Raw genomic sequence first — 72,089 nt, 5'->3', positions numbered from 1 at the left:
AATTTGGGAGTTGGAGAGAGATCTCACTGGTTAAGAGAATGCAACGCTGTTACAGAGGAGCCATATTCAGTTGTCAAAGTCATGTCAGAGTAGGATACAACTCCAGCTTCAAGAATGAGAATGACCATCTTTTGATTTCAGTGAGTACCTGTGTTCATGCACACATCTCACACACACACACTCACACACACACACACACACACACACACGAAGTTCAGAAAATAAAATAAATAAAAGATAGCATGCTTGTGCACATTATTGATCTAACGATCAACTATTTGAAGCATAAAATCTAGGATTGACTTGTCTGTGCTAGTTGATGCTATGATGCTGTGAACCTTCCGGCTTGCATTTGTGGTACCAGAATATGTGCATAATTTGAATTATGAAGGTTGCTCACCCCAATGTCTGAATAGAGAACATGTCTTCCTGTTTACAGCCATAGATTAACCCATGAAGGATATTGATTTACAGTAAAAGTGATATAAAGATCGACAGCACTTTTATGAAATTGTATAGTGCATTTATTTTTATTACTTATTCTATTTTGTTAAGAATTTTGCTTCTTTTATCATCTTTATTTTGTTTAGACAAGTCTTTTTTAAAATTCCACCCTCAAAATGGGATAATAATCAAAAATGATAAAAGGCAAAGTTATTCACCATTTGATTTTGCTACAATGTATACCACAAGTTACATGCAACAATTGGAACACTAGAATATAGGTGCAGATTAAGATGGGCTGTCATGGTAAAGTTGTGGTTTCATGGGGTAACAGAAGCACAAGAGAAGAGAATAGTAGAACACATTTTCTAGGAAAGGAAATTGGAAAACCATGTAGGAATGTTGTACCTGGAGAGGGTGGAGAGTGGCAACACAGCGGGAAAGCAAAAGAGGGAGAAAAAAAGCAACAATGAAAAATTAAAGAACTGAAGATACTATATTATTATAGTGTTTAAAGTCTCTGTTTCTCTCTCACACACCCATGTTTGTATGTTTGTGTGTGTGTGTGTGTGTGTGTGTGTGTGTATAAGAAAGAAAGAAAGACAGAGAGAGAGAGAGGGAGGGGGAGGGAGGGAGAGAGAGAGAGAGAGGGAGGGAGGGAGGGAGAGAGAGAGAGAGAGTAATTTCGAAATCCTGCCATGCAGAGTGAGAAAGCTTCCTTCAAAATCTATAGACTAACAGAAGTCCCAAGGCCAGGCATGGCAAATTTGCTGATTAGGGGAGTACAGGAAACCCCAAGACAACACAGAATGTTGTTGTTATCCTGGTGCCATGTAGATGAAGATGATCAGAACCTATTGCTAAAAATGCTGTAAATTTCAGATCCAGGATGTGAAGAAATCCACAGCACATCAATGAGCATCATGGCAAGATATTACAAAAACTGCAATGGTAGTACTTATATCCTAAGGGTAACTAATAGTTACCTAATTGGTCTTTAGTCCTATATAGTAGGTAGGATTCCATGCCTGATGCTCTAAACTTCACCAAGTACAAGTGGCCGGTGAGGTCATGCAACTTAGAGACCCCTACTATTGCCACTTTCCTAAAGCAGTATAATTTCATTATAAATATGTATTATAAATTAAAATGGCATTATAAATATGTATCCTCATTTTGAAAAATTGCTATTATTTCTGAGGTGTTTCCTGGCAAGCCCTCAATGACCATGGGTCAGTAAAGTGGGCAGAATAGACCACTTTGGAGAGTTTCAGAGAACAGCATCTCTGTGAACAGCTACATATATAGTGGAAGGTTAGCATATAAGTGAGTGGTTAACAGAGGACCTCAGATGAGACAGTGAGTGCTCATGCCATGAGGGATCATATGTGGGAAAGGGACATTAAAGGAGATGTGGACGTTCTTACTCCTCCTCAGGCTAGCTACTTGCTACTCACGCTACTTCAGAATTAAGTGTTTTGATTTCTGGGGCATGGAATGTCATGCTTCTTCTTTTAAAGTGCAGTGTGCCAGGTAGGCCAGACACCAAGGTCATGCCTGAATTTTCCACTCTAAAAGATAAGTGTAGCTCTCACCCCTCATTACAGAAACTTCCTTTTTGCCAAAAACCAAGACTACTATTGAAAGCTACCACATATCAAAGGGTTGAGATAAATTGACCATGGAGTGCCTGCCCTCAACTAATATTAATGACACACCACATATACTTAAGGCTCAGGGAAGATCACAGAAGGGAAGGGTCAAAAAGATTGTTAGAGCCTGTGGAATACAATATCTGCTGCAAAATATTCTTTAAAAATAAATTAATATGAATTAGATGACATCAAGAGGGGTAGAAGGGTTGTGGAGGAGTGAATGGAATTGAGAGGAGGGATTGGGTTCAAATTTGATCAAGATATTTTTTATGGAAGTATCAAATAATAAAAATTAAAACTAAAATTAATATAAAATATAAAGTTCCAAATTATTAAAATAGTTGAAGATGTTGCAAATATAAAAGTCTAGATTAACTGTTGATTATTTAATACTGTACATTAATATACATTATTCAACTATGTTTCAGTTTCTCTTTACTTTTAAATATAGCTTCTAGAAATATTACAATTACATATGTGATTCATATGTACACAAAATTGACAATCTCTGCCTTTTGTATATCTCATGCTCATGTCCTGTAAATTTTTAGGATTGATGTAGGTAGTTGATAAAGATTTCATACCTTATTTTAATATTTTATTCCAAGTCCTTTGACTTCTAAAAGCTATGTTCTTTTATAATCTATGACCAATCAAAATAACTCCCCTACAGTTGCAATAGTGGCACTAATATCATTGTAGTGACCCAGAGATATCTAATTATACTTAAGACCCACACAACAATAGGGAAATTAATGTCTGTTACTAGAGATCTAATTACCTATTCAGGACTAGTTAGATCATGGCTCTTAGAGACCATACTAACACTACTATTCTAGACTACTACCATTCCTAACGCATTCTAAACTTATTCTTATATCTCCACTAGGAACAGCTCTCACCCCTCATTCAAAAGCTTCTTCATAGTCAGAGACAATTATAGATAAACACAATTGGTCAAAACCCAGAGAATAGCTCAATGTGGTGTTCCCAAGCCCAAATGATACATCTCTAATGTAAACTCTACATCAACAGTTCAAGTAGTAGGATTGTAAGAGACAGAGTTCTAGAAAGTCTGATGTGAGATTGTGTCTCCAAAAATTAAAAAAATATCCACCCATGAAGCATCAACACCATGGCTCCCTAAACAAGACCCGAACAAGGACAATACCATTAGAGATGCAGAAGGTGGAAATCTCGTGGGGTACCACCCCAAGAGAGAGCTATTATTACAAATAGTATTTCTTTATGGGTGAATATTTAGTTATGTATTATTACTTAGTTTTGCAGATTTTGAAATAATATTACTGTAAATATCATGCATAATATAGAAGTTGTTTTTGTGACTACCTTGGTGCCTCATCTTGATGCATGAACTACTCCACCATATTGATGCATGTAATATGAGCCAAGTATCTCTACTACAGTATAACAGTTTATGGTCTTAAAACATCATATATTTGTTATCTATTTCTTAGAAACTCTATAATTTTATAATTCCAGCTTTATGTTGTTCTTTGTTAATTATATTCCTCTATATTTTTATTGATTCATATGTATTCAATAGCTTACAGAAGCTATGAGCCATTGCTTAGCTATGCTTTACAGATACCTGTGAAAATAGACAGGCTGATAGTAAAAATGTAAGTGCATGGTTCACTGTCATCTGCAAGACTGTGAATAAAATCATGTTGGTTGGGTGCATGGAGTGATGGTTGGTTTATATAACTAGTGAGTGATACCTGGAAAGATGGTTCAGCATCTTTCCAGGCTCTCTTTGCAGAAGTCGTGAGTTCAATTCCCTGTTACCTCATGTTGGATTATAACCATCTATAATGGGTTCTGATGCCCTTTTCTGGCTTGCAGGTATACATGCAAGGTAGAGTACTCATAGACATGAGAAATAAATAAGTCAATCAAAAGAGAGAGAGAGTGAAAAATCATAAAAAATAGTGAGTGAACTATAACCACTTTGCTGATGGTAATTGACTTAAATGCCTCTCATATCTTAATGTGCAAGTAATATTCTCCAACAGATGTGATATCTCTGGTAAAATGATTACTTTTCATCTAGTTTGGGATTTTGGACATTGTTTTTTCTAACAGAGCATGATGTTTGTCTTCTCCCATCAAGAATGTGCAGATATATTTGAAAATCCTTTCTTTTAACGTATATTATTTTTCTTTTCATTAGTATTTAGTGAAAAACAGTTACTCTAATATAGGCAAATTTAAAAGCTTTTTTAAAAATCAATTCATGCTATGAATAAAAGAAGCCTTTGGTATGCTTATAAGCAAATTTTAGATTAATTAGAAGTTAGAATTTATGGGCATTTTAGCCCATGCTCCAAGATTTAACATTATTCCCCTTCAGAGAACATTTAAGAATTTCAGAAAAAAAGCATACTTTTATTTACATAAATAATTTGAACTTATGTTTGGCATAATTGTTTGAAGACCTTAATTTTTTCTCCTTATCCATAGCATGTGCCTTTTAATTTATACTATATAATAATTTTGCTCAGATGCTGAAGATATTATGGTCCAAAACAATTAGATATATTTACTCTTTTTTGAGTTCACACTTTAATTCATTATACATTGGATAATGGCCACATTTTCCTAATTTTATGTATTTTTAACTGTTGCTAGTTATGTTTTTATATTCTGCTTGGTGCAGATTCACTGATTATTTTTATATCATATAAACTCAACTCTGCCATAGTTGGCACCATAGAATTATAGTTACAAAAATACTCAATGGTCATTTCTGGATCCATGGTGTCTCTGAAGCTTCTGAATAGTTATCAGATACCTTGTCTTTTGTCCCTTACCAAGCTACCATCAAACTATGGCCCTTAAAACAGTAATCATTTATCATTTTTCAAAAGCTTTGGCTGGCTGTGAGGCTCTAATAAGATAGGCAAGGGACTCTCTTAATTACATAAGCTGGGACTCTCATGCCTCTGTGCTCCCTGGAAGAAGGACTGTGCCTGCTATGACACATGGCCTGTTTCCTAATGTAGTCGACTAGGCTGGGTTTGATCATCTGGTCGTGGCCAGAGTTCCAATGTAGAATATATGCAAAGTTTGAAGATGCCAGAGTGTGATTTATAGTCCTTTGAGGATCAAGACAATTCGATTAAAAGGATGGATAAACAGATTTCCATTCTTGAGGGAATAGCCTGCAAAGTATAGCTGTAAAGGGTCATGCTGGGTATATTTATGTGTATATTTCTGCCATTTACCATAGTCATCAGATTTTTATTTCGGTCACAACATCTAGAGATTATTTAGATTCTGGTTAATTTGTAGTTATACTGACACTGATCATACCAGAAGGCAAGGTAAAAGTAATTTTATATATTGTGTGTTCATATGTGCGTATCTTTCCCTTCTATTTTATTATTTGGGATGTGTTATCATTTCCAAATATAATATGCTGATGTCATTGTAATTTCCTGGGTTGACGAAACTGGTGGATTTTCCTAGATTCAGGTTCTAGTGAATCCTGCACTCAGGGCTCCACTAACAGTACAATCTTCCTTGAAGGAGTGCTGGCATGTGAGACTTCTAGGTCTTTCTGTCTATGTACATCTCAGGATGTTCTGACATTTCATAAATTAATATGAAAGTTCATCATGCAATTCACCAACCAGGAAGGATTCCAGGTCTGTACTTTTGCTCTGCTACAAGAATAATTCACTTAGACTCAAATTTTGTCATTGAAATATCTCTCTATTAATTTAATTAGGCTCTATGTATAAGCACGTGTGAGTTATATCATTAATATTATGCACTAGAAACACACTTAGTACATAGAACTGTCAGATTTTGATGATTTAACCACTTATTTATAATTAGTTATATTTTAATTAAACTAAACATATTTCCTTATTCCTTTCCTCCTCCTAACCCATCCAATGCTTCTCCCATGAGATATTATGTCATCTTTTAATTACACACACACACACACACACACACACAAACACACACACACACACACACACATGATTGAATGTATAAATACGACTCACTGTGCTTTTTCATTTTGCTTGTTTGTATATAATTTCAGGACTGTTTATTTGGTGTTGGATAATGATTTAATGTGCTCTTCCCTTGGGAAGACTATTTCTCCATCTCTCAAAATTCCTTAACAGTTTTTAGTTCTTTGTGTCTTTATGTCTTTGTGTGTTGAAGCATCTTGGGTTTAAGCCTATACACCTTACCATGTCAGTTACTGTTGTCCTTGTTAATATGAGCATATTTAGGTATTTTTGTTCATCAGACTGTAAGGATAGAGTTTCTAACAGTATTAGGAGACACAAGGCTACTGCAAACTCACTGATCCTCTGAATTTTATAATCTCATTATTCAGCAATGATTCCCCGAGCTTTAGGTTTAAGACCTGCTTTATAGATAAATCCTTTAAGGCTGGGTTCCACAGCTCTGCGTGTTGAATGGTTGTGTTCTTTTTGTAATGGCCCCAGTCCTTTGCAAATATAAGTTTTCCTGATAAGGACTGAGGAGCAAACTTATCTCTGTACATAAGAAAAAATATTTAGAATGTAATTAGGGGTGATACAGGTTTAATAGAGTGGTAGTTGTAGACCCTTCTCAAAGGCACATGGTTTCACTAACCTTGAGTCATTGGCTTGGTTTTTGGTGTCAGCTAGGATTTCTTTTTGTTGGGTGTGTGTTAATCCAATCAGAGAGCTCTTGGTTACCATCAGTCTAGGTGAAGCCACTACCTCACCCTCATGCTATGCTCGTCATTGTTGTGGTTTGTAGGCATCACAGTAGAAGTGCAATTAGGTGCTTCCCTCTTTTGGAACTTAGTGTCTCCGGTACCCTGAAAGCAGTCTTCGCTGAGGAGTATTTCAGGTCAATTCTAGATAATTTTCTTCTGGATCCTGCATGTGAAATGCATGGCCTCTTTGAGAATGGCATCTTATCTATCTCTGGGGTTCAGCCCCAGAAGAGCAATAGCCAGCACGGCTTTAGGAGTCTTCTTGGACAATTTTGACCAACAACTCAAAAATTACTCTCATGCCAGGTTTGTTTTTTTTTTTGTTTTTTGCTTTTTGTTTGTTTTTCGCTCTTGAAGGGAGCATTGTTGATTCAGGTGGGACAATTTCACTTATGTAAGTATATTTATACATGGCTTACATATATAATAGGGACTTTTAGGTAGATAGTTAATAGAATAATTCCTTGCAAATATCCTATAAGGTTTCTTGGTGTAATGGTTTAAATTTCTCTCATTGTTTGGCTGATTCATTGCTTCTGAGATACAGGAGTTTTCTGTAACATTTTCTATTAGAATTTATAGATGTTTACAAATTTTGGTGGTTGCACATTCACTCAGTTACTGGTATTTCCTCCATGCACGATTTTTTTGGAACTATTTTAAAACACCTAAAAGCGTGACACATCCCGAAACACAGTGAGATGTAAGAATGTGCTACTCTCAAGGTACCCATCTGAAACAATGAGGTATCAGTCAGCATTTCTTTAACAATGACAGGGGTGATCAAGTAATGACAATCGTGTAAAATATGCATTGTCTCAAGTTTCATAGACACACTTCCTAACCTTAGGATTATTAAAAGATTATTACTATTTAAAAAGTAATACTCTGTTCTATGGTAACAAAATTATTTTTATATGTGACATTCAAGTATATTATACTTAGTAGTACTTTTATATCAAAAATACTACTTTAGTGATTGGCAGGACAGGTCAATGCATAAAAGCACTTGCTTTGCAAGCAAGATGACCAGATGTGCGATTCCCAGAACTCAAATACAAAGATGTGCATAGCTTCACACCTATAATGGCAATATGAAGCAGAAAAAGAAAGGTCTTTGAGGTTTCTTAGTTATCAGCCTAGTTCATAGTCCATTGAGAGATGCACTAACAACTGAATAAGGCTGAAAGTGATAGAACTTAAGATTCAATGTGCTCTGTCTTCCAAACTTGTGACATTTATATTAGCACACACCCATACAAGTGTGCATGTGTACACATACACATAAGACACATCCCACAAAGAGAGATGTGGGGAGGGAACAAATTTAAGTAAGGTTGTAAAGAAAAATCTAGGGCTGTTGAAATAGCTCAGGAGATAAAAGTGCCTGACAAGCTGGCACTTTTCAATTCTTAGGGCAGAAATGACTCCTGCAAGTTGTCCTAAGAACTCCATACCTGCCTGGTGTCATGTGTGTGCACCCACACATATACATTTCTATACAAAGCAATTAAATATAAATGAAGTAGATATCAAAGTTGACTTTTCATTATTTGTGGACATTTACTTTCTCCTTAAAAATGTTTGTTTATAAATCTCCATATGCACATATGTATATTTAAGTTCACACATATGTATTTAAAGTTTTTAATGAATGTGATAACTTGCTCAGTGTGATTCAGATGATTATTATTAGTAGAATAGTTTTGTATTTTGTTTTTACATTCACTTCATTTTAAGTTATTAGGCAGAATATCCTGTAACTATATTTTTGAACTGGAAGAAAAACCCCAGCTCTCCAGTATTTTACTTACAGTATCATACAGCATACACTGATAAACTTACAGTATTCCGCACATAAATACTGCTTTGTAACTGAACACAGTATCTGCTCATAGCCAACATCTCACAGGTTTTTACTACTGTTTATGACATCAGAGTCAGGACATTGTAAACTCTCACACATAAGTTTCACACAGTGTGCTTTGCTGTGCCATTTTATTCAGTGTCATGCATATTTTAGTGAGTGCTCAAATAAAAACTATTCTCTGAAGTTTACCTTATGCCCTATCATGAATTAATCCTCTCTCTCTCTCTCTCTCTCTCTCTCTCTCTCTCTCTCTCTCTCTGTCTCTCTCTCTCTCTGTCAAACCTTTCTGAGAGGCTCTCTACCAGAGCCTTATTACAGATGAGGATGTTCACAGCCAACAACTGGACTTAGCACCAGATCCCCTATGGAGGAGTTAGAGAAATGACTAAAGGATCAGAAGAAGTTTGCATCCCCACAGGAAGAACAATATCAACCAATCAGACACCCCCACCCCAAGATCCCAAGGAGAAAACCACCAACCGAGAGTACACATGGCAAGACTCATGACTCCAGCTGCACACATAGGAGAAGATGGCATTGTCTGGCATCAGTAAGAGGAGAAGCCCTTAGTCCTATGAAGGCTCATTTCCCCAAGGTAGAGGAATGCCAGGGTGTTGAGGTGGGAGTGGGTTTGAGTGGGAGAATTTTCATAGAAGCAGAGGGAGGGGAAGGGAGAGGAGAGAGGGGGAGAATGTAGATAACATTTTAAGTGTAAATACATAAAATATCCAATAAAAATAAAAAAATTATGTATATAAGTACAATGTAGCTGTTTTCAGACACACCAGAACAGGGCAAAGAGTCCTACTAGAGATAGTTGTGAGCCACCATGAGGTGGCTGGGAATTGAACTCAGAACATCTGGAAGAACAGTCAGTTTCAAAGCTTTTAAAGTCTCTTTTTTGGAAAATAATAAGATATGTCCATTGTTTGGCCATACCAGACCTCTAATAATGCTACCTACCTTCTATTTTCCTATCATGATCTTTGTTTCCCCTACAAACTTGTTCAATGACCTGTCTGCACTGCTCCCCTGTGACCTTTATATTTCTGGTACGTGGCCTAACTACTAACACAACTGACTGCTTTATAAATGTTTGCTTGAACACTAAAGTGATGAATGACTCATTTACACTGGGACAAGGGAAGAAATACACAGAAGGGGATAGCTTATATTAAGAGATAATTTTTCAAGTGGAAGAAAATGTGAATGATGGATTTTTGTAAGACACGAGTAAGAATGTGCAAGGACAAAGAATCTCACCAACCAGACTGTGAAGGTAGACTTTTCCGAAGAACATATGTTATAGAACTGAACTTTTCCCTTCAAAGTGAATTAATCATGTATCACATATCTTCCATTGGGGAATTTTGATATCTTCAGAGTTGAAATTTTTCCTGGATAGACAAAAAAGGCAAATAAATATGGGAAATTAAAAATTGAAAATATCTAAACAAATATAGTCTATATGACTTTTATAGGACATACATGACGATTACAACGGAGATTCTAGAGGGGTTTATTAGCTAAATATTCTCTTTTCTGTGTCAGGAAAGTCATATGTTATTTGATGGATGAAGATCAATAGCTCAATTAGGAAGCAAGGCTCACAGCAATTGTTAAATTGGATCTGTTTCTTAAAAGATTAGATCCTGAGGGAATAACTTTTTCTAATTCTCTACTGTTGCAAGTGAAAATAACCTATACCCATTTTTTTGAACAAACAACATCTGCTTAGGTAAGAAACAAATAGTAGCAGTTCTTTGCAGGCAGTTTCAAGGAGAGGGCCTCTCACACAGGGATGTGTCAAGACTTGCAGGTCCATTCCAATCTTCCAAGCAGCTGAAGCAATATCCCTTATGCTACTGGTTTTAAATTGGTTTCTTAATACCCACATGTCTATCTAACTTCTCACCTAGATTAATCTCACCAAAGGCTACTCTCTTGATTGTTTACTGCTCCCTTTTCTTGAGTACCTCATTTCCATACAGTTATATTATTCACAGAGAGTGAATAAATGTTCTATTGGATTTTTAATGATAAATAAAGTCACTGGTGAGAAAATAACCTCTTATCTTTACTTCCCCAGAGAAGTTCTGGCCTATATTTGTCAACCTGCTAATAACAACCCCTCACATTTATCAAAGTACCTATAGTTTAAACAATAAATTATACATGTTCTCTATTTATATGTTCAATGGCTACCTCAGCACTTTTGAAGTATTTTTTAACAAGGGAGAAGACTCAATATACCACGACTTAGCTAATTCAAAGACATCTTTTTGGATAAATCCCAAAGATGCTACTCAAACATATTTGACACACTGTTACCAAATTAGAATTTCTAAATAAAAGTCTGCCTAGGCTGTTCTCTTACTTAGTGAGTGACCAAAAGCTTCCAAAATCCACAAAATAGAAGTTAAATTTTATTGTGTGTATATGAATATTCAAATGGCCTAAGACCATCATACGTTTTCTTGCTGCAGTAGTAAAATTTTCTTGTGCACACACTGAACACTAGCCCTATCAGTGTGTGATGTCAGCCTGGCATTTCCCTGAGCCTCTGTAGTTTGTTATTCAGTGTTATTTCTCTAATTAACTTCGGCTTCGTTAAATCCTATTCAGTTTCTTGTTTTAAATTTTAGTTTCAAGATATTTTGACTCATGGTCTGGAGCCACAGAGATTCTACTGCTTCGGCCTCCCAAATGCTTGAATTAAATGTGTACTATACAGCACCCACTTTTTAGCCCTGTGACAATGTATGCCTGCTTCTAAGGCTAGTACTTAAAATATTACTCAATTTAAAATTTATACTTGTTTTTTTTGAACTTAATGACAAGAAAGGCTGTATACTACTTATTCATCTTTCCAGAAGTTATCTCTCCTGATGTGTCACATGTTTAATAAATAGTTGTTAAAACGAGTGATTACCTTTCTTTCTATGTGATTAGTTATAATAAGTGAATAAGTGCCAACATATGAACAGTATATACACATATATAACTTTAATGAACTGCATTTACTGAAATCTCATTTAAAAAAGAAAAAAGTCAAAGAACGAAAGGAAATTTAAAAATAAGTTGTTTCATTTCATCTTCAATCGTTTTTTTGATGGTGACAATTTTAGATTATTATCCTCACACTTTGAAAATTCATAAAATTTTTCTCTTAAATATCTCTTTGTTTACTAAACATGGAGAAATAAGCTATTTTCATAACTTGTAAAACAATGGACTTCTTTCTTTAATATTCATTCAGCAATCCAAGAATGAGGACTGGACCATTACTCACAAAAATTACAAATAATGCAAATATTCTTGAAGTTAATCTCCAAGAAGAAATAAGCACCATGAAAATGAATAAAGAACTTAGGAAATGTAGGAAAAGAACTTTTACATACATAAAAATAATTCATGAAACTGAACACTGTCATTTAGTTAATGTGCAAGTATAAATTAGAACTCTGAATAGCTGTCATTTTTTTGGCCAGTGAAATTTGCAAAGATTCTACTAAACTATGATAATAGAGTCACTTACATAGTAAACTAGGGCAGAGTCCTGGGAGTGGGAAAGTTTCCTTTTATAATTCTGTCCTTTGAAGAATTTCATACACGAGATTTTTACAATTTTTACACCATTTCATTTTACATCATATTCTCCCTTTGAAAGTCTCTCCATGTTACTCTCCTAAATTCTCTTCTCAAATGCATGGGTTTAAGTTATGGCTTGATTCTACTTAGGGTTGAGTAAATATGGAGGCTGAAGCTCATTATTGGGTAAAAGTGACTCACTAGCCACTGACTACCTCTCGCTCTTCAACTAGAGGTAGAGCCTTCTGAGCCTTCCCCATCCCCATCCCTGTTAGCATATCCACTTGTGTTGTTTGAGACTCTGACCAAGACCCTTCAGCGTAGGCACAGAGTCAGTGACACGGACTCCAGATGAGCAAGGGGCCAAAGCAAACTCGTTTAATGTAGGAATTGGGCAAACCTTTATACCCACCACCCAGGTCCCATTGACCCATGACCACTCCATGTAGTTGATGCCATCTGATTTGTTGTTCTGGTAGTTATTTGTCTCCAGGTGTCAGGCATGCTGTAGGGGTAAGCAAGCACAAAAGCTACAGTTGCTCATGCATGGTCACTGTGAACCATATCCGGGTTTGCTGACTCATGCCTCCTACACAGCAAGGCTACTGTAGTTTTATGCAGGCAATTAAATTGTTGATAGTTCATGGGTACAACTTCCCTATCATGTGCAGAAGTCACAGTTCACAACAGTTCCCAGGTCTTAATGGGGGAAGTTTTCTGCAACCTCCCTTGAAAATACTAGGGAATTGAGTTCAAGTGCTATGAACATTTTCACAGTGTTTTTTTTTTTTTCCTTCAATGGTTCTACCTTTAAGAAACCATTTAAGAGGACAGTACCCAATGGAGCTTAGTAATATGAATAAATAAGCTCATTTTTAATAAAGTCTATTTACCTAAATAGTCCCATAATGGGTAATTAATTGTGAAAAAAACAATTTTATAAAATTTAGCAAAGCCATTGCAATGTTAATTAGACTATTTCACAGTGGTTTGGGGAATAAGAGAAAGTAGACTAATAACTCAAATATGTTTCATATTATGGTAACGTAGGGGCATATGTTTTAGTTTTTCTACAATTACAGAAAACTGAAATTCCCAGGTAAAAATGCTATAGCTATATTAAACATTCTATAAGGTTGGACGGCTATGGAGATCAGGAATATTACAACTTAGCAGACAAATTATCCTCTTGAACACTGATTTGTTGCCCACCTCTGTGTGCTCGAAGACCATTATAATCGTCAGGTAAATCCTTTGGGAATGTGCACTCTTGGCTCTGCCACAATCAAAATGACTGCATGGTAGTAAATATCTAAGCATTCTGCAAGTCTGAAAAACAACGTAGATTTCAATGGATCAAAATGTGTTGGTTATGTGTGTCTCTGTCTGTAGATTTGGTGGTGGTGGTAGTAGGGAACTAATTTCATTCTTTTTTATTGGGTATTTCTTTATTTACATTTCAAATGTTATCCCCTACCCAAGATTCTGTCAAATCTTTCACTGATATGCCACTTTGTCTGCCCATCAACTCACTTTAAAGCATGGCTGCTTTCTTTGCCAAACAAAATTTACCTTCATTAATAGAGATTAAAGGTGTGTTCCAAGGGCGTGTCTATATTCCAATCAAATCATGCTGGAATCCAGAGCATGCCTTCTTTCCAGGAAGGTCAAATAGACCTAGAAGGTCTTTGGATGTGATTCTTTGCCAGAGCAGTCATGCTGTTGGATTAAAATTTTTCCACACAGAAGTACATGCAAATACCATACACATACAAATTTATGTAAAGATACCAGTAAAATTTTATCTTTAAACATTAAAATAGTAGTCAGTGAGAATCAAAACTCTTGTTTTCCTTAAATTTGAAAAAGGTGGTTTTAATATAATTATAATACAGTTAATTATCATATATTTCTGAAAATTCTGATATCCTGATTTATCCTGTGCATCTTTATTTGTCTTTGATATAAGTTAAATTAGCTACTAGGGGAAGGTAAGTGACACTGTTGCATTGCCCCCTTTTAGACTTGTATACTTCTTATGTTCATAGGCAATATTCTTTACCTTTTGAGTTGTACAGAATGTAGCCGTATATGGAACTTTTCCCTTGCCATGGGATAGATTCCTATGTGACATGATTCAGGAAGATAGAGGCTTAGCATGCCCGGCACCTAGAAAGGACGGTCCTTTAGCAGCATCCCCAGAACTGAGGTTTCTCTTTTCTATGATAAGCCAAGGGGCCACGATTCAGAGGGTGACTCTTCCCTGTTATGTCAGAATCAATGCAGAACTCTTTTAATATTTCTCTGTTCCTATATTATTTGTAAATTCCTATAACCAAAGTGCCTAACAGAAACAGGGAAGAAAGATTTATTTTGACTCTTGAATTCAGAGGTTGAGTCCCAAATGACGAAGAAAAATGGATTAACAATTTAGTTCTTAGAATGAGAAAACAAGGAATAAAAAATTTCTGATATTCTGTTAGCACTATGCTCTCTCCTTTAACTCCTTCTCTTCTCCAGCAGCCCATGGGTTGTTTAAGCTCTGTTAAGGTTATATTCCCTTTTATTCCTTGCCTTTGGAAAATACCTTCACAGAAATGATCAATACTGTGCCCAAACACATTCTAGGAATTTCGATCCAGTTGAGGTTGGCAACAAAGCTTAACTAGAACAGTTACCTAATATACCTAAATTCACTGGATTGCAGTCTGCATTCTGAGTTTGTGTGACAGAGAAGCCTCCAATAATCAAAATATAATTACTGAAAGCAATAAAGAAATCAATCAATAAGTTTCAGAACAAAAGCACAAGAATCCTAGCTTTCTGCAGTATCATGTTACATAATATTAATATAACGTCTTCAGATACAAAATAAATAATATTATAGATACTATGAAAAGGCATTTGGCTTAATATCCATTGCTACTTCAAGAATCAAATGAAACAGGCAACTCAAAAGAAAAATAATTTATTTTAACTCACAATTCAAGCCCAACATGAGGTTTGGGAACACAAAGCAATAAGACCTTAAAGCAGCAGGTGATATCATGTCCACCATTGGGAAGCATATCAACACTTGGCTGTTTTTCTACAGTACATTTATGTGTGTGTGTGTGTGTGTGTGTGTGTGTGTGTGTGTGTGTGTGTGTGTATGACGTGTAAGTTTAAGTATATATATATATATATATATATATATATATATATATATATATATATGAAATTCCAAGACTCTTTCCTTGGAATGTTTCAGTACAGTTAAGACCTGAACATGATAATCCACCATAGACAGTCTCAAAGGCTGGTTAATCAAAATAACCTCCTTTAAGTATGCCCAGAGGAGGCTAAACCACTAAATGACTTTAGACCATTTCCAAGTGATATTTAACACTAAGCATTCAAAGATTAGCCTACCAATTTTGAAGATGTCGGAAACTAATGAATTTCTTGAACTCAGGAGAACAAAGTCCCCTTTATCATCTCTATCCTGTTTCTGCCTTGCACTCTCTCTCATTTGCCTTACTCGGATGGTCAGCAGAATAGATATTGGCACTTATAGTCTGCTTCATTTGGAGTCTAACTAATTTTTCAAAAATAAGGAAATAACCAGATATAGATTTTTGTGTCAATTTGAGCTAAAGGAGAAATTATGTAGTGTAGAGTGATTACTAGAGTGCTATTTTAATAATTTTAATAATTAGATACAACCAAGGATAAAAAATATTCTTCCTTGCATAAAAAATGTTCTACAATCTGTTCCTAATAACCGGTGAAAACTTACATTTATTAAAACATAAACAAGTCTGCTCCTCTACATAGTGTCCTTGGTTCACACTTTCACAAATCATTACAGTATTGAACTATTGCCATTTCCAAGAAAGAAGACCATTCACAACCATGCAAATCCACAATCATTTAAGTATGGAAAGTAGGGGAGGTAACTCTACTCATAAAATAAATGAAAAACAAATAAATACAGAAGTCATTCTAAACAATTGGCAATTTCCCCAATAGAAAGGCATGCAGAAATTATTCATTTGTCAGGGTGGGAAGGGGGCATGGTTGGGGAGGGGAACACCCTCATAAAAGAACAGGGAGCAGGTATTGGATGGGAGCTTATGGACGGGAAACTGGGAAAGGGAAAACATTTGAAATGTAAATTTTAAAAATCCAATAAAAATAAAATAATGAATTATCTTCTGATGAGTGGATGCCAGCTCTTTGCTTTAAGCAAACATTTTCAGTCTGGGTATTGAATATAGAATGATGAAATTTCGATTAGTAAATCTTAATGTTGAAAACATGAAATATATATTAAGATTTGTTAGCTAAAGATTGTTATCAATTTTCTGATTTTTCCTAATGGTATTTATTTAGTATATTAGACTAGTGAAATGAGTTCACAATCTGAAAGCTATGAAATGTGATGAAGAATCTGGAGACAAATATTTAGCCCCACCCTATGTCAGATCTGGTTTTAAATTATTTTCTGCCAAAAAAATTCTCTTTTTAATAACTAAATCCAGAAATGCTAAAGAGTCCAAAGAAAAAAACTTACACGAGCACTCTTCTCTAATAAGGCCTACCTTCTCTGTCACCTTCCAGATCCCAGTCTTGATAACTATACCGTGAACTTCTCATATTTTTCTCATGTTCTTCACACTTGCATGCTACTCACATGAGAGTGACTCGATTGTCATTTGTTTTTGACTACTGTTGGAAAAATGACCTTGGACTTATAACTAATAACAGTGTATGATTATATTGCCACATCTGTAAAAACAATTTTGCTACAGTTAGTTTTTTGATTTGCTAGAAACTGCAAATCTTTCCTTTCTCAACATAATTAAATAACACGTTATTTATGGTTATTATGACAGTGGTAATTTATGTTTTAATATTGCAAAATTTTAATTCTATACTCCAGGGCATAGTAACAAAATAGGTATTAGTACATGATAAATCCCTAACACATTAAACTTTTTTTATTGGATATGTTCTTTACTTACATTTCAAATGTTATCTCCTTTCCTGATTTCCTCTCTGGTGTCCCCTACCCCTTACCCAGTCTCCCTGCCTATGAGAACGTTTCCCCACACACCCTAAACATTTTTATGAGGACAACTTTCTCCTGTTTCTAGGATTCCTGTAGAATAAGTAAGAAAGATACATCATGATTTAGGGCTCCAAGTTGAAAGTCATTCTTGTAAGTTAATACATGTGTTTCTCAACTTTATTGTATAGTGTTAGAGATGTCATCAAATGCAGTGTAACAGCATTGCTGAAGAGATGACATAATTATTTTCTTCCAAGCATGGATAGATATATAAAGTAAGCAATTATATTTGCTAAGATGTGACAATCTTTTAGAATATTGTTCTTCATGTCATTGAAAACCATGCCTGTCCATTGATAAGTGTATCCAGGGATATGCTGTAAACTATTTATGAAATTGCTCGGATAACTTGGTGCTTTCCAGATCTGTATCACATATATTGGTTCTTTGGATGACCTGATGCATGATTATAAAATGTTTTAAATATATAATGAGATTAAAATGTTTGTTATTGTGATTGTTTTCACCTACTGGAGACGCACAATTGAACAGCTCAGTAGCATTCTGTGGTCAGAAGCTTGTCAAGTTACAAGGGAAGTAGTGTGAGAGATATATTATGTAGACTCCTGAAATAGTGTGAATATTAGATAGAGAAGTGTGGGACTAAGACCGAGGACAGAGAGTGAGAGGAAACAAAGTTACTGGAAAAATTCAGGGAATCCGACTCAGGAGTCCAGCATCAAGGTGGAGATCTGAGATTTAGCATAGTGTAGAAGCTAATGTATACTTCTGAGCCAGTCCCATGTCCCTAAATCCTCAGCCATGCCCCAGTGAATGTCCTGCCTGATGAAATTGCTTAAACGGCGTAGGGGTGGGAGTAGCATTGTCACCTGTTGGGACTTCCTTGAAGACAGGGAAGAAGTCACTGCATTGGCCTTCGTTCCTTTTTGCTGTCTCATGGGTGTTCTGGGAGCCATCTTAGATCTGATGCCAGGTACAGCAGATCAGGACTCAGAGGAGTTGCAGGAGCCTGTGGCACCTACACTCTAGCCCACTTTGTGCTTCACAAGGTTGTCGTCCACATTTCCCAGGGAGAAGTTCTGCTGCAGGGACAAGTTAGTGAGAAAGAAATGGCAGCCCCCAAAACAGAACAAAGAAAGAAGAGGCCGTGAAGTGATCTGTATTCCAAAGAGGAGTAATAAAACCTTAACTGAACTTTGCTTACTATGTACTGCTCAGCAGTGTGGACTTGGCTTTCTCTAGGTAATCTTACAAGTGTGGAACTCCCCCCAGGACTAATTGTTCAAAACTAGACTGACTTTCCATTTTCCATTACCGTGCCTGCTCATAATTTGTCCATGGATTATTCTATAAGTACATGAACATAAATTAAAAGATGCCATAACTGTCTGAGGGACAGGAATTAAATGAAGAGAAATTATGCTTTAATGTTGGAGGCAATCCTTTCAACCTGAGACGTGTTACCTAATGGGGGCATCAGACTATGCTAGAGCTGGTAAAAATGGCATTACTCAAATATTTCAAATGCGTAACAAATGTTATTCAGTTTCCTCTTTCACATCTGGAACATGTTTGATACCTGCGGAGCAGGGTGTGGAAAATTAGCAGTATTTCATTTTAATTAGGAGCAGAATGCATGTGTCTTAAAGAACCCACGAATGTGGTGCTCCTGCTGCATTTTGAAAAGCTCAAATATCTGCCTCAGACCAACGGGGATTCTTCGGAGGCCCTTACACAATCCTTAGCTGATTGCTTGGATTGGAGTTTGCAGCAGCTGTGGAAGCAAATTGTTTTTGCATCTGAATATGGATTTTTATGAGGTTGCATAGCTTTTGTCAATAAACCTGGGGAAAGAAAAACCGCTACACCTGTGCTCTCAGAATGTTATGCAACTTCTGAGATGGCAGTACTTCTTAGATTAAAGTGCATCATTACCAACTGGTTTTGAGACAAATTGTTGCTTTGGTGTGGTCCCATGTGCTGGATAAGCGTGCGCTCCTAAACAAAGTGCTCAGCAAATCTTGAAAGTGATAATGGCAGGAACAAAACTCCCCGAAGTTTCAAGAAGAAATATTTTTAGAAAAAAGATTTTCAGCGCTTAGAGTAAAACGAAGTTTGAGAAGTGCTAAGCAAGTTGATTGGGTGACACTAATTCTGGGGAAAATCAAGAGTCCTGAAGGTACGACCTGTGAATACACAGTCTAGGAAAAGCACCTTTGTGACCACAACTGAGTTAATTAAACTTTTAAAAATACCTTTCTTCTCTTTATCACCTCCAAATGGTTATGATTCTGTAATGCAATTCGTCCCACTAGATAACAGAAATAATGTAAAGTATTCTTTTCTTTTATCTCTGTCCCTTGCATGATGTAATGTAGGCATGTACTACTGAGTCTGCCTAGATGAGTTTACATGATGCAAAATCTATGAAGTCTCTGAGTGAGTTTGTTATCTAGTGACCTGTGTGCAACTGTTTATAGAAATGTTAAGAACATTATTTATTTAAAGGCACAGACCTTGACTGGAACTATAACTCATCTGTATTGATTGTCGTTCTATTGGTCATACACACTTTTTGTCTTGGTACTGCAAATGCACCATCCTCATTTATCAGGTTAATATCTGCCATGTTAATTTTGGTACATTTTTTTCTCTCTCAGCTTATTTCTGATTGATTTCAGACTAGAAAGATTCAAAAGTTAACTATTGATTGGTTAGATGGCTCAGTTATTTAAAAGGCTCGGCACCTGATGACAAAAGTTCAATCCCAGGAACTAATAAAAAGGTCAACAGAGGGATATACTCTACAGTTACCTTCTGCGTGTGCATGTGCGTGTGCCTGTGCATGAGTGTGTGTGTGTGTGTGTGTGTGTGTGTGTGTGTGTGTGTGTATGGGTTTCTATAAAAGAATAATGTTTTCATTTCAATTGTTCTTCAGAATCATGTACTTTTGCTGATTAAAGTAACTCAGGAAATTAGGTGACACTAAACAGAGTATAAATTTATAAGTCATCAACTCAAATTGCCTCAGAACTCTGATTCTCATACTTTGCCAGCAAGTACATAACCCATGGAGTCATTTATCCATTCAGCCCAAGCTCAGTGTTTCTTTTTGCATGTTTGATTAGAATTTTGAAACTTTTCATTGAGTATAATTTAAACGATTTTTCATGTTATGTAGATTTTTAAGGCAACTGCCAATGGCCTTTCTTTCTCTTCTAATTTTCTTATCTAAATGAGAGTCACACTTATGAACCCAATGGTACTGATTTCCTTTGCCTGCCTTATGTGGAACAGATTATTTCAAGGAAGGGAAGCTATACTGTTGGGCTAATAAAATTCTGCCAGTTCCTCCAAGCAAAGAGACAGCTTTAGTCGCAAGCAGAAGCAGAATGTCAGAGAGATCCAAGGCTTGAGGGTATATTGATATAAAGGGTGTGAGCCAGGCTCTGGATTGGTACCTATGATAGACCCCTTAGAACTGAAAGGCCAAGAGCCAATTGAAAAGCTGAATGCCCCTAACCAGCAGAAGACATGGACTCTGGCTCCACATCAGGAGGGACTGGGTGCTGGAGTATCAAATGGTAGTCAGAATTATTCTGCTAAAGGATCTACCTCTGGTAGCAGTTCATTTTAGTCTAGAGAGAGGACACAGGGAAAGTACATACTTTGGTGGCCTGTACATTCTGCACTACAATGGAACAGGAAATGGGTGACTCCTTAAGGATCAGCAGACAGCTAGCACCTTCTATTGAGATTCTGCTATGGATAATTACGCTCATTTTCCATATTTATTTTTATGAGATCACTTTTAAACCAAACTTTAAAGACATTATTCCAATGTTTAACCATTAATGTCTAGAAGTCAATTTGGACCTTAGTTTGAATCCTTCATATATGGTACTCTTTCTGTTTTAGCATTAATATTTAATCACATGGTAATCAATTTAGTTGATTCCATTTTTTCCTACTTCTTTCCCTCCCACTTTTTTCTTTCCATACTCTTTTCTTTTCTTCCTATTTTGCTTCCTTCTGTTCCTCCCTGCCTCTCCCTCCCCCTTCCCTTTCCTTCCCTCCATCCTTCCCTCCCTACTCTCCTTCCCTTTGTCATTCCTCTGTCCTTATCTTTTTCTGACTTTGTTTCCTTTCTTTCTTTTCTCCTGTCTTCCATCTCTTGTCATTTTAGGTAATATTACATCATAACAACAGAATTTCCCTGTCACAATGCTAAAGGCGGTAAACTGAACTGAATGTTCTCTCTGTCATATTTAGAAGACAGTTTCCAGTCTTCCTGGTTGCTGCCGCTGCAGAGAGCCCGTGGGGAGCATCCCACGAGCGAACCTGAGCCTCGGGACCACAGGTAAGACCAAATTTTCTGCTGCAAGAAAGCTGCCTGGTGAGCTTGGGACACAGGAAAGCAGAATTTCTCTAGGACCGGGCACGTTCTGTGTTTACCGGAAGTCCCAAACCCGCGGATCCCGGCCCGCAGCAGCTCTCTGCTCCCAGACCCCGTGAGAGAGAGACCCAACCGCCTGGTCAGGTGGGCACTCCTGAGGCTGCAGAGCGGAAGAGACCACCAACTCTGCTCACCCCTACCCACATCCCTGGCCCAAGAGGAAACTGTATAAGGCCTCTGGGCTCCCGTGGGGGAGGGCCCAGGAGCGGCAGGACCCCTGTCCCTGAGACACCGCCGGAACCTGAAAGAAACAGACCGGATAAACAGTTCTCTGCACCCAAATCCCGTGGGAGGGAGAGCTAAACCTTCAGAGAGGCAGACAAGCCTGGGAAACCAGAAGTGACTGCTCCCTGCACACACATCTCGGACGCCAGAGGAAAAAGCCAAAGACCATCTGGAACCCTGGTGCACTGAAGTTCCCGGAAGGGGCGGCACAGGTCTTCCTGGTGGCTGCCGCTGCAGAGAGCCCGTGGGCAGCACCCCACGAGCAAACCTGAGCCTCGGGACCACAGGTAAGACCAAATTTTCTGCTGCAAGAAAGCTGCCTGGGGAACTCAAGACACAGGCCCACAGGAACAGCTGAAGACCTGTAGAGAGGAAAAACTACACACCAGAAAGCAGAACACTCTGTCCCCATAACTGACTGAAAGAGAGGAAAACAGGTCTACAGCACTCCTGTCACACAGGCTTATAGGACAGTCTAGCCACTGTCAGAAATAGCAGAACAAAGTAACACTAGAGATAATCTGATGGCGAGAGGCAAGCGCAGGAACCCAAGCAACAGAAACCAAGACTACATGCCATCATCGGAGCCCAATTCTCCCACCAAAACAAACATGGAATATCCAAACACACCAGAAAAGCAAGATCTAGTTACAAAATCATATTTGATCATGATGCTGGAGGACTTCAAGAAAGACATGAACACACTTAGGGAAGCACAGGAAAACATTAATAAACAAGTAAAAGCCTACAGAGAGGAATCGCAAAAATCCCTGAAAGAATTCCAGGAAAACACAATCAAACAGTTGAAGGAATTAAAAATGGAAATAGAAGCAATCAAGAAAGAACACATGGAAACAACCCTGGATATAGAAAACCAAAAGAAGAGACAAGGAGCTGTAGATACAAGCCTCACCAACAGAATTCAAGAGATGGAAGAGAGAATCTCAGGAGCAGAAGATTCCATAGAAATCATTGACTCAACTGTCAAAGATAATGTAAAGCGGAAAAAGCTACTGGTCCAAAACATACAGGAAATCCAGGACTCAATGAGAAGATCAAACCTAAGGATAATAGGTATAGAAGAGAGTGAAGACTCCCAGCTCAAAGGACCAGTAAATATCTTCAACAAAATCATAGAAGAAAACTTCCCTAACCTAAAAAAAGAGATACCCATAGACATACAAGAAGCCTACAGAACTCCAAATAGATTGGACCAGAAAAGAAACACCTCCCGTCACATAATTGTCAAAACACCAAACGCACAAAATAAAGAAAGAATATTAAAAGCAGTAAGGGAAAAAGGTCAAGTAACATATAAAGGGAGACCTATCAGAATCACACCAGACTTCTCGCCAGAAACTATGAAGGCCAGAAGATCCTGGACTGATGTCATACAGACCCTAAGAGAACACAAATGCCAGCCCAGGTTACTGTATCCAGCAAAACTCTCAATTAACATTGATGGAGAAACCAAGATATTCCATGACAAAACCAAATTTACACAATATCTTTCTACAAATCCAGCACTACAAAGGATAATAAATGGTGAAGCCCAACATAAGGAGGCAAGCTATACCCTAGAAGAAGCAAGAAACTAATCGTCTTGGCAACAAAACAAAGAGAATGAAAGCACACAAACATAACCTCACATCCAAATATGAATATAAAGGGAAACAATAATCACTATTCCTTAATATCTCTCAATATCAATGGCCTCAACTCCCCAATAAAAAGACATAGATTAACAAACTGGATATGCAATGAGGACCCTGCATTCTGCTGCCTACAGGAAACACACCTCAGAGACAAAGACAGACACTACCTCAGAGTGAAAGGCTGGAAAACAACTTTCCAAGCAAATGGTCAGAAGAAGCAAGCTGGAGTAGCCATTCTAATATCAAATAAAATCAATTTCCAACTAAAAGTCATCAAAAAAGATAAGGAAGGACACTTCATATTCATCAAAGGAAAAATCCACCAAGATGAACTCTCAATCCTAAATATCTATGCCCCAAATACAAGGGCACCTACATACGTAAAAGAAACCTTACTAAAGCTCAAAACACACATTGCACCTCACACAATAATAGTGGGAGACTTCAACACCCCACTCTCATCAATGGACAGATCATGGAAACAGAAATTAAACAGTGATGTCGACAGACTAAGAGAAGTCATGAGCCAAATGGACTTAACGGATATTTATAGAACATTCTATCCTAAAGCAAAAGGATATACCTTCTTCTCAGCTCCTCATGGAACTTTCGCCAAAATTGACCATATAATTGGTCAAAAAACGGGCCTCAACAGGTACAGAAAGATAGAGATAATCCCATGCGTGCTATCGGACCACCACGGCCTAAAACTGGTCTTCAATAACAATAAGGGAAGAATGCCCACATATACGTGGAAATTGAACAATGCTCTACTCAATGATAACCTGGTCAAGGAAGAAATAAAGAAAGAAATTAAAGACTTTTTAGAATTTAATGAAAATGAAGATACAACATACCCAAACTTATGGGACACAATGAAAGCTGTGCTAAGAGGAAAACTCATAGCGCTGAGTGCCTGCAGAAAGAAACAGGAAAGAGCATATGTCAGCAGCTTGACAGCACACCTAAAAGCTCTAGAACAAAAAGAAGCAAATACACCCAGGAGGAGTAGAAGGCAGGAAATAATCAAACTCAGAGCTGAAATCAACCAAGTAGAAACAAAAAGGACCATAGAAAGAATCAACAGAACCAAAAGTTGGTTCTTTGAGAAAATCAACAAGATAGATAAACCCTTAGCCAGACTAACGAGAGGACACAGAGAGTGCGTCCAAATTAACAAAAGTAGAAATGAAAAGGGAGACATAACTACAGATTCAGAGGAAATTCAAAAAATCATCAGATCTTACTATAAAAACCTATATTCAACAAAATTTGAAAATCTTCAGGAAATGGACAATTTCCTAGACAGATACCAGGTATCGAAGTTAAATCAGGAACAGATAAACCAGTTAAACAACCCCATAACTCCTAAGGAAATAGAAGCAGTCATTAAAGGTCTTCCAACCAAAAAGAGCCCAGGTCCAGACGGGTTTAGTGCAGAATTCTATCAAACCTTCATAGAAGACCTCATACCAATATTATCCAAACTATTCCACAAAATTGAAACAGATGGAGCACTACCGAATTCCTTCTATGAAGCCACAATTACTCTTATACCTAAACCACACAAAGACACAACAAAGAAAGAGAACTTCAGACCAATTTCCCTTATGAATATCGACGCAAAAATACTCAATAAAATTCTGGCAAACCGAATTCAAGAGCACATCAAAACAATCATCCACCATGATCAAGTAGGCTTCATCCCAGGCATGCAGGGATGGTTTAATATACGGAAAACCATCAACGTGATCCATCATATAAACAAACTGAAAGAACAAAACCACATGATCATTTCATTAGATGCTGAGAAAGCATTTGACAAAATTCAACACCCCTTCATGATAAAAGTCCTGGAAAGAATAGGAATTCAAGGCCCATAACTAAACATAGTAAAAGCCATATACAGCAAACCAGTTGCTAACATTAAACTAAATGGAGAGAAACTTGAAGCAATCCCACTAAAATCAGGGACTAGACAAGGCTGCCCACTCTCTCCCTACTTATTCAATATAGTTCTTGAAGTTCTAGCCAGAGCAATCAGACAACAAAAGGAGATCAAGGGGATACAGATCGGAAAAGAAGAAGTCAAAATATCACTATTTGCAGATGACATGATAGTATATTTAAGTGATCCCAAAAGTTCCACCAGAGAACTACTAAAGCTGATAAACAACTTCAGCAAAATGGCTGGGTATAAAATTAACTCAAATAAATCAGTTGCCTTCCTCTATACAAAAGAGAAACAAGCCGAGAAAGAAATTAGGGAAACGACACCCTTCATAATAGACCCAAATAATATAAAGTACCTCGGTGTGACTTTAACCAAGCAAGTAAAAGATCTGTACAATAAGAACTTCAAGACACTGAGGAAAGAAATTGAAGAAGACCTCAGAAGATGGAAAGATCTCCCATGCTCATGGATTGGCAGGATTAATGTAGTAAAAATGGCCATTTTACCAAAAGCAATCTACAGATTCAATGCAATCCCCATCAAAATACCAATCCAATTCTTCAAAGAGTTAGACAGAACAATTTGCAAATTCATCTGGAATAACAAAAAACCCAGGATAGCTAAAGCTATCCTCAACAATAAGAGGACTTCAGGGGGAATCACTATCCCTGAACTCAAGCAGTATTACAGAGCAATAGTGATAAAAACTGCATGGTATTGGTACAGAGACAGACAGATAGACCAATGGAATAGAATTGAAGACCCAGAAATGAACCCACACACCTATGGTCACTTGATTTTTGACAAAGGAGCCAAAACCATCCAATGGAAAAAAGATAGCATTTTCAGCAAATGGTGCTGGTTCAACTGGAGGGCAACATGTAGAAGAATGCAGATCGATCCATGCTTATCACCCTGTACAAAGCTTAAGTCCAAGTGGATCAAGGACCTCCACATCAAACCAGACACACTCAAACTAATAGAAGAAAAACTAGGGAAGCATCTGGAACACATGGGCACTGGAAAAAATTTCCTGAACAAAACATCAATGGCTTATGCTCTAAGATATAGAATCGACAAATGGGATCTCATAAAACTGCAAAGCTTCTGTAAGGCAAAGGACACTGTGGTTAGGACAAAACGGCAACCAACAGATTGGGAAAAGATCTTTACCAATCTTATAACAGATAGAGGCCTTATATCCAAAATATACAAAGAACTCAAGAAGTTAGACCGCAGGGAAACAAATAACCCTATTAAAAAATGGGGTTCAGAGCTAAACAAAGAATTCACAGCTGAGGAATGTCGAATGGCTGAGAAACACCTAAAGAAATGTTCAACATCTTTAGTCATAAGGGAAATGCAAATCAAAACAACCCTGAGATTTCACCTCACACCAGTGAGAATGGCTAAGATCAAAAACTCAGGTGACAGCAGATGCTGGCGAGGATGTGGAGAAAGAGGAACACTCCTCCATTGTTGGTGGGATTGCAGACTGGTAAAACCATTCTGGAAATCAGTCTGGAGGTTCCTCAGAAAATTGGACATTGAACTGCCTGAGGATCCAGCTATACCTCTCTTGGGCATATACCCAAAAGATGCCTCAACATATAAAAGAGACACGTGCTCCACTATGTTCATCGCAGCCTTATTTATAATAGCCAGAAGCTGGAAAGAACCCAGATGCCCTTCAACAGAGGAATGGATACAGAAAATGTGGTACATCTACACAATGGAATATTACTCAGCTATCAAAAACAACGAGTCTATGAAATTCGTAGGCAAATGGTTGGAACTGGAAAATATCATCCTGAGTGAGCTAACCCAATCACAGAAAGACATACATGGTATGCACTCATTGATAAGTGGCTATTAGCCCAAATGCTTGAATTACCCTAGATCCCTAGAACAAACGAAACTCAAGACGGATGATCAAAATGTGAATGCTTCACTCCTTCTTTAAATGAGGAAAAAGAATACCCTTGGCAGGGAAGGGAGAGGCAAAGATTAAAACAGAGACTGAAGGAACACCCATTCAGAGCCTGCCCCACATGTGGCCCATACATATACAGCCACCCAATTAGACAAGATGGATGAAGCAAAGAAGTGCAGACCGACAGGAGCCGGATGTAGATCGCTCCTGAGAGACACAGCCAGAATACAGCAAATACAGAGGCGAATGCCAGCAGCAAACCACTGAGCTGAGAATAGGTCCCCCGTTGAAGGAATCAGAGAAAGAACTGGAAGAGCTTGAAGGGGCTCGAGACCCCAAAAGTACAACAATGTCAAGCAACCAGAGCTTCCAGGGACTAAGCCACTACCTAAAGACTATATATGGACTGACCCTGGACTCTGACCCCATAGGTAGCAATGAATATCCTAGTAAGAGCACCAGTGCAAGGGGAAGCCCTGGGTCCTGCTAAGACTGAACCCCCAGTGAACTAGACTATGCGGGGAGGGCGGCAATGGGGGGAGGGTTGGGAGGGGAACACCCATAAGGAAGGGGAGGGGGGAGGGGGGTTTTGCCCGGAAACCGGGAAAGGGAATAACACTTGAAATGTATATAAGAAATACTCAAGTTAATAAAAAAAAAAAAAAAGAAACAGTAAAAAAAAAAAAAAAAAAAAAAGACAGTTTCCAAATACAACACAGTTCTAAGTGTATTTCCAAGGCTGCACTGTTCCTTATGAAACCAAAGAAAGGGAAGAGTTAAATTATTGGAGACAGGCAATGATCCTCCATAAAGGACCTTCAACTTCACTGCTATTTGCCTGTGACTTTGGACATTTAAAATTGTTTATGGAATAGTTAGGAAGAAGTAGGGAGTAAGTGGGATGGGGGAGAGGATGAGAAAGGGCAGCGTTAGATGGGAAATGACTGTGTGTAAATGTAACCACAGTTTAGTATACACAAGTACGATGTCAAAAATTTTTAAAGTAATTTTATAAAATGAAAAGTATATTGGCTCCTACAATGCCCTTTCTATAATTTTTTAACCTGATAAATAAGTTGTAATACAGACAAATTTCCTAATATATTGTCCCAAAGAATTGCACAATTCTTTGAGAAAAACCTCTCAAGGCATTATTTCTCTCTTTTACCACCTTTATATAGAGAGTAGATCGAGTCATGTGCCTGTTTTGCTAGGCAGGTGATGCAGGAGTCATGTGTGTGGAGTGCAGGGAATTATGTAATCAGTCTTAGACTTTAAAGTCAGAGCCACAGTAGGGTGGAGAGTAAACAGGAGGCTGCAATGACCACAAGAGAGGATGAAACCTCATTTAGGACAATGAAGTGAGGATGGGCAAGTAAAGAAGAAGAGAAGTAGCTTTTGGCTAGCTCTGTATTATTAGATTAAAAGTGTAAAAGAAAGAAACATGCTTAGACTTTCAGTTGTTTTTTCTTAACTTCATTGACTTTGGAGGGCGTAGGGATTAAGTAAATACTTTTTTATTCTTAAAGTTTATTTTATATTTTCTTTGCATTATTTTGAGTTGAATTATAATTACAGCACTTCCCTTCCTACCTCTAACCTTTCCTCCTCTAACTTCCTCATTAGTTATGGTCTCTTGTTCCTGACCATTGCTTCATACACATATGATTGAATTGTGTATTTATGGAGCTATGACTAGCCTAGAAAGGAATTGGAAAAAGAGAATGGGATGTGGAAAATATGGATATTGTATCTACATTTTGTCAGAGATGTGCCATTAGACTGATTCGAGTTCATGAAAAATGAAATTATTATTATTAAATATTATTTAAAGCACAAATAATCGACAGTCCTGAAGATTTGCTCTGAACAATATGGCCAGGACTTGTTTTAGAATGACCAGAGAAAGGGAATGTGGTGGTTTAAATGAAGATCCCCCACGTAGGGTCATGTAATAGTTACTCCTCAGTCGATAGGACTCTTTGGGAAGGTTTAGGAAGCAGGACCTTGCTGGGAGGAGTGTATCACAGAAGAGGCTTAAGTTTTCACATGTTTCCAAGTGAGCCAGCTCTCTGGGTTGCTTGCCTCTGCTATCTCTTTGTGTCATCTTCCTACCACCTCCCCTATCCCTCCCTTTCTCCTTTCCCCTCCCGGTACTCGATGATGGAGAACATGTGTTTTCAGCGTTCTGCTACAGATTTCGTGGCTCTTTCACATACTTCCCATTGGACCACTGGCATATATGAGATATTAAAAGAGTTTCATTGAGTATTTGGTGTATTACACCTGTGGGAATATTTTTTCTTTCTTTCTTTCTTTCTTTCTTTTTTTTTTTTTTTTAAGAATTAAGCTTTTACATGTATAGGAACACTTCAGGATAAGGAGGTGTGGCCAAAGCAACCTACTCTTAAAAAAGATTATTTCAATATTCTTATATTAGAGAGTCTGAAGGGAAGGTAGGAGCTTTGCATGTTCCCTAGCATCAAGTCCCCCCAATCACTAGCCTCCCCGCCCCCGCCCCCCCTATAGATTTGTGACCATCAGTCATGTTTAAGGCAATGCCCCAAGCTCCTTCACATGCAGATGAAGAAAAGGATGCCACCTGTGGTCAAGTAGGCTCAAGACTGAGATTGCCATTCTAATGAGGTACCTAGAGGCCTGGAGGGCTTAGCCAATAAGATTTCCTTCTCAGACATTTCTCCCTGTAAAAGGTAGTTAACCTCAGGCTCACCCTGAGAAGTGGGGTGTGATTTCACACATCCACTTTCCACCATGGCAATAAATGATTTGGAACCACAGACTGACTCTTCTCATCAGGATGCACCACAGCAAGCCATGAAGAAGGCCTTGGCCTACAGAGCGACTGTCTACTGTAAAAGGCCTCTCTTCACTCCTAGCCATCATCTCCACAAAGCCCCAGGCTGCAGTCAAGCCAAGGACTCTCTTGTGGGACTAGCTGGAGCTCCTCTTTCTCGGAGCCCTAGGCTAGTTCCAGCCTGTGGGCCCAGATTCCATTCTCAGCTCTTCTGCCACTTCCAGAGGTGATTTTAGGTCCAAGAGCCTGGGAACTCCATGGCTCCAGTGCAAGGACAAACTCCCCATATCCTGCCTTCGTAAGTGGTCGTGCCCTGTGGTGAGGCAGACAAGAGACCAACAACCCTACAGCTGCGAGCATTTTTATTGATTGAATAAGAACTAATTGGCGAATAGAACCTTCAGCTTTCATTCCCAATAGGAGCATCAGAACTATATGCTACAGAAGCTATTTCCTTCCTCTCTCTCTCCCCATTCCATATGAATGCTGCTCAGAAGCTGCTTGCTAGGGGAGAAGAGCACAGTCTTCCTTCACATAGAGAAGAACCCTGTCAGCAAGCACTTCTTGTCCTTAGTAATAGCGTCTGGGATTGGTGGCTGCATATGGGATGGATCTCCAGGTAGGAAAGTCTGTGAATGACCTCTCCTTCAGTCTCTGCTCCACTCCTTGTCCCTGTATTTCTTTTACACAGAAGCAATTCTGGCTCAAAATTTTGGAGAGGGTGGTGGTCCCATCCCTTACTCAGGGGCCATGCCTAACCTCCAGATCTCCAGATACAATCTCTATAGGTTCTTTCTCCCCTTTGTTGGATTTTTCAGCTAATGTCATCCCTGTTGGGTCCTGGGAGCCTCTTGCTTTCCTGGCTTCTGGGACTTTCTGGTGGCTACCCCTAGTTCCCCATCCCACATTGCTACACATCTCTGTTCAATTTTCTGACCCTTTGTACTTCTCCTTCATCTTCTCTCATACAGGATCCTGCCCCCTTTCCCCTCCCACTCCTCTCTTTCTCCCAAGTCCCTCTGACTCTCTACCTCCTGTGATTATTTTGTTCTTCCTTCTAAGTCTCCTGAGAGGCTCTGCCAGAGCTGGACTAACACAGTTGTGGCTGCTTGCATTCAACCACTGGACTGAGCACAGAGACCCCAGTGGAGGAGTTAGGGGAAGAAATTTAGGAGCTGAAGAGATTTGCAACCCCACAGGAAGAACAACAATATCAATCAACCAGGTCCCCCAGAGCTGCAGGGACTAAACCACTAACCAAAGAGTACACATGGAGAAACCCATGGCTCCAGCCACATATGTAGCAGAGGATGGCCTTATTGGGCATCAATGAGAGGGGAGGCCCTTGGTCCTGAGAAGGCTCGATGCTCCAGTGCCCCAGTGTAGAGGAATGGTAGGGCAGTGATGTAGATGTGTGGAGGAGCACCCTCATAGAAGTAGGAGGTGAGGCATAGGTTAGGCGTTTTGCAGAGCGGAAACTGGAAAAGGGGACAATATTTGAAATGCAAATAAGTAAAATATTCAATTTTTAAAAAGAATAGAAAAGAGAAGAACAAAAACAAAAACAAATAGGGAAGGACCAGTCTTTGTTCAAGGGTATGGAAGCATCTATACTCTTCTGCTATAACCTCCACACAAGTTCTCAATGTCACAGTATTGTATCATAGTAACAGAAAAATAACTAACAAAGAGTACCAACCAATGATGACATGAACACAGTCTTCTCACTACATAAAGGAATTTGATCACAATGACAGGAGAAATGAAATGATTCAATGATATACTTATTTACTTCAAAATTTCAATTTTAAGAGGCGATTGCCAGCAGCAAACCACTGAACTGAGAATAGAACCCCCGTTGAAGGAATCAGAGAAAGAACTGGAAGAGCTTGAAGGGGCTCGAGACCCTATATGTACAACAATGCCAAGCAACCAGAGCTTCCAGGGACTAAACCACTACCCAAAGACTATACATGGACTGACCCTGGACTCTGACCTCATAGGTAGCAATGAATAGCCTAGTAAGAGCACCAGTGGAAGGTGAAGCCCTGGGTCCTGCTAAGACTGAACCCCCAGTGAACTAGACTGTTGGGGGGAGGGCAGCAATGGGGGGAGGGTTGGGAGGGGAATACCCATAAGGAAGGGGAGGAGGGAGGGGGATTTTTGCCCGGAAACCGGGAAAGGGAATAACACTCGAAATGTATATAAGAAATACTCAAGTTAATAAAAAAAAATTCAATTTTAGCCAATAACAATCACTGGCAATGTAAAATAGACTCTTTCTTTTCATTTTATGTCTTTCTCTTTGGATAAAAACAAATCCATACATTTTCAAATATCAATCTGTTTCCCTATACAAAAATGAAAAAAAAGAAACCCATGAAATTGCAGGTTCTAAAAGTTCTTCAACAACATTTTAAACCAAAACCATCTTTAGAAGTGCATTTTAGTTCATTACTCAAAAGTTCAGTCTTTTTCCTCAGATTGTAATCAGTTTTTAAATTGCATGTTTCTGTGGTCAGTGATATTCAGCATGTTTCCCCAATCAAAGAGACAACATGGCAAGTACAGGATGTTTTTCATGGAGGCACTTTAATTCCATGCCTGTTATGAATTCTCTGACAGAAAATTGCTGGAGATTGCTCACAAGAAGCAGAATAATTCATCTGAGGCCTAAATATATTCCAAAAGTATTTTTCCCATCCATAATTCATCAGTAACACTGTTCAAAGTGCATTGAGGATATGGAGTTAAGTAAACCTTATATAGTCCCAATAAAATTCTAGAATAGGTGACCTAATTCAGAAAGCAACATTAAAAGTTGTTTTCATTCCTGCTCTTTTTTTTTCTATTTCAAAGAATGTATATTCTTTGGGCCTGATTTATTCACAGTATTGTCCAGAGGACACTCTGGCATGAAAGTGTGAAATTGTCATCTACTGAGCTCAGTGGTTCCCCCAGTATTCCATTTATGAAGTTATAGGTATTTCTATCCCTTAACAGAATGCCTGTTTGTCAATGTCCAGGTGCAAAGTTGGGTATTAATGAACAATAGTGCTTTCAACAGTATTTTCTACATGAGCAACCAGGTACAGAGCCAATTCATTCTGTGTCATTGAAGGAGAGGTGGGGGTAATGGTACATATCCATAGTCCCAGCTTCTGGAGAAGGTATTGCTGGGAAATCATTTCAATCTAGGAGTGGGAGGCCACCTGGCTAACACAGGAAGAACATTGTATAAAATCTGGCTCAAATTTGCTCTGTAGTTCAGGCTGTACTTGAATTCTTCATCCTTCTGCTTCTGGTTGTCATGCAACTTGTTACAAAGTTTGTCAATGTGTTACTGAAGTAACAGGCATAAAGCCAGTATCCCACATTCTTAAACCTTGTGATATTTTCACATAATATATTACTGAAGCAACTACCTAAAATGTTCTGGCCAAAAACAAAGTGCAAGAACAACCTAGATTAACACCAAAGTGAATGTAAGTAGAGGCACAGGGAACAAAAGGGATCCTGACAGAGTCATAGGCTGGAGTACAGTGGTGTTTTTTCATGGAGAATATGTTGGAGGACAGGATATAGATTCCCAATAGAGAAAGCACTATTGACACAAGGCATCATGCTAAGATAATTCCTGGAGCTCTTTCATAATATCAAAAATCTAAAGAATAAAATGATAAAACAGATCCAAAATTAGCCAGCATGTTCCAGTACAATAAAGCATAGAAAAGATGCTTGCAGCTTGTTAAACTTTAAATCAACAAGGTCAATTTAGTTGAAATTTTCATGCTTAGTTTTATGATGTCATATTAGTGAACAGAAAATAATGTACAAGTACACATAAATAAAAAGGTATCAGAATGAACATGCTTTTACACATGTATACATATACTTGCCAACTTGCATGTGTAAATGTAAATAAAAATAAAAGCGACATTCAAATTATTCACAGCCCTCTTGCAATAGTTTTAAGGCACCAGTGTGTATTGCTGTCATTTTTATGTTCCCATGAATTTGCAAAAATATTTGGAAATGCATTAAGTTTACCATAATGGCTTTTTACTAGTTAAAATACTATTCCATAAGACATTTCATCAAAATTTTACTTATATACTTTACAGAATATAAAGTTCCTTAGTCACTTATACATATACTTCTGCTTCACACACTCTCACTTTTTCTCTCCCACTGATTGTACTATTATGAGTTATATAAGACTGAAGAAATTAAACACTTCGATGCACCATTAATTTTTGTGATAATAATTCTTTCTGAAAATCATCTTCTTTAGGGAGCCTTTCTTAAAGGTTAAGATTTGTAACTGTATTTTCAACAATTCATTTTATTTCCATTTGTTATAAATATTTCCCATGAGGGCATAAAGTGCCTTGTAAGGCTTTATTATTAAATATAATCCAATAAACATGCTTACCATAAGAATGGTTATGGGTGGGTGTGTATACACACAAAACACTAACACATACACACAAACATATACACTTTTTATACAAGGAGAGATCTTACAATTTTTAACAATTAAACATTTAACAATTTAACAATTTAAACATTGGTATCATTTTATAAATGGAAAATTATTTTCTGTTAATATATATGTATGTAAATTTTATTTTAACATAGTTATAGATTTTTAAAATACTTCCTTCCTGATATTATTACACCGAAAATTATTTTATTTCTTTTCTTTCTAACCTTTTAATTAAATATTTCTTCTTGTCTTAATGTGGGATCTAGAGAGAACAGAAAAACCATACATACACAAGATTTGATTAAATACAGTTAGGGTAAGTTGGCAAGTTCAGTCATAAATAATTTTTCTAAGAACTGTTTATATTTATGAAATAATTTAATTAATGTTTTCTATGTCATTGTTATATTGTTTTTTAAAATTTTGTATGTGTTTTATATGCCCCCAAAATATCATCGGTTATGTTTTAGTATCACCAACATTTTTAAGGAACACTGCTCACTTCACAAATATGTATTAAGACAAAGCATGCAGTAATGTAAGTGAAATCTTGAGTATCGCCTGCAGTGTTGACTTCTTTTCTCTCTCTCTTCAGATTGGGCACAAAGAGTCCTAAATATCATCTGAAAGACAAGGCAATGCACAACAATGTTTATTTTTTTACCAGTATTTCTTACTTTTGTTCATCTCTCTGATTCTTCCTTCTGAATTAACAAGATTTTTTGGGCTTCATAATCTTAGATCTTTCTACATGAGAAGTTATTTTGAGTCCAATGGTCTTTATGTTAAATATTAGATTAACCATTTTACATTAAACAGTTTGTGAAAAGATGTTGAATGTTAATTTTTCATCTTCATGTAAACCTTATTCTTAAAAACTATTACTTCAGTGCTAGCTGAAGTTTATTTCTAGGTGAAAGAAAGTTAAATTCATGTCTCTACTCTCTACTTTTTTCAATCAACATTTTGTATATTCTTTTCATGTGATAAGTATTTTACTATTCTTCTATTTATTCCTATTACTGTTATCTTAAAATTGTTTTGACATATATCTTAACATATTTGAATTGCTTGAAATCAAAAGCATGAAAGACACCATGATAACAGTTTAGACTATCCCACTGTTGAATCTCCTAACGTAACTGATGTCAAACAGGGTTGGTAACATAACAAGAAGTTTCCCTGTATGTTGTGTTTAAACAACTACATTGTAAATTGTTTCCTTTTTTAAGTGTTTATGTTATAGTATTAAGAAAGTACCATTACAGATAAGTAAGAAAACCCTCTGTTGTCTTCAGTAGAAGAAAGGCTATAAGCATAATCTTATCTGTCCCATTTCTGAAAATTGTATTCACTTTTTCTCTTAAATTTTATTTTACAGCATTCTCTAAGATGGTTTTTCAATGTACTTGGTTTGGCTAATGCTTGATAATTCCCTAGCATAGACGGAAGTACAAAAGAACACTTCCAACCTTTAAGGCCAAACACTTCGGTAAATACCACAGATGCCAAATTGCTCAAGCAGGTGCTAAATTGCTCCTGGTGTATCACCTTGGGATATGATGAAGATAAATGGAATGTGGCACATTTCCCCAGTATTCCACAATTACTGGAACACCTGTGCTAAACAACATGGTGCTAATGCACCATAAACGTCTTTGCAATGCTCGAAGGACCTTGTCGGCTCACATTTCAACTTGCTTATCTGGGCTGTAATTCAGTGTGGGTGTGGAAGTGTCTCACCTACCCTTGACACAACTAACATGCAATAACATAGTGTCTCTTCACAGAAATTAACTTTCTGCTGGGTCCACATATGTTTTTTGTCTTTTTAAATTCATTTTATATTTCCTACTCATTTTTCATCATTTTTTTTTATCATGAGAACAAGTCTGATATCATTTTTGGGTGAACTGTCTCCATTTCTCTGCTTTAATATCATAGGCCCTTACTATGAATATGAGCTGAATACTGTATAACACTGGAACTGGAACCTTTGCTTTTTGGTTTATTTTTTAATTTTTTAGCAAATTGTCTTTGCCATATGTAGGACATATGGAAGCCTTGTACTTTATAGAAATACTCAAACAGCAAGCCAATGCCTACTGCGTATTTGTGATATCTTTGAGCCCAACAACTGTTTCAGTGTGCACATTAAAAAATAAAAAAAACAAACAAAAAAACAAAACAAAAACACTAGTCAGTAAAAATCAAACATGATTTTTGTGTGTATGTATTAAAATATTTATGGTGACAATTACCTAGAATTCAGTTTGTATTAGTTATGTTATACATAAGAAGCCTTATTGGGGGGAGGGCGGCAATGGGGGGAGGATGGGGAGGGGAACACCCATAAAGAAGGGGAGGGGGAGGGATTAGGGGGATGTTTGCCCGGAAACCGGGAAAGGGAATAACACTCGAAATGTAAATAAGAAATACTCAAGTTAATAAAAAAAAAAGAAGCCTTATTGAGATACAATTCATAGGCCATACTATTCAGTAATTAAAAGTGAATCACAGAGAATTTTAGATATATGACACAATGATCTCATTTTAGAACATACCTGAAAAGGCTATGTCTGTACCTTCTGCCCATCTTCCCAAAGCCTATCTCCTTCAGCTCTAGACAAATAAGACAGACTTCGGTTCTGAAATGTTGAATTTTAAAATGTGTTTACCAGATAGATCCATCATTTCAGAACAGAGATTCAGAATATCATGTTTAATAATATCTCTATCAAGATTAGAAGCAGTGGTAAAAGAACTGAGGGAAATTCTGAGAAGCTAGATGCTTGCTTTATACATAACAGCATCTGAATTACTTTGCATGGACTTAATTTGAATAACTTTCACAGACTTTGCAGATTTCCTTGAAATAAATACAAAGGGGTTCCTCTGAATCAAAATCCTATCAAGACTCCATTCCTCTGATTGTGTGTTGCATGTTTATTTATTTTGCTTTTCAAATCTTAGTTGGAAAACAAATGTCTCACATGGCTCTCCATACAAAGGAGACACACAGGGAAGGAAGAATAGCTGTGTCACTGTTGCCTCCAGTGTCACTGGCATCTTCCATAATTCCCTAAATTGAGTTCTACAGTCACCATCAAGGTCAATGTTTGAAGTGATGATTCTTCAAACCTGATGAGACAGAGTGGAAGAGGCATGAAGGTAGATTCGACAAGGCCAAAATTTATAGTACTATTTGAACTTCGATGATTTAACCATCACAATGAATAGCTCTGCAAGCCAGCAGCATGTACAAAACAGACACCGATCTACACACTAATAAAAAAACAATCTTTTTTTTTAATAGATGCTCCACTTTCACTTGTGAGAAACCTTGATAATGAGCTATGAAGCCAGGAATGTGCTTGGTGATCTTTCTTTTTAAAATGAGAAACGCTGAAGTAAGAATTTTATTAGCAAGATAAATGTTTTTCTTCCCGTATTCACAAAAACATAAAATGGTATGAAATGTTCTTGAGAGTTTAATGGACTTTTGTTTGAATATGGTATTTATTGATGTTTGCTCGCAGGCAGAGACTATTTCCTTTAAGGAATGAGCAATAATGTCAATGTCATTTCAAGTTTAAGCCATTAGATAAGACAAGTTAGCGTCCATGTCTCTCAGCCATTCATTCACTCAACAAATGTTTATAGCATGGCCTTATGACTCACATGTGAGCAGCTAATCTATTATACCAATTGCTGGTTTTGGAGTCTAGTTTAAGAAATGAAATATGAACCAGGTCAGTTCATGTAAAGGTCTATGAGCAAACAAGCAAATGACTATAACCTGTGTTGTCGGAGCAGAACTGACAGAGCTCTCCTGCATTCTGTCATCATAATGGTGCTTTATTCTTGAAGAAATGTCCATTTCCTGAATGAATTTTAATGCTTTAATCTTGGTAAGGAATGACATGACCCCAAAAAGACCACCTTGGAAAGTTAAATATATTCAACTAAAAAGGTAATGAAGTGAAAACTAGTGAAGGATTCAATTCTAGTCTGGGAAGACTGCCCAAGTTTTCAATAAATGAATAATGGAAATGTTTGCATAATAATAATCAATCCTGCCAATAATGAGTTTGCTGTCAGTATATAATCATATTGAGTAATTAAATTCCAATGAATTCAGTTGCTAAGTCAGGCATATGCTTTTAGTTATCAGCATGGCTGGGACGTCTCCCAGGTGCCTGCCTTGAGCCACTGCCTGGGTCAGGTTAGAAGAGTTTGTACATTAATTGCTACATATTCTATCTGTAGAGGCTATGTTCATTAGATCAAGTTATTAAGCAGTGTCTGCTGTGAGAGGAATGAGCCAGATTGGTAGAATATGTTATGCCCATTCTGCCAACCCAACATGAGCAAATCTGAGTCCTAGTTCTGTAACAATCTTTAGTATCATATTGATAATTTCTCCTGTGGTAACTCCAAAGCCTCTGAAAAAGTTTAGAATTCTAGTCTCCCTTATTCCCTGTTTGGCTCTCTGTCTCTCTGTATATCTTTCTCTATCTCACTATCTCTGTCTCTCTATCATTTTCTATCTGTCTCTGTCTGCCTCTGTCTCTGTCTCTGTCTCTGTCTCTGTCTCTGTCTCTCTCTCTCTCTCTCTCTCTCTCTCACACACACACACATACGTATACACAAGCATTTTATCTTATGATTTAGCACACAGCCTTATATTTTCATAGATTCATCCCATTTAATCATGTTTCCAAAAACTGGATGCCAAAAAAAAAAAAGAAAAAGAAAAAGAAAAAGAAATGCTGCTGAAAATTATCACATTACTATCTTCCTTTGTATTACTTTGGTATTAATATGAGAAGGCATCAGAATGTCAAAGGCTTATCTGTTCCACAACTCTGAGCTCTGTACATTCTCCATAATTTACTAGGTATATAATTTGACAAGACTTACTTCAGAGATTCTCAGCTTCATTTGAGACTTTACTTGGAGAAATCAAACCAGCATATGTGGAGGGCCATGCAGGACGAATGGCAAATGGCTTTAGAATTCACGGAATCCATCCCACAGGTTACCACAGCTACATGGGTGAGGCTCGGTGTGATGTGGCCCCAAAGTCTATGTGTACTGAGAACTTCATGCTACTATGGAGTTCATCCCTCTTACTCTAAGAATTATATGAAAACTTTAAGGGGTTTGAGCCCCTCACTGGGCAGTGTCTCTGGCATTCACAATATTAATGCTTCATCTCTTTCAGGCATTGCTGTTGGAACAGATTATGATTCTGTCACCAGCAGGAAAGAACATAGAGATGTAGGTTGTCAGCAATGAGTACCACCTTTGGAATACATTTGGAAAAATAAAGTTGTTAGAGAAGCTAGTTAGAACTGTTTCTGCTACTGACTCTAATGTAAAAAACAATCTTAGGGAACAATTTGGTGTTTAGAAAGGCGCATTCTTATTTGTTAAGCTAGGGACATTGTTACCATCAGGGAACAGAAACAATGGCAGCACGGGGTGATGTGATTCTCACTAAGGTTAGACTGTGATAATTGATGTCTTATACTAATTTTTGCCCTCAGCTTCTTGAAATGATTTATTAAGAATTGCTGATGAAGGATTGGGGATTTAGCTCAGTGGTAGAGCGCTTGCCTAGGAAGTGCAAGGCCCTGGGTTCGGTCCCCAGCTCCGGAAAAAAGAACCAAAAAAAAAAAAAAAAAAAAGAAATGCTGATGAGTAAGCATACATTTTGAGGATTTAGGATAGATATAACTGGTTGTTCTGTTAAAGTTCAGATTTGTGATTCTTTAAATTCATAAAGATTGCTTTCAAAGATAAATAAAATAATTATGTCTTTCTTTGTAACCACAAATTGCTGCCTGCCAGTCACAGCAACTGGCTGAGGAAAGTCCCTCTCTGGCTTACACCTTGTTGATCTCTAACAAGTTGCTTATTTACAAAAGTATGTGGGTTTTTGCGAATAATTTGTTTCCTTTACCTGTATTACCTAATGTTATTTCTTGTAAAGCTATTGGAGAACACACTGTTTTTTCATAATCATTTACTAGCAGAAAAATAAAATGTAATCACATAATTTTATTCTGTTGATAGATTTTGCTGGCTTATAAAAAGTACAGAAGAGCTTCCAGGGAGTAAGCCACTACCTAAAGACTATACATGGACTGACCCTGGACTCTGACCTCATAGGTAAGCAATGAATATCCTAGTAAGAGCACCAGTGGAAGGGGAAGCCCTGGGTCCTGCTAAGACTGAACCCCCAGTGAACGTGATTGTTGGGGGGAGGGCGGCAATGGGGGGAGGATGGGGAGGGGAACACCCATAAAGAAGGGGAGGGGGAGGGATTAGGGGGATGTTTGCCTGGAAACCGGGAAAGGGAATAACACTCGAAATGTAAATAAGAAATACTCAAGTTAATAAAAACAAAACAAAACAAAGAAAAAAAGTACAGAAGAAAGAATAAAGTATGGAAACATTGTTGCTCCTGTCCATCAACTATTTGTATGTACGTATATGTATGAAGTTTGTGTGAAGGAGGGTCGCAGCATCCGTCAACTATGTGTATATGGAAGGTTTGTATGTGTGGTGGGTGGAAGCATTGTGAGAATGGGGGCTGGAGCATTGTTACTTCCATCCATCAAATGTGTGCATGTGCATATCCACGGAAAGCTTGTCTAGGTGTGTGCTCGTGCTTGCCTCATCCACCCAGTGTGTGTATTTATGTATGAATGTGTGAAATGCTTGGAACCTGCTTGCTGGAGTTTTGCTCTAACCATTCTATGAGTTAATGTGCGATGTCTATTTGTAGGTCTGTATGCATGTATTTATGTGTGTATGTACCTATGTATGTTTTTGTCTATGAAGTTACTGTATTCTGCCTTTTCTTTTGTTTCATCCTCTCTCTCTCTCCCTCTCCCTCTCCCTCTCTCTCTCTCTCTCTCTCTCTCTCTCTCTCTCTCTCTCTCTTTCTGTGTGTGTGTGTGTATGTGTGTGTATGTGTATGAATTTTCCCTTTCTCACTAGCCCCAAGGAGTTTAAAGAGTTTATAGTTTTTCCACTGCCCACGCAGAATTTAACAGTAAATTAAGCTTTGTTTAAAAAAAAATATGCTGATCCCTAGCTGCCTTTGACAGCAGCTCCTGTAGGTATTTAGATCAAACTGCTCTTAGCACTCACCCCCAAAGACTGCCTGCCTCAGTTTACCCTCTGGTGCCAAAGCTGATCTTTGTCAACCATTCCTACATAATAATTTCAGCAATTAAGATAAACAGACAGTTGATTATATGGCTTTGAATAATATAAATATTCAAATATTTAATAACTTTGTTGTATCTTATTCCTTATTACATAAAATGAAAGATATTTATTCTACATATATTCAAATTTGACTTGTTAATCCTGTACTAACAGTAAGTTGATAAATATTTTTTTATTCTTTTTCTTCTTCTTAGTATAAAATCACCACCCACCGTATTACAGAATCCACTTTTCCTGATTAGATGCATGAAGCCATTGATCAAATTTTTCTCACATTTGTTTATATATTGACTTCCTGAAATTTCAAACAAATGGGTTCATATGGTACGATTTATTTTGTTCATCACACGGAAGGAAGAATTAAGAATTATTTTATGTGAACTAAAATGTTTATGGTAGTTTACAGCAGTTAAATGTTGACAGGCAATTTATAGAATTTAAATAGATGTGAATATTTGTCAAAATCATAAAAATATATATATTATATATATATCATGTCTCATATATATCATATATGTCTCAATAGAATTGATTTTTAAAAATCCAAGGCCCACATTCATTTATGAATATTCCTTATAAAGAAATATAATATTCATTGTCTTCTCCTATGATATAAATATCCAGTAAGTAAATAATATCCAAGTTATTATGTAAAGACAACATAACCAGGAAATGAATTTCTGGAAAATTATAGTCAAATATTGCCTATGTAATAGAAGTGCAATTGTTAGTGGCCATTTATAAATGATACAGTTATCTTTTAACACAGCTCGCTCTGAAAGAATAAAGACAGGACTATGTTATTTATTCAACAGTTTTAAGGCACAACCATTGAGCAGAATTTATCGATTTTAATCCACTAGACTAATCGGACTATCTCCCAGATAAAATCCTGGCAATACTTGGAGTTTATGGCTTTTTCTTTTGTAAACTCTCCTCAAGGATGAATGTCTACTTCCTCTCTCTCTCCCTCCTACTCCCCAGGCTGGGAGGAAGTCCAACCCTCTTTTCTCCCCTGCTTAGTCACTGGCTAATCATTTTCTTTATTGACCAATCAGGGAATAACTGGGAAGTTTGATTCTCAGCACCTGTATTAGAAATTCACAACTGCCTGTGACTCCAGCGCCAGGGGATCTATCACACCTGGCCTAGTTTCCATGTAAACGAGCACAGACAGCATAGACGCACACAGAAAAACACACATACCCATAAATAAAAATTAAACACGAAGCTTAAAATACAGAAACCTTAGGGAAATTTTATTGAAATGGTGGACAGAGCTTAAAACTTTTACGTGTGAATCAACATGAATTAAAGATTCTGTAAAGTTTTATGGTTCAATTTATAAGAAATATTTGAGCAGTTCATCAAGAGTTGGGCTAGTTTAGTTTTATGTTGTCCTTTGAAAAGATGGCGTTTTGAAAGCCTTTTGGTTTTAATTAAAAGAAAAGATAACAGTAAAGGTAAATAATGAACCTATTCAACAACATAATTGATTTTATGCATATGAACCATACAGCAATGCCTTCTCTTCACCTATAAGTGTATGTGTGTATTCATACAAACAAATATGCATTAACTTCCATGTTCTAGGTGTCATTCTAATAGCTCCAATACTCCAATAAAGTTTCAGTTCCAGTGAATACATAGCAAAAACGACACCGTAAAACTGAACACTTCCCCAGATCTGGAGATGAAAGAGACCACTTAAGTGCTAAAATTTTACAATCTAAGCAAAAACTTGTGCTCAGAAACATTTTCTCTACCAAAGAACTAGCCTGTACTTATTACTTGATAACAAGCTACTGTCTGATGGTTAAGTTCTATAAACAACGTTAAATTTCAGGAGAGAGTTTTTAAAAGTTACTAAATCAAATAAGCTAACATTATTTTTCATTAAATAACAACCCCTGTCTTTGCGTGCATGTTTTTATATATCCATATGGTATTGTGACAGAATTTCTTTCGTTCCAGCCCCAAGACCAGGGAGCCTAAGAACCAGGGATGACAAATTTGTAAGAGCCACATCCATTCCCATACTGCTCATAACTCCGTGGAGTAAGGGCATTTTAGCTGGTCTATTGTAAACAGTTTGACTAAGCATTGTTGGAGCAATGCTGATAGGTCATAATTCCAGAGAGTGGTGAAGAATATAATCACCATGTCTTGGTGTCTCATGTTTATTTTGAGAGGAACTAGCTTGTATTCCAGAGTAACTGCATCATTTACATCCTTATTCAAGATGTGTGATTGAGCATTTTCTTTTCACCTTTGCCTATGTAGAGTAACATATTTAATTCTGATATTTTTAAGCTTTCTGGAGCATGTGTGGCAGTGTTTTAATTTAACTTGAATGTTATATTACTTTCTCATTTATAGTACTTTGTACTTCTCATTTATAGTAAGATGAAGTTTGAGTCAATTTTATACAAGATTAGCATTTTGTTTAATATATAATTTATTTCTATTTATAATATATTATATGTTTACCTATCAACACTATTCTTTTTATTGGATATTTTCTTTACTTACATTTCAAATGTTATCCCCTTTCCCAATTACCTCTCTGGAATCCCCATTCCTCCTCCCCTTCCCCTGCCTCTACAAGGCACACACCCACCTACTCCCTCCTATCTCCCAGCCCTGGCATTCCCCTACACTGAGGCATTGAGCCTTCACAGGGCCAAGTGCCTTTCCTCTCATTAATGCCCAATAGGTCCATCCTCTGCTATGTATGTGGCTGGAGTCATAAATCCCTCTATGTTTGCTCTTTGATTGATGGTTTAGTCTCTGGGAGCTCTGGGGATGGGGGTAGGGTATGTTTGGTTGAAACTGTTGTTCTTCCTATGGGGTTGCAAACCCCTTTAGCTCCTTCAGTCCTTTTTCTAGCTTCTCTATTGGGGGCACTGTTTTCAGTACAATGTTTGGTTGAGAGCATCTGATGCTGTATTTCTCAGGCTCTCACAGAACCTCTCAGAAGACAGCTATATCAGGGTCCTGTCAGCATATACTTCTAGCTATCAACACTATTGATTAGCAAAATACTATTCTTTCAGTAAGCTGCTTTTGTAATTTTGTCAATAGATTGCTTTGAACTTAGGTAAGTTTACTTTTTCAAATGCTTAATTATACTCATATTTATGATAGTGTTTAATATTCTATTAGTTGCTATAGATTCTGAATGATCCTCTCTGTTATTTTTACATCATGTTCTCTATTGTTAAAGTGCTCAAGTGACTAACTCAGAGAAGTTAAGGAGAATGGTAGCATACAAGTTATCCTGTAGTACAGCAGAAGGGGGAGAAAATTCTGTGCTGAAGGTAAATGGTAACTAACTGGAAAAGGGGAGAAAGAATTTCAGATACCAAAAGATGTTAGTACATGTAAAGACTATAAATGTACAACTATTTTTGAAAGTATGAAGCTATCTATGACTTTTGGGAGCTGCAGACAATTCACTTATTTCCTAAACTTTAATCTAAGAGAGTGTTTAGATGAGACTGATTCATTAAAAAAAAAGACAGCAAGGAGAGATTTATTTGACATTGTAAAGAATTTGTATTTAAAAACAGATCTGAAATAATTTTAATATACAGAGTGATATTATTAGTACAAAGGGAACTATTACAAACTTCATATATTTTTATTTTTCCTTTTCAATGGATATTATATTTATTTACATTTAAATTGTTGTCCCCTTTCCCAGTTTCCCTTTTGAGGAGCCAGCTATACCACTCCTGGGCCTATACCCAAAAGATGCTCCAACGTATAAGAAGAACACAGGCTCTACTATTTCCACAGCAGCCTTATTTATAGTAGCCAGAAGCTGGAAACAACCCAGATGTTCCTCAACAGAGGAGTGGATATAGAAAATGTGGGACATTTACACAAGCAAGTACTAATTAGCTATTAAAAGCAATGACTTCATGAAAATCATACATTTTTCTTAAAAATGAATCAACAACATTCATTTGTATCAGCCTCTGCACTTTCTCTTTCAAGCCTTACAAAATCATTTTTTAGTCCCATCTTTCTGAATAAGTTCATACAAGGAAAATGTAGCCTTGAAAAAACAAAGTCCTGCAATCTTTGCTCCAAACTTTATCTCCATATCTTCTTCTATGAATCAGACCGTGTCTCACCTGGGTATCCAGCCCATATACATATACCCACCAAACCCAGACAATATTGCTGATGCCAAGACGTGCAAGCTGACAAGAGCCTGATACAGCTGTCTCCTGAGAGGCTCTGCCAGAGCCTGACAAATACAGAGACGGATGCTCACAGCCAACCATTGTGAGAACAGTGTCCCCACTGTAGGAGTTAGAGAAAGCACTGAAGGAGCTGAAGGGTCTTGCAACCCCATAAGAACAACAATGCCAACCAACCAGAGCTCCCAGGGACTAAACCACCATCCAAAGAGTACACATGGACAGACCCATGGCTCCAGCTGCATATGTAGCAGAGGATGGCCATGTTGGGCACCAAAGAAGGAGAGGCCCTTGGTCCTGCCAAGGCTTTATCTCCCAGTGTAGGGGAATGTCAGTGCAGGGAGGCAGGAAGGGCTGACTGGTTGGGTGGGGGAAAGGGAATAACATTTGAAATGTAAATAAAATATCTAATAAAATTAATAATAAAAAGAAACAAAAGTGTAATATTATCAAAAATAAAATAAAGTCTTGACCAATTATAGCAATAAGAATGAAAGGTCATTGACTCAAATGTGGACACACAGGAACGTTAAATAAACCAAAAAATAAGAAACATGTGTCTTAGGGCAGTAACACAAGTTCAAACCTACTCTACATTTTTCAGCCATCACTCAGTACATGAACGGTTACCGTGCTTTCAATCTTGACTTACATGAAGTAGATTTGTTATTTTGCAAATTTATCACATTTTTCTTTTACACTTTATGTTAGCTTATTTTTCTGAGAATACAAATAAATCACTTCATTAGAGTATTATTTGGGGCTATTTTGGAAATTTATTTTTATCCACTTTTGGCATGAAGATAAATTTATTTCTTACTCTCAGGTCACGTATTATAAATATTCACAAAGAAGTTTATCTCCAAATACAATTTAGTAAAAAATTTAACTTATATACTTTTATATATGTGTGTGTGCTTTCAAAGAATATATATGTATATATATACATATATATACACACACACACACATATGTGTTTGTGTGTAATTTAGTACTCATCATAATAAAATGTAATTTTTGAAAAATACTCTATTAGCCCATTTGTTAAAACATATTTATATAGTAATACAAATAATTGCAGAATATAAAATGCTAAGCATTTCTTCATAACTAACGTAGATCTGTGGATCATTTCCTTAACAGGAGAGAACGTAATTTAGAATTATAGATCAGTAGATATGCAGCGTTACAGGTTTTTACAAGTACCCTGAACATTATGGTATGGTACAATTATTCACAAAACAGTAATCATACTATTTTTGAAACATTATGTTCAAACAATACAGAACCGTATGAATGTAAGATATGGAATTTAGTAGTTGTTAAATAAATTATAATTATGATTAAATATATATTATTTTACCTGGAAATAAAATGTTTCTTCTCACATACACCTTCAGCTTTGCCCTTAGTATCAGGTTCCTTTCCACCTCTAAGGATTCCTAGGCATAGCCATTTTGGTTCAGATGACTACACAGGCATCTAGATTTTAATTTTTCTCTCATTCCCATGCATCAAAGTAGACTCTGAGAGCTTACCCCCGGGCTCCACCAGCTCCTTTTTGAGACTATCTCCTTATCACCTGACCCTGTGTGTACTTTAAGTGATGTTTTTCACAATTTTATTTCTGAACATTTTTCTTACTTCATTCTCTCTTGCTGTTCACTCTCACTGTTTCAAATCACAGATATTTTTATGCCAGCCTGATATCTATAAAGTCCTGTATTATACTGCTTCCAACTATGTAAGAGATGGTAGTTTTAAAATATTCTCAACAATGACTTATGGGTAAAATAAATAATTTCAATGGTTCATAAAAATTTTGCAAATGAAAGGAGAGATGTTCGACTTTTAGCATGCTCGGGAGCTCATGCTACTCCTCTGGATGAGCAGGCCCTTGCTTCTTCTTGTTGCCCTTATTCTTTCTTTCCATGGCGGTTCTTTTGGTTTACCTAGAAAAACTCCAGGCAACATGCTTGTATGTACATCATATGTCTGCTTGGTGTCCCCTGAAGCTACAGGAAAGCAACGGGTCATTGTGGACTGAGGTTAATAATGATTATGAACCTCTACGAGCATGAGGGGAAAAAATCTGGTCTTTTACAAGAGGAGAAGATGATTTTATCGACTGAGCCGTCTCCAGTGCCTCCTACAGATCCATTTAAAAAACAGATTGGTTACTGATAGCACACAAACACTGAAGAGTGTAGCAGCCCAGGTCTGCATTGGGGGCATTGTAACGTTACATGTAACGGTTAAAATCAAGGACAGGAGCACCATATAAGCTCTCCTCTCCTTACAGTTATTATTTTTCTTCCTTTCTGAAAGTAACTACATTATACCTCTAATAGTCAGCCTTAGACAGTTTTTAATCTTTAGATTAACAAAATAGTTCAATATTTACATACTTTATTTTCGTATCAGACCTATTGTTCTTGAAAACTCAACAACATTTTTAAATCATGGACAAAGACGTAGGGACCTGTAGTCACAGTGGGAAAATTCTCAGGCAATTGGTTTCAAGCATTCGTGCTTCAACTTAAACCATCATTAGTTCTGATACACTGATTGCAAAGCACTACTCAGGCTCAAAGGAGATAAACCTAACATAGGAAACAGGGTGGTAATTTGTCCTCATCAAAATCTATGGGCTTTTCATTTGGGAGGATGTGTAGCAGCAAGGGAAATGGAAATATATTACTAGGTCTACATTAGTTTCCTATGTCCACTGACGGAGGAGCCTGCCGGTATAGTGAGAATTTTGGACATGCCGGTTTTAATGAGAATGCTGCAGTTGCCTCATCAATTCTTATTCTCAGTGTACACAGTGTACTTTGCACAGGCCTCAACTATATAACTCACTGTGAGGCTTACAATTTATTTCAGGGAAATTATGATATTATGCATGTTGAACCCTAGTTTATTGAAGCTGCTGCTGATTTTGAAGTGTTTGTGTTGCCCACAGTATATACTCAAAAGAAAAGTACAATGAATATTTTCAGATTACCTATTCCTTCTGGGTGCTATTTCTTTCATCAAAGAAAGTTATGCTTCCTGGTGGAAAAGGAGAAATACTATGCTGAGCCCTTCAGGCCATTCCTGTTGACTGCATGCTTGGTAACATGAGCCTTTTCACACTCGTTTCTCTATCATCAAGATTTCCAGCCAAACACATGCAATTGTCTTTGCAATACTCAAAATGTATCAAGACTAGCAACTGCTCTCAGGTAGTACTTGAAGGACTGGGAATCAATGAGGCTGTGCGTGTTCTCCAATGCAGTCAGAAAATACTTGCCTGGCAATATCTACACTGAGAACTGCAGATGGCAATAACATGAATGGGAAAAAGACATATAGAATTGAGAACATGCCATTCTCCATACATGCACAGGCTCTTCATTTAAATAACACAAGTCTTCTTTGTGAAGTCTTAATATGTTTTGGGTTACTATAACAGATTATCCAAGACTAGATAATTTTTAAACAAAGTTTTCAACAATTGAAGTTGATTGAAGTCATCGCCCTGGGGGACTGGGAAGAGTTAGAATTTACCACTGGCTGAGTGCTAGTTTCACTTAGAGAAATTAGAAAATCCAAATTAGCAACCAAAAAAATCTGTAAAAGATCTTTATCAATCCTACATCTGACAGAGGGCTAATATCTAATACATACAAAGAACTCAAGTAGTTAAACTCCAGAGACCCAAATAACCCAATTAAAATGGGGTACACAGCTAAACAAAGAATTCTCAACTGAAGAATATCAAATGGTTGAGAAGTACCTAAAGAAATGTTCAACATCCTTAGTCATCAGGGAAATGCAAATCCAAACAACCCTGAAATTCCACCTCACACCAGTCAGAATGGCTAAGATCAAAAATTCAGGTAACAACAGATGCTGGTGAGGATGTGGAGAAAGAGGAACACTCCTTCATTATTGGTGGGATTGCAAGTGGTACAACCACTCTAGAAATCAGTCTGGAGATTCCTCTGAAAATTGGACATAGTGTTATCTGAGGACCCAGCTATACCACTCCTGGACATATACCCAAAAGATGCTCCCACATATAACAAGGACACATGCCCCACTATGTGCATAGAAGCCTTATTTATAGTGATCAGAAGCTGGATACAGAGGTATGGATACAGACACTGTGGTACATCTACACAGTGGAGTACTACTCCGCTATTGAAAGCAACGAGTTTATGAAATTCATAGGCAAATGGATGGAACTAGAAATATCATCCTGAGTGAGGTAACGCAATCACAAAAAAACACACATTGTATGCACTCACTGAGACATGGATATTAGCCCAAAAGCACAGATTACCAAAGATAACATCCACAGACAACATGAAGCTCAAGAAAAGGATGACCAAAATGTAGATGCTTCAGTCCTTCTTAGAAGGCAAATAAAATACTCACAGGAGGCAGAGGGTGGGAGGGACTTGGGAAGTAGAGAGGAAAGGGAGGGAAAAGGGAGCAGGCTCAGGCATAGGAGGAGATGAGTTGATACACAGAGGATCAAGAATTTGGTAGAGGTGTGTAGCAATGAGGGATGGGGGACTGGTGGTAGCCACAGATGCCAGGAAAAACAAGAGGCTCCCAGACTCAACAGGGATGAGATTAGCCCAACAAACAGGAGGCAGAACCTGTATAGACCATATCCAGAGGTAAGGAAAGGACCCATTTGGGGGAATGAGGCCAACCACCCTTCTCAAATTTTTAATCCAGAATTGTTCCTGTCTGAAGGAAATACAGGGACAAAAGTGTAGAGCAGAGCCTGAAGGAAAGACCATCCAGAGACTGCCCCACCATCCCGTATGCAGCCACCAAACCCAGTCACTGTTGCTGATGGCAAGAAGTGCTTGCTGACAGGAGCCTATATGGATGTCTCCTGAGAGGCTCTGCCAGAGCCTTACCAATACTGATGAGGTTGCTTGCTGCTAAACATCGGAGTGAACAAGTGCACCCTAATGGAGGAGTTAGAGAAAGGACTGGAGGAGCTGAAGGAGTTTGCAACTCCATAGGAAGAACAATAATATCCACCAAGCAGACTCCCAGAGCTCCCAGGGACTAAACCAGCAACCAAAGAGGACACATGGAGGAACCCATGGCTCCACCCACATATGTAGCAGAGGATGGCATTGTCTGTCATCAATAGGAGGAGAAGCCCTTGTTTCTGTGAATGCTAGATGCTGCAGTGTAGGGAAATGCAGGGACATTGAGGTAAGAGGGGGAGGGTGTAGCATCCTCATAGAAGCAGGGGGAGGGAGGGTAAGGGAGAGGGTGGAACCAGGAAAGGGGATAACATTTGAAATGCAAAAATGGAAAATATCCAAGAATATAAAAAGGAAAAATATAAAAATATAAAAATCCAAAGAGTGGAGACAAAGATAAAATGGGATTTACTCTTCTAAAATGCTATTTTGTGTTATTTGAAAGTTGATCACACCCATCTACTGCTGTCTTCTTCCAGTTCCTCTTACTGTCCCCTTCCACTTTCCTCTACACTTTATATATTGTTTGTTGTTCGGTTACAGAGGCCAGCTAGTGCTGTCAATATGCATAGTGATGTGTGGCCATCCACTGGGTCATGAGCAATCCTCCAGCGATCAAATCTTTACTCAATCAATGAACCCCAAGTTCAGTGGGGTACCATACTTCAAAAAATTAGATAAAGAGCCATCAACTAAAACATCTCTTCTGTTATTGACCCCCACACCTATGTGCACAGGTAGGCACATACATATGGACATATATACCATCCATACCTTCACACCTCCCCTCTTCCCCCACAAATCAAACAGACTGCCTCGAAACATTCGAGTAACAAAACCAAAAGAGAAATAAAGATAAAATTTAAGGAGATTTTATTACTTTGATATGAGAAAAGATGTACTAACCCACATCTATAGGTTTAAAGCCAGCCTCACTTCCCTGTGCTCTCCACATTATGTTGCTTTACTTCACAGAGCAAGCTCTCGGTGGTCGGTGACCCAAAAAGAGGCCGACGAATCACATCTGCTGAATTATCAGCATCCCTCACTCTTTTAATGAACTGTAACAACTGTGCTACGAATCAATCAGCTATGGGGAGAAGCTGCCCTGGGGGAGGGCAGCAGAGCCTGCAAAGCCAAATCTTTGAAATGAAATGAAACCTGTCTTCAAAGCCTAGTAATAATTTGAAGAAATGGTAATGTATAAGAATACAAAAATGCCTTGGTGACTGAAGAAAGTGTTTCACAGGTAGTGCCTTGGCTGCACTTAAAATCGAGATGATCTGTGTGCTTTTCAGGTTCCCTGACAGTTATTTAGCAACCCAGTGTTTAGCAATCATGTTTTGGGGGAAATGAGTCCCTTACAAAATATAGTAAGTGGAACAAAGTTGTGTGTGTGTGCGTGTGTGTGTGTGTGTGTGTGTGTGTGTGTGTGTGTGTGTGTGTGTGTGTTCTACTTAAAATACTTCAAAGATGGGAGGTCTCCAGCAAATTCCTCTCCTCCGTGCTCAGGGAATTCTATGGAAGAAAAGACATAAAGATTGTGAGAGCCAGAGCAGTTGGAGGACACCTTGAGAGCAAAGACCCCTGAGTCAACCAAGCAAGGTGCACATGAGCTCACAGAAGCTGAAGCAGCCAGTATGGGGGCTACAATGGTCGGCACCAGGTCCTCTATGTATATGTCATAGATATTAGCTCTGTATTGTTAGGGGGAATCTTGACTGTGAGTACAAGTGCGTCTCTCGTGTTAGTATCTGCTCATAGAATTCTTTTCCTCCTGCTGGTTTGCCATGTCCAATTCTGATATTATCATTTTGATTTATCTTATCAAATTGTATTTTGTCATGTTTGACTGTGTCTTGCAAGCCTGTTCTGTTCTAATGAGAGATAGAAATGACATGGATCCAGCGGGGAGGGGAGGTGGGAGAAGTGGAGAGAGAGGAAACTATAATCAGGACACATTGTAGAAGGAACTATTTTTAATAACAGGAAAAAAAGAGTACTTGACAGCCTTGCTGTATGCTACATGAAGCAGAAAGATTTTGGCCCACAGGAGTTCTCCTGTCTCACAATTTTAAAGTTCCCTAGGTCTGAATCAAATGGCTCATTTTTCTGAGCCTAGAATTTGGCTCTCCACAATTACTGCCCACATGTTTAGCATCTAGTTTTCTTCGTTTTGATACAATGCTGGCTGCTAAGGTTTGATTTGATCTCAAATGAGGTTGATTTGATATTGTTCTTAAAATGATAGTGATGTCCTCTGATAACTGCTGAGTATTTTCTTCATTTTCATTGAAATAATCAGTTTCTAGAACAAAAGGCTAACACATTTTAAGGAAAAATGTCACAGGGCAGGTAATTGCTGGATATCCTACATTTCTGTAGCTAGAAACTCCAGTGTTAAGTGATGTAATTCTTCAACATTTTAGCAGTTTAAAAGTACAGCCGGTGGTTTCTCAGAACCACACAGGTGAGAACAGCGTGCATCTGCCTTACTAAGGTTCAGTTACTTTAAATTGTCTCATCCACTTTTTTGTCTTCATACAGCAAATGCATCATTTTGGCTTCTAATTTCTATCGTCATTCTGTTTCCACTGTTCTCTTCTAAATTAATGGAAGCTTTCTGATGTCAAATGATTTTTACGTGGTAATGCTATGGTACAAAAAAGGACTTTCAGTTATAAACTGACAACAAAATCCTACCCTAAAAGTAAAAAGCTTAAATCACATATATCATAAGAAAACATTTTCTGACAGCAACCAAACATGTTCAATGTAATATACATTCTTTACTGACAATATACTATGTTCTTTACTGTGTTATATTTTTATCTTTAATCCCCTAATTGTTATCAAATAATTAGTGGAAGTAGAAGAGAAGTGAGGAAGTTGTTTTTTAATTATGAAACATTATATTGTTCTTTTGGGTTGTAGAAATTGTTTTATTTTCTTGTTTACCAAGTAGAAAGTTCTATGGGATTTTGGAGATTGCCATTCTCCATTTCACCTCTCTGTCTTACAGATTTGCCAATGGTAGATATTTTTTTAATGGAAATTAAATTATGTGTCTTCTAAAGAATCTATGTTTGCGTCTTGAACTCTGTAAAATATGAGTATTATTCTTATGATAAGTATCAGTGCCTTATTCTTTGAATGGATATTACAAAAATGATAATAAACATTTTTTAAAAATGATTCATTGATGGTCATTTGAGTTGTTCCTGAACTTGGCTGTTTTGGATAGTATTATGAAAAATAATGTATACATATGTAAATTGTATACAAATAATATTTTTAGAATAAGTTTTTCATTCTTACATTTTCACATATGATATGCAATAAACTATAAAGTTGTAATATTTGAGATTTCGCTCTTTTTTCCTTATTCTGCTATTGAAAAGTATTGAAATTTGCGATTTAGAGGGCAAATACCAAGAAAATTTCACTTTTCCTACCAGAAACAAAAAAATTATAGAGAACAAAACATTAAAAGATATATCTAAACTGTCCCATTTATTCATGGAAGGTTTCATTTTGAAATTTACTGCATCAGTTTGTTTTCTCTGAATTTGAGGGTTCTTAAATATCATGTCTCAATACTTCTATTTGTTCATTAATTCAGTAATGATTTATTTATACATGACTAAGAAAACTGTGGGCACCAAACATAAATATATTTATCAAAATGGCAAAGAGTACGAATGCATGCACCAGGTTCTACACTGGCCACTTCTGGATTGACAAAACCACAGCATGAGAGTAAAAACGTTCAGTGAATTAGTAGTTATACTGTGAAATTTATTTATTTACATTTAGTAAAATGTAGCATTTAGAGACTTTATGGGAAAAATGAGGATGTAGACCCACATTCTTATACAGTCAGCATAATGGAATTCAGGTGGCCAGGGCCCTGAGTTTGAAACATTCTAGACACATACATAGCTCACCGAACTGTCAAGTAGCAGTCACAAGTTTATTGCAGGAACTGGTTTGGAAAGTAGAATGCATTAATATTATGTACAGTATTTATGTCGAATCAGCAGGAGTAGCTTTGAAATGTCTGTATGTGATGGGCATAGAAATTATAACAGTGGAACTGACTCAAATGGTTGTTAGAGTACAATTTTCAGAGTTTGTTGAAGCTGTTATAGTCTAGTCAGCCATGGAAGGAAATTCTGAATCCATTTAACAGGGTTGTCTTTTTTATTTACAGATACTTTTGTTCCTGCAGGGAAGTGAATTCAACATATTTGCTTTCTGTGGCTGCCATTATTGTTCTGATGATAGCCAGGAAAGTGGTGCATTGAAAGTCTTTATTTTGAAGGTAAAAGACAACTGATACTGTACTTTTGATACACTATATTGACACTTAAAATATATTTCAGAAATCAGCACAATATTTATAACATTTAGATAGAAAAAGATCATTGTTTTATTTTCAAATCCATGTCTGACCCTAAGTACGTTTGACAAAAGCTGACCAATCATATAACCCCCATAAACAAGTGCCTAATTCATTACCAATTCATATGTTAGATCACCCTGGTGATAATGAAGGCTTTTGCTCTCTAGTTAGACTTTGTCTTGTATAAACTATTTCTTTGGATGAATAATTGTAACTGGGCTAGCCAGTATATTCTAAATAAACAATACTTGTCTCTATTTTATTATCAGACGTTAAAACAATGGTCCCTAAGTCATGCTATGTTATGCTGGGAGAAGGAAAATGTACCAACCAAGTTTGACTCCCTTGAAAAATATTTGGAATAGTTCTAACAACCTAACAGAACACTTCCCAATATGAGAATGGGTCAATGGGGGGGCTGGAGAGATGGCTCAGTGGTTAAGAGCGCCGACTACTCTTCCAGAGGTCATGAGTTCAAATCCCAGCAACCACATGGTGGTTCACAACCATCTGTAATGGGATCCGATGCCCTCCTCTGGTGTATCTGAAGACAGCTACAGCGTACTTGTATATGAGAATGGGTCAACGGGGTGTGTGACAGTACTTTGACTTTAACTAGTTAGATCTACAGATCTTAGATTCACTATTTTTTTGTTCTTCACGTCCCAAGTGTTGAAATTACAGGAAATTTTATGTGGGTACTGGTAATTTGGTTTTGTTGTCGTTTTTTGCTTTGATGTGTTTTGATTATTTCCTTTATTTTTAGTATTATGTCATATGCACCTTATTTCCCTATTCCCTTCCATCCTCCTCAAACCCCCCATAACACCTTTCATGCTGCCTTTCAAATCCATAATTGCGATTTTCATTCATTGTTCCTACATTCAGGCTCATAGTAAGAAACACATGCATTTTTAACATAATGTGTGTAGTCTGTACTATGTTTTTGTATGCATGGTTTCAGGGTTGGCTTTTTGACATTGAGCAACCAATTTGGATGCTCTTCCCTGAGGAGGACCACCTTTCCCATTCCCATAGTTCTTCAGTTGCCCCCAGGGCTTTTACCCTTAGTGTCTTGAATGTCCAATGGTGTCATCCTTGGTCTGCTGATGCTTACTGATGTTGGTGAGAATTACTGGTGTCTTTCTGTCCCCCCTTCTACAATGCTCCCTGTACGTTAGCTGCATGCATTGCTTGGTGGGGCTCAGCCACAATAATAATAGCAATGAGTAAAAATAATACACACCTCTCACAACTGAGAAGTCAGTGCTTATTGATGTGTAAGCTGTTGATGAATTAGTGAGTACTCACAAAATTATTATCAAACTTGGGGTTCAACACCTGCTCCAAGGCAGCTACACTCACCTGTTCTCAGTAATCAAAAGGAGCCAAGTTAAAGTCAAAAAAAGGGAAACTAGATTAAAATATAATTATAATACAATTACATCATTTCCTTTTTGTTATTTCTCTCTCCAACCCCTCCCGGGTCCCCATTCCCCTTGCTCTGATTCAAGTTTATTACTTCATTTCTGTTTATCTTCTGTTTATTTTAATATAAAATTCAATATACTTTGATTATTTTTCTCTTCTTCCAAGTCCTATCAGGTCCTCTCTACCCTCTCTCTACCTATGTTCTCATAGTCTCTCCTTCTCTACAAAGAAAATGAAGAAATAAAAATCAATAAAAATGAAAACATAAAACAAAATTACCAAAAACAAAGAAAAGAAAGCAAAAAATATCTCTTCAAATCAAACAAACAAATAAGCACACACACACAGAGCAGCCCATTTTGTTGGCAAGCTACTCCTGGACATAGGATCTGCTAAGGAGTGTAATTGATGCTCCATTAGAGAAAACCGATTTCCCTTCTCAACACATATCAATGAATAATGGTTTGTATGGTAGGTGTGGGATTTTTGTGTCCATTTTCCTTTCTTAGTGCTGGGATTTTGTCTGCTTTGAAACTCTAAAGGTTTTGTGCATGTTTTTTTTTTAAATCTTTTTTTTTTCTTCCGGAGCTGGGGACCGAACCCAGGGCCTTGCGCTTCCTAGGTAAGCGCTCTACCACTGAGCTAAATCCCCAGCCCCTTGTGCATGCTTTTACTGTCTCCGTCAATGTCAAATACATCATGCCTGTTGTGTCATCATCATTTCTGGCTTTTATAATCTTTACACCTCTTCTTCTGCATTGGTACATGGTCATTGAGAGAATGAGTTTGAAGAAGTCATTCCAATTAGGCCTGAGTGTTTCAATGTCTCTCACTCTGCCCATTGTCCAGTTGTGGGTTTCTGGGTTAATTATCATCTACTTCAAGAAGAAGGTTCTCTGAAGAGGTCGGAGTGACACATTGATCAATGGTTAAAGCATTATTGCATTTAATATTTTTGTTTTTTTTCAGCAGATTAGTGTTTGATTTTCTCCTTAGGTCCATGACCTATATAATCTCAGATTTTATTGGAACTTTAAATTTTCTTCTTACTCCTAGACCTTGAAGACAGACTTGAAAAGCTAGATAATGCTCCTCCTACTACAGCTATTGAATAATTCTCCTTTTTCTGTTTTCAATTAACTTTACTGCTGTTTTTGTCTTACTGAGGAAAGGTGTTAGGCCTTGGCTTGTGGCACACATTGTCACTATAGTTCAACAACAAATCAGTGACACATTGCTAACTCCCCACATCTCCAGACAGCAGTAGAAGGCCAGGATCTTCTAAGGGTACCATAGTATTTGACTTCTTACTGCTACTATTAGGTATCTTTTCAACTTTGGCATGCTATTGTTTAACTGATTCGTCATTATTTCCAGAAAAATGGTCTAATAACTTCCTATTATTCTTCAAAGATAACCTAAGAAACTGTAAAATAATTCATGGCATGGTAGTTCTGATAATTGAAATTCTTTATGTGGACAGCATTTTATTGCTTTTTGGTTTTCATATTGTCTCAAATACCAGTGCTGCTTCACAATACCTTGGCTCATATGATTCATCTAATTAGTTTTGTGACTTTGTGGCTTCTTTCTTTCTTTCTTTCTTTCTTTCTTTCTTTCCTTCCTTCCTTGCTTCTTTCTTTCTTTCTTTCTTTCTTTCTTTCTTTCTTTCTTTCTCTTTCTTGTTCTTGTTGTTCTTGTTCTTGTTGTTTCTTGTTCTTCTTGTTCTTGTTCTTGTTCTTCTTGTTCTTCTTGTTCTTGTTCTTGTTCTTGTTCTTGTTCTTCTTCTTCTTCTTCTTCTTCTTCTTCTTCTTCTTCCTCCTCCTCCTCCTCCTCCTCCTCCTCCTCCTGTTTTTCCTCCTCCTCTTCTTCCTCTTATTCTTACTCTTCCTCCTCCTCTTCTTTCTCTTATTCTTACTCTTCCTCCTCCCATTCTTATTCTTTAATTTTTATAGTCCAGTCATTAATCCTTTCTCCCACAGTTCCTCATCACTGTCTCCAACAAGATGTCCCCACATCTCAAACAGTGCCACACATACCAGGCCTCCCCCACTTCTTGTGGCCTCAAGTCTCTTAAGAGTTTGGGCATCTTCTCCTACTGAGGCCTGACCAGCCAGTCCTCTGCTGTATATGAGTTGGGGGTCATGGGCCAACTGGTGTATGGTGCCTGGCTGGTGACTCAGTGTCTGAAAGAGATCTCAATGTTACAGGTTAATTGAGACTGCTGGTCTTCCTATGAGGTCACCATATCCCTCAGCTTCTTCTAGCTTCTCACTAAGTCAACCACAGGGGTCCCTGACTTCACTCCATTGGTTGGATATAAGTATCTGCATTTGTCTCAGTCAGCTGCTTGCAGGGCCTCTCAGAGACAGACACTCTTATCTGTAAACACAACATAGTATCAGTAATAGTGCCAGGCCTTGTAGCCTCCACTTGACATGGATCCCAAATTGGGTAAGTTATTGGATCATCTTTTCCTCAGTCTCTTCTCCATTTATGTCCCCACAGTTCTTTTAGACAGGAACAAGTCTAGGTCAGAGTTTTTGACAGTGGGATGGCAACCCCATCCTTGATGCCCTGCCTTTCTACTGGAGGTGGATTCTAAAAGGTTCTTCTCCCCACTTTTGGAATTTCACATAAGGTCTCTTCTTTTGAGTCCTGAGAGTCTCTCATCTCCCGTGTCTCTAGTAATTTCTAGAGGGTCCCCCATCTCTTACCCTCTCCTGAGTTTGCACAGTTCCATTCTTTCTGATAGCTTCTCTACTGTTGCCCACACCTCATACCTGATATATTCCCCTTTTCCCCTCTGCCTCCCCTCTCTTACCCATCATCCTCTCTCTTTATGTCTCCAATGATTGCTTTATTCTCCCTTCCATGTAGGATTGAAGCATTCTCACTTGGGCCCTTCTTCTTGTTAACCTTCTTAGGTTCTATGGATTATAGCCTAGGTATTCTGTAATTTTTGGCTAATATAAACTTATTAGTGAATGCATATTATAAGCAAGTCATTTTGGATCTGAGTTACCTCACTCAGGATGGTATTTGTTCCTTTCATTTGCTCTTAATACCCATACTATCCAAATTATTCCACAAAATTAAAACAGACGGAGCACCACCGAATTCCTTCTATGAAGCCACAATTACTCTCATACCTAAACCACACAAAGACTCAACAAAGAAAGAGAACTTCAGACCAATTTCCTTTATGAATATTGATGCAAAGATACTCAATAAAATTCTTGCAAACCGAATCCAAGAGCACATCAAAACAATCATCCACCATGATCAAGTAAGCTTCATTCCAGGGATGCAGGGATGGTATAATATACAAAAAACCATCAACGTGATCCACTATATAAACAAACTGAAAGATAAAAGCCACATGATCATTTCATTAGGTGTTGAGAAAATATTTGACAAAATTCAACACCCTTCATGATAAAAGTCCTGGAAAGAACAGAAATTCAAGGCCCATACATAAACATAGTAAAAGCCATATACAGCAAAAAAGTAGCTAATATTAAACTAAATGGAGAGAAACTTAAAGCAATCCCAGTAAAATCAGGGACTAGACAAGGCTGCCCACTCTCTCCCTACTTATTCAATATAGTTCTCCAAGTCCTAGCCAGAGCAATCAGACAACAAAAGGAGATCAAAGGGATGCAGTCTGGAAGGGAAGAAGTCAAAACATCACTATTTGCAGATGATATAATTGTATATTTAAGTGATCACAAAAGTTCCACCAGAGAACTACTAAACCTGATAAACATATTCAGCAAAGTGGCTGTGTATAAAATTAACTCAAATAAATCAGTAGCCTTCCTCTACACAAAATAGAAACAAGCTGGGGAAGAAATTAGGGAAACGACACCCTTCATAATAGTCCCAAATAATATAAAACACCTCGGTGTTACTTTAACCAAGCAAATAAAAGATCTGTATGATAAGAACTTCAAGCCTCTGAAGACAGAAATTGAAGAAGATCTCAGAAGTTGGAAAGATCTCCTATGCTCATGGATTGGCAGGATTAATATAGTAAAAAATGGGCATTTTACCGAAAGCAATCTACAGATTCAATGCAATTCCCATCAAAATACCAATCCAATTTTTCAAAGAGTTAGACAGAACAATTTGCAAATTAATCTGGAATAACAAAAAATCCAGGATAGCTAAAACTATCCTCAACATTAAAAGGACTTCTGGGGTAATCACTATCCCTGAACTCAAATAGTATTACAGAGCAATAGTGATAAAAACTGCATGGTATTGGTACAGAGACAGACAGATAGACCAGTGAAATAGAATTGAAGACCCAGAAATGAACCCACACACCTATGGTCACTTGATTTTTGACAAAGGAGCCAAAACCATCCAATGGAAAAAAAGTATTTTCAGCAAATGGTGCTGATTGAACTGGAAGTCAGCATGTAAAAGAGTGCAAATTGAGCAGTTCTTACCACCCTGATCCAAGTGGATCAAGGACCTCCACATCAAGCCAGATACACTCAAACTAATGAAGAAAAAGTGGGGAAGAATCTCAAACACATGGGCACTGGAGAAAAATTCCTGAACAAAACATCAATGGCTTATGCTCTAAGATCAAGAATCAACAAATGGGACCTCATAAAACTGCAAAGCTTCTGTAAGGCAAAGGACACTGTTGTTAGCACAAAACACCAACCAACAGATTGGGAAAAGATCTTTACCAATCCTACAACTGATAGAGGGCTTATATCCAAAATATACAAACAACTCACAAAGTTAGGCTGCAGGGAGACAAATAACCCTATTAAAAATGGGGTTCAGCAAAACACCAATGGCTTATGTTCTAAGATTAAGAATCGACAAATGGGATCTCATAAAACTGCAAAGCTTCTGTAAGGCAAGGGACACTGTGGTTAGGACAAAACAGCAACCAACAGATTGGGAAAAGATCTTTACCAATCTTACAACAGATAGAGGGCTTATATCCAAAATATACAAAGAACTCAAGAAGTTAGACCGCAGGGAGTCAAATAACCCTATTAAAAAATTGGGTTCAGAACTAACCAAAGAATTCACAGCTGAGGAATGCCGAATGGCTGAGAAACACCTAAAGAAATGTTCAACATCTTTAGTCATAAGGGAAATGCAAATCAAAACAACCCTGAGATTCTACCTCACACCAGTGAGAATGGCTAAGATCAAAAACTCAGGTGACAACAAATGCTGGCAAGGAAGTGGAGAAAGAGGAACACTCCTCCATTGTTGGTGGGATTGCAGACTGGTACAACCATTCTGGAAATCAGTCTGGAGGTTCCACAGAAAATTGGACATTGAACTACATGAGGATCCAGCTATACCTCTCTTGGGCATATACCCACAAGGTGCCCCAACATATAAAAAAGACACGTGCTCCACTATGTTCATCGCAGCCTTATTTATAATAGTCAGAAGCTGGAGAGAACCCAGATGTCCTTTAACAGAGGAATGGATACAGAAAATGTGGTACATCTACACAATGGAATATTACTCAGCTATCAAAAATAATGCCTTTATGAAATTCATAGGCAAATGGTTGGAACTGGAAAATATCATCCTGAGTGAGGTAACCCAATCACAGAAAAACACACATGGTATGCACTCATTGATAAGTGGCTATTAGCCCAAATGCTTGTATTACCCTAGATGCATAGAAACTCAAGAAGGATGATCAAAATGTGAATGCTTCACTCCTTCTTTAAAAGGGGGAACAAGAATACCCTGGGCAGGGAATAGAGAAGCAAAGATTAAAACAGAGACAGAAGGAACACACATTCAGACCCTGCCCCACATGTGGCCCATACATATACAGCCACCCAATTAGACAAGATGGATGAAGCAAAGAAGTGCAGGCCGACAGGAGCCAGATGTAGATCTCTCCTTAGAGACACAGCCAGAATACAGCAAATACAGAGGCGAATGCCAGCAGCAAACCACTGAACTGAGAATAGGACCCGTTGAAGGAATCAGAGAAAGAACTGGAAGAGCTTGAAGGGCCTCGAGACCCCTTATGAACAACAATGCCAAGCAATAGAGCTTCCAGGGACTAAGCCACTATCTAAAGACTATACATGGACTGACCCTGGACTCTGACCTCATAGGTAGCAATGTATATCCTAGTAAGATCACCAGTGTAAGAGAAAGCCCTTGGTCCTGCTAAGACTGAACCCCCAGTGAACGTGATTTTTGGGGGGAGGGCGGCAATGGGGGAAGGTGGGGAGGGGAACACCCATAAAGAAGGGGAGGGGGAGGCATTAGGGGGATGTTTGCCCAGAAACCGGGAAAGGGAATAACATTCGAAATGTAAATAAGAAATACTCAAATTAATAAAAAAAATGGGGTTCAGATCTAAACAAAGAATTCACAGCTGAGGAATGCCCAATGGCTAAGAAACACTTAAAGAAATGTTCAACATCTTTAGTAATAAGGGAAATGGAAATCAAAACAACCCTGAGATTCTACCTCACATCAGACAGAATGGCTAAGATCATAAACTTGGGCAACAGCAGATGCTGGCGAGGATGTGGAGAAAGAGGAACACACCTCAATTGTTGGTGGGATTGCAGACTCATATAACCATTCTGGAAATCAGTCTGGAGGTTCCTCAGAAAATTGGACATTGTACTACCTGAGGACCCAGCTATTCATGGCCTGCCCCACGCGTCGCCCATACATACCATACATAAACAGCTACCCAATTAGACAAGATGGATGAAGCAAAGACGTGCAGGCTGACAGGAACAGGATGTAGATCTCTCATGAAAGACTCAGCCAGAATAAGGTAATACATAGGCGAATGCCAGCATCAAACCACTGAACTGAGAACGGGACCCCCATTGAAGGATTCAGAGAAATGACTGAAAGAGCTTGAAGGGTCTTGAGACCCCATATGAACAACAATGCCAATCAACCAGAGCTTCTAGGGACTAAGGCACTACCCAAAGACTTTACATGGACTGACCCTGGGCTCCAACTGCATAGGTAGCAAAGAATAGCCTAGTAAGAGCACCTGTGGAAGGAGAAATCCTTGGTCCTGCCAAGACTGAACTCCCAGTGAATGTGATTGTTGGGGGGAAGGGCGGTAATGGGTGCAGAATTGGGAGGGGAACACCCATATAGAAGAAGAGGGGGACGGGTTAGTGGGATGTTGTCCTCGAAACCGGGAAAGGGACTAAGAATTGAAATGTAAATAAGAAATACCCAATTTAATAAAGATGGAGGAAAAAAACTGGGAGTCTAAGAGAACAATCATAGACAATTAGATATCATTACATCATTATAAAATATAGTTATTAAATAGTAATACATTATAATTTTAATTAATGATAATTAACGTTTAATATTGAGTTATTTCATCAATAAGCAGTGTTTTAAGAGTTAGTTCAGTTAAGCCTTAAAGCTTTTTGAATATAGTAGTAATATCATCAACATTATTTTCATTTTCCAAAAGGTATCAAAGGTAAGTAACATCCAAATTCAATGTGTTCTGAGCTTTTTAGCTTCTGAGTAGCTATTTCTAAGTATTCAGTTATTTTCTCTTTAGTAGCACAAACAGTATTAAAATGGAATTTTAAAACTCCCAGTACAAAATTTTCTTGCAAATGGGTTATAAGAAATGACTTATTGATACCTTTTCTAATAACTGTATTCTGTAAAAAATTGTAAAGGTAGAAGGTCAAGATGAATTTTCAAATGGCCAAACAAAAATACTTAAGATATTTTGATAATCTGTCCTGTTTATATCTCAAAGAAAAGAATAGCTGTATTTTTGGATGATGATAATGATGATGATGATGATGATGATGATGATGATGATGATGATGATGGTGGTGGTGGTGATGATGATGATGATGATCATGGCGATGATGATGATGATGATGAAGGAGGAGGAGGAGGAGGAGAATATAACTCTCATCATAAATCATTCAGAATACCTGGGCATCATTCAGAAATAACTTCATAATTTGAATACTGAGTTGTGCACAGGTTTGCATTCTCAATCTATTCCTACAATGAAATCAAACTCTTGATCTGTGTTTTTCTTCAGGTGCTGTTATTCCTCTGAAGTATGTTCAAGCAATTAGAACGTATGAGAGCTCATTGTCTACTGGTCTTCCTATCCTGGTGACTAATGTTGTTGTATCTGCAGTATCTTTTAAAAGATGCAGACATTTCTAAACAAGAGTTGAAAACATGAACCAGCCTTAAGCTGCAGTGAAAGACTGTCGTTAACATTTAGAGGAGATGCATGTTCTACTCCTCCTTCACTGAGAATCTGAATATCAGCTGCCAACTACTATCAAATCTGTTGTGTATTTAGAGAAAATAAATATTTTTGTTTGCTCTGTCTCTAACAAAGGTGCACAAATAAAAATAAATCAGGTGTGATTTGTGTAAGACATGAAAAATTATGAAGAGATATGTCTATCCTCATGTAAGCACTATGTAGTGAATACAGGTACCCTATGGTATCCTGAAAATATGTCATGTGTATGTCTCAAAGGAAGAACAGAATAGAATAGATGTACTCATGAGGAATAAATATGATTCTTATTTAATATGAAAATGCATGCTGGAGTATGAAATAAGCATGCTTTTTCTTGAGCCCAACTTAATTCCATGGGAATTTAAGAGTATCTGTGTTTTTACCTCTGATATAGAGATAGCCAATTGCTGATGTGTTCCTTGATATAAATCGATATGTTTTTAAATTGCAGCAGTTTTTCACAGAAATTTGGTTTATTTTTTTAATCCACAGAGAACCTAATATCCTCAGGAACTTAATGTTTCCAAAATTACTTGACTTACCCCATCGGACTTCCCTACTTAATTTTTCTATTTCTTCCCTGAGTAAATCAAGCTCAATGGCTCGTTCCTACAGACTTTAAATTAAATCAGATTTTCTTTTTTTCAAACACAGATCAAATAGTTAATGTTTGGTGTCCAGCTTTTGTGTGGATTGCTTCTTGAAAACCAAAGACAATAATCTGGTTTAGATTGCTGTGCCTCAGAGAGTCTCCCTTCAGTGTGAATTTGTTTGTAAGAATTCACTTAAACGAGGGCCCAACTTGTTGTAATATATTATCTCATTTTAGTTGAGACTAAGCTTCATTCAACACATGTCTGCCCCCATCACAGAATAAATTACTACTTGGCTTCACAATTCTTTTACGTAAATATTTTCTGTCTTTTAATTTCAAATGAGAGTTTACCATCTGTTCTGTCCTTTAGTCACAAATGCCAAAGTACATCTCTTACTATTGTGCCATTTACAAGCTGCAGACAGGATGAGATGTAGTGTTTGGTGTGTCTTTGCTTTTAATTTTACACAGTCAATATTTATTTTTCTTTCTCATGCTTCACATGTAATGAAATATATTATTCTACTTTGACATACTGAAACACTGCCAAGGAAATAGGAAACACAAGAAATGAGCAGGATGAATTGAAAGACGAAGTTACAGGTCTATCAACAGATAAGATGTACCTGAAGGGCAGTAATCATAGAGATGTTAAATCTAATTGAATCAGGGAGATGTCACAGAGATTGCATTATGGCCAAGACTTTTGGAAAAGGATTTTCCCAAAACTAGAAAGAATTTAAGGTTCATTCATTCTATCTGGAAGTTTTAATAAGCTACACATTCTTGAAATGTAGCAAAAATCACCTGGGCATTAAAAAAGACATAAGAACTCGAAATAGAAGATGAGTGTAATAAATTCCTTTAAGACATGAAAGTTATACTCCACTCAGTCTAGACTTCATCAGGCCTTGTCCTTGAACTGATCACAGTGCAAGGCACTTAAGTAAATTCATTCATAGTCCAGAGAAGAGCTGTTGATTAATAAAGTCAATAAAGAAAACACATAACACTTGTACAATAACTCTTGTGGAACTGAAATTACTAATAGGAAAGTGACTGTAGTTTATTAAAGCAGCACTCCTGAGCTTTCTAAGGTTAAGCTTCTCTGCAAAAATAGTTCTCCTCTGGCTATGATGAGTGTGCCCTTGAAAAGTCTCTTCCTCCATTGCTTTCTCATCCTAATATCCCATACCTGACAGGGTGTGGCTGTCAAGGATATAGGACCATCCATAAAGCCAGACCAATCTGAGTCTACAGTTCAGAATCAGGCACGAAGGATAGATAATTTGAACACAGGCATACTGAAGCTCATAGGTGCTGTCCAATATACCCATTTTCTGCAGACCTACCTTGATATAAAGCCAGTTTTCATCATTAGGTATTTGTGTCACTTAAGAGTTGCATTGTAACCACTCCCCCTTTACCACCAAATCTATTCTTCTCTTATAAGAGGTGGAATGTGAAGGAATCATTGATATTCAAAACTAAGAAAAATTATAAGTGAATAGATTTCATTTATATGATGATATTTTTCTCTGTTGTTTGAATTCAACATGAAGAAGTAGTGACTTTAAATTACGTTCTCTAAAGAAACCATGACTTATGATTAAAATTACTAGTAAAGGAAAACTGTGCAACATATAAAGTGATATAAAACATAATGAAAAACAGATATTCAAAAAATATGCCAAAAATAAATAAACTCTACAAGGATGTAGAGTTTAGCAGGCATCTGTGCAACTTTTAGATTTTGTGTGAGAAATCATTGGGAAAAATGAAAAGTATTCAATATGTAAAATTGTAACAATGAGATAACACATTGGAAAACCCCCTCAGGTTGGATTCACAGCTCTTGCCAATTACAAAAAATTTAAAATGTTTCAAACAATTATTATGTGCTTACACACACTTATGCATATAAATTTTAGCATAATTAGAGAATACATTCTTCAAATTTTGAAAAGACCCTTTAAACTCTAATTGAAAAATCTAAAAAGATATTAAAAACATGATTAATAATTTTGTGAACAATGCAATTTTCACAGAAAATAAGTCATAGTATTGTTGCCAAAATTAGAAAACATCTAAAATCTAAAATAAAGGGTTGTTTTACTGAATGTGGCATTCTTACATAAAGGTTAGCAAAAGTAAAAAATAATAAAGAGTAGACAAAAACATGTAACCATGAATTTTTCAGAAGCTACTCTTGAAAGTTATGCTACATATTAAAAGTGTTAAATAATAATAGAAAATGAGTTAAAATGTCATTGGCTTATGTTTAATTTATGCTGAAATCTCAGTAAAAAATTTGGTAATAAACCCCTATATATTCTTTGTGTGTGTGTTTTCTTAACTTGATAAATTTCTTATGGAGCTCCATTACAGGTAAACAAGATTCTAAGCTCAAAAAGCCTTTTATCCTGAAATTCAATTCCTGGGAATTTATCCTGTTTCCATGCAGACATAATGTATTCAAATAAAAAAATGTTCTTTTTAAGTATTAGAAAAATGGTCAGCTTAAAAACGCACATCCACGTTATAACTATACATCATTCAGGAACTCATTAAACAGAATAGTAAGTCTCTGAAATCAGACATAATAACCTTGCAAAGGGAAAGACAGAGATTAGGAAAGAGATTTCTTTTGTATTGACATGAAAAGTATTTCAAGATCTATTTGGTAAGAAATAATTCATAACACATGATGATGTGCATAAAAATGATTTTTCTTTTATGGAAAAATAGACAGAAAATAAGCTTACTGTAAGTGGTTTACATGTGTATAAAGCATTTTCAAAAGCATACATGCAAGCCTATCAATAGGAATTTTAACAGGGTCACTTTATTAGACTATAGTTAATTTTTTAATGCAGGCTTCTTTATGCATTCTCAGATCATCCTATGGTCTCATTGTTTAAAGAAAGTGGAATTGAAAATTGGCAAAATTTTATAACTACTTCTTTAAGTTAATGCTAGTGAAGAATTTTTTCTTCAATGCTTTAATTATCTATCAGAATGTGTTGAGATTAGGTAAGATATATGACATTCTACTCCTGTGAAAGGTAAAGTCTTTAGATACCCAAAACTTAAGATCAGTTCTCCTAAGGGTTATTATTAAGCTGATTTTAGTAAATGCTCATAATGCTCAAAAGTCTATTTGATGGAAAAGAATGACATTAGAGAATGGTATTATCTATAATATATAATGTAAATTCTGAAGGCTATAAATATTAGAAGGATGCAAGCAGGTAATATTTTTGTACTTAACATATATATTCAAGTTTATATATATACATAAGTGTGTATATAAAAACACATATATACACTTGAATATATATATTTATATTTTTAATTAATATATATTATATATAATATATTAAATATATTATATATATATAAACACCATGTTCTCTGTCCTATAAAAACAATATGAATAACATTTTAGTATAGAGACAAAGAAGTAAGACAGTTTGCCTGCGTTAATTCAGTGTTCAGTTGGCATTAAAACCAACTGCATGTTTCTTTCAATACTATTTGAGTACCAAGTTTTCTAGTATCTGTTTGGGGGTACACAGCTATTATACTTAGATTCTTTTAATGCTGATAGTTCCAACTCCATCCAGTCAAGGTAATACATTTTGTTCACACGAGTTAGATATTCTTCGATAATAAAAGCTTAGTTGGAAATATGAAATGGCAGAAAGACAATGTGAGCTGAAATAGAAGGCACAGTATTGAGATATGTAGGGTAGAAAACTTGTTTTGGTCACTATTTTCTCTAGAGAAATTTCTCTTAGTTTAAAAGAAAAGAGGATGTAAGACATCAGATGCAATGAACATTATATTCTCACTCTAAGGCTTAGCTGTGTACCTATACTTCTTTCATACCATTAGCATTTATAGCTTCTGGCCTCAGAATCATGAAGCAATATCTACCCTACCAAAACGAGTTTGTTATGAATTTTAATAAGCACACATTTGGGGAAATAATTGGGTAAGATATAAATATTATGGTAAAGGTAATATTATAATTTAAGAGTATTTATTGATCTGTATTTTGAAGTAGAACCTCATCTTTATCAATATTCAATTTGTACTGTTATACCATATTCTAAACTCAGGAGCAGACAAGAGTCATCTAATACAATCCCTACTGTTGTTGCTATCTCAGCAGGAGGTGAATGTTCAGAATTTATTTTTCTTTCCAATTAAAATGACTTATGACTTCCATTTGTTTTATTTGTAGTAAAAATTTCAATCAACTTGACTAGTTTATTAAAAGAATTAATTATTGTTGGGGTCTTTGTTATTTTATTTTGCTATAATTTACCATTCTTAGGTTTTATTATTCTATTGTGGTCTTTCATTAATAATCAAGAAGATTCATAAGGACTACCAGATAAATAGCAAAAATAATATTTTTTAAAACTCATAATTTTAGGAACTGACATTTCGAGATTTTGTTTATTACAGATACTGTAACAGGTATTTGAACAAAAAAAAACACGAGTAAATTAATTTCACACTTCTGAGAAATTCCGGACTATGCATCATGCAGAAAGTCAAAACAGCTCAAATTTCCCTTAGTTGTTCGTTATTTCTCAAGTTGTCCTTCGAATGCACAAAAAGCTTCAGAACATACAAAACTGAACTAGGAGTAAAATCTTCAGTTCTGAAGGACTTTTTCTTTTGATTTGTCGTTCTCTGACAGTGGAATCTCAATATTAAGCACAATAATGATTTAAATTTCTTCTGTATGATACTACCTACCTATCTGTCAACCTCAAGACATATATTCATATAGTGTTACCATTGTGTGTAAGATATATCAGGAATAAAAGGCACACTGTAAAGATGATATATTTTTTGGTATGATATGATATAAGAGATTGATTAGAGTTTAGAATAGTTATTCATATAGACTGGGAATTCCAAACAATCATATAAAATTCTAAAAGTCTGATAAAAGTAGCAGAGTTTAACAATGAAAATCAAATAAAAAAAATCATAGAAGACAACTTGCAAAAAAGGAGGGACAGATAAATTAAAAGCCTTGAACTTAGAACCCTAGTGTAGCAGGAATTGTGAATCCGTGCTTCTGGTTCATCCTGAGTGCCTATGACATTTTCTTGGAGTGGCCTTCCCTTCTCTTGTGTGTGTTTCTTCTATGCTTTTCAGGCAATATCTGATATTGCCATATATAGATACATATAATAAACATGGAGGGTATTAAAATGTATTTTATTAAGCTAAAAATCATTAATTCTTATGCCCCACGTCACTAATATTATGATGAATAGAGATGATGTGTTAAAAACATCATAGTAGAAGTTGATTCTTTTTTCACCCTCTGCCAAGGGTCAATGCCAAAGTATCAGTGTATTTGTACAAATATTTCTCAAAGCATATGTATTTTAGAATTTCAAAATCATTGATTTCTCTGAAGGAGAGAAATTTCTTACAGATTTGATACCTTGATGATTCTTTGTCTTCCTGTTTCTTTTCTAAAGCATTCTCTAAAATTTGGGTAATTAGTTCTTGTCGCTCAATAAAATCTTACAGTGAAACTGTAAATGGTGTCTAATGGAAATCCCAGAGTCACCTAACCAAAGTGTAACTCAGTAACATTCTTTGCTCATTCTTTCCTTCTACTCAGTAAATACACTTGATTCCTGATAGCTTTCTCAAAATAGTACTCCATAGTTTCACCATTTCTATGAATTCAAGAATTCTTGACAGTTTGATTTTTCTTAAGAATGTCATCTGATCACATTATTGCATCTGATTTCCTGTATCTTCATGTGTGTGTGTGTGTGTGTGTGTGTGTGTGTGTGTGTTCATATGTTTCCTTGTGCATATATGTTCATTCATGTGCACAGACAAACATGTACATTTATTTGAGGAAGCTTGAGGTCACGCCTCAGAATTCATTCTTCAAAAACCATGCTGTTTTTTTTTTCTTTAAAGAATCTGTCACTGAGATCTTGGGATTGCCATGGAG

This window comes from Rattus norvegicus, chromosome 5 (assembly GCF_036323735.1).
Source record: "Rattus norvegicus strain BN/NHsdMcwi chromosome 5, GRCr8, whole genome shotgun sequence".
NCBI classification, from domain to species: Eukaryota; Metazoa; Chordata; class Mammalia; order Rodentia; family Muridae; genus Rattus; species Rattus norvegicus.
This window is presented reverse-complemented; position numbering follows the sequence as displayed.